General features: G+C 39.6%; 1 long non-coding RNA gene across 1 annotated transcript; it reads right to left on the reverse strand.

Moving 5' to 3' along the window:
- Positions 1-1,427: 1,427 nt before the first annotated feature.
- LOC148005150 (uncharacterized) lies at positions 1,428-51,249 on the reverse strand. The gene is made up of 3 exons (XR_015623454.1): positions 51,141-51,249; positions 20,082-20,147; positions 1,428-1,608 (listed from the first exon to the last, which is right to left on the reverse strand). It is a non-coding gene; the product is annotated as an uncharacterized LOC148005150 (long non-coding RNA).
- Positions 51,250-72,089: the final 20,840 nt, after the last annotated feature.

The raw sequence follows: 72,089 nt of genomic DNA on the forward strand, positions 1-72,089 counted from the left end.
GAATGCTCGCAGCAATTCGAGGTTGGGACTTTTAGAGGCAATGGAGTTATGAAAGACGGGCTCACTCTCTCCTCCTATCACTTCTCTCCCTTTCCCTTCCATATCTGCTCACTTCACATACATGAAACTACACTGGGAAAGTGCCCATCGATATGTAACCCAGAATTCAGCCCTTTACAGACCTTACCCTGCTGAAACTCTCAGCTTGAGCACAGAGCTTTTAGAGTGGGTGAAAAGTAAAACTTTCTTCAGCTTATGCATTCACCCAATCCATAGTACTCTATTTTAGGGGCCTGAGGAAATTGAGCTGTGTATTAACTACAGTCAACTATCCAAACCCATCAAAGCACATTATTTATGAGTCATCCAAAGAGGGAATCCCTGTGGGTCAGGAACTGAGCATCCTGTAACATCTGTGATGAGATGAACATAACTGTTCTTTCTTTCCCAGAAAGGAAGCAGCTATCATCTTGTAATTTTGTTTTATTTCCGTCCTTCCTTCCTTCTTTCCTTCCTTCCTTCCTTCCTTCCTTCGTTCCTTCCTTCCTCCCTCCCTTCCTTCCTTTCTTCCTTCATTTCTTTTTGTTTTGCTGTTTAACATATAATCATGCTAGCTTCCACATATAGAAGCAGATGTTAGCAATGCATGAAAAAGTGGACATTCTAAGAGAAATCGAGTGACTCATACATAGGTAATTATGAAGTGTTTGTTGTGTACAATAAATGAAATAATGGTAGACCCCTGAAGACAATAAACAATAATATAATTTGTCCAAATAACAGAACACAATTTGTTACTCTCAGAGAATATTTTTTAAATATTCATTTTACACCCTACTTATGGTCCTCCTCCCAGTCGCCCCTTCCCAAAATCCTTCCTCCATCCCCATCCCTTCTTCTCTGAGCAGGTAGAGCCCTCCTGGGCATCCCACCCACCTGCCCTGTCACTTCAAGTCTCTACTAGACACTTCCTTTTCTACTGATCCCAGAGAAGGCAGCCCAGCTAGAAGAACATATCCTACATACAAGCAACAGCTTTTAGGATAGTGGGGCCTCCCACTCCAGTTGTTTGAGACCTGCATGAAAACCAAGCTGCACATAGGCCACATATGTGCAGGGACTCTCAGAGAATCTGACCTAGGTTTTCACATACTTCCCCTCTGAGGAAGAGTCCCGTGTGACCAACAGAATCCTAGTAAATCTGTTCTCTGTGTTATATAAGCATGCTGCTTTGTGGTGTAAGACCAGACAAAAAGAAAAAAGAAAAAAACCACCCTCCCCTATAACTCTAATACATTGAAAAGTAACTACCCCAAATTCCGTGTCCTTTTTAAAAACCGAGAGTGAGATGTTGTTTGTTGCGGATACAGTTAGTTAAGAAAAGATCCTGCTGCATTAAGACAGCCCCTTCATCCAATATGACTTACAGTGAAGGGAGGAACAACACAGGAAGAGAGTGTCACACCATGGCAGCGGTAGAACTCCGAATGATGTGTCTGTGAATCAAAAGCGACTGATGATATACAATGTCTGTCCCACTAGAAGCTGATCCTGCTTGAAGGACCTCACTCTGCAGACAACATTCTAACTCCAGGCTCAGCCTACAGACTTTGAAAGAGAATAAATATCTTGTTTTAAGCTGCTTAGTTCGTGGTTCTAATTCACCATATTCTCTCAAAAGCAAAACAAAACAATTATAATTACCCTATGGATCTGAAATATCCCATCACATCAACGTTAGCACAGAATAGAAACAGATTAGTGCAAGGATGCAAGGAGCATGTAAAGTTCTTATTTTGGTATTACTAAGAAAGTAGCACTACTGTATGATTTCAAATAATGTGACATATTTGAAAAGGCAGACTCTGAGAATACCATATCCTATGCCCCAGCGCTTAAAAGCTAGGCAGATTTTGCTAAACCATCAATAGACATAGAACTCTGCTACTTAGAGGCTTCTATATAAAGCTACCAACTGTGAGTAGACATAGAGATAAGGTAGTTAGAGGATGCTATGTAAAGCTACTTGAATTTAATTTCCATATCCAGTCACATGCAGAAATTGTAACTAATAGATTGATGATATATGAGTTATACACACACCTGCCATGTGTGCATGAATAACTGAATTTATGTGGAACTCAGAGCTATATGCGGTGTCTGCCTCAGGTGTGGTAAGAGACTAGGAGTGAAGATGGGCTCCTGGCTACCTGGCTATAGCATATTCTTTAGAATCACGGAGTATGAAGAACTGAGTGAAATTTTCATTTTATATATATATATATATATGTGTGTGTGTGTGTGTGTGTGTGTGTGTGTGTGTGTGTGTGTGTGTATCACTCTGAAAGCTCCCTCTTCCTTGTCTTCTTTATTTTATGTATGTTCCTTGAAGACATACAAGGAACACCAGAAGAGGGCATCAGATCCCGTGAGCCACCATGTGGTTGCTGGGAATTGAACTCAGGACCTCTGGAAGAGCAGTTGGTGCTCTTAACCACTGAGCCCTCTCTCCAGCCTTTCCTTGTCTTCTTTGACTCACCAAAGAATCTCTCTTCATTCTCCTTGTAGCCTTTATCTGATGTTCACATAGATGAGCATTTAATTAAGGACTTTAGCAATATAATTCTATTCTTCTTGACTCTAGTGTTTCCAGCAGCAGCATGGCAAAAATGATTTTTGTTACCTAAACAGTGCCTTACTTAAGTTCAAGAAAAAACCTGGCCATTTTTGGTATATCAATTCACCCATCGTTTCAAAATATCTTCATTAATCTGTTGGTTTAAACCTATTGAGTTTGGTACGGAAGGTCTGTTTCTCTCAATTTCTCTATTAGTGATTGAACATCTACTTTTTAGCTCTCACGTCTTTTATATTTCTTCATTTATTTTTGGTAAACTGTTCTTTCATTTGCTCTTCTTTGGTTTCAGATAAAATACTTTTAAGCTCAGATTTCAATAATAAAATAATTCTCAAGAAAGAATTTTGGACTCCCTAGAGAAGTTAATTTTTTTCATTTTATAATTGTAATTACAATCCTGCTCACTGGGATAATGTTCCAATACCTTCTGACAATATTTTGCATAAATACATTTGTCGTTGTTAATGTACTATAGATTCCTAGGAAGCAAAAGGCTATTAATCTTGTACAATGGAGTGTGCTGTCAACTGGAAGAATTGGTTTCTGATACATTTAGATTGCAGTTAATAGTTCATTGATATTTGGTTGAATAATAAACTGAAATTATTTTAAAATTATGAAGTACTTGGTAAATTGTAAGAAAAAAGTAGAAGTCTCAGTTCCTATAACATTTATCTCTGTCTTTCCTTAAATATTATTATGTCATATATATGTTTATGAAATCTATATCTATTAACAGAATAACAACCATCTTTTTGAGAAAGACTACAATAACATGCTAAACTGGGCAGTTAGGATGGGATTCTAATCAAGAAGTTTTAAGGGCTAATACCCCTCTACATTGCTAAATGAAACTGATTCATACTCAGTTTCTCCAAAGCACATGGTCTTCACCCTTGGTGAGCGAGTGTCAGGATCGTCAGATATCCACAAAACAAACACACATGCACTCTTCATGTAGAGCATGCACACTTTCCACGGGGCAGAGACTGCCTAGTTCTTACATGTGTCAGTAAAGTCCCTGAACTGAGGTTTAACCATTGAATGCTTGCTTTCTCTAAATCCTCAACTAAGTTTCAACTAAGAAATTGCCAAGATCAGATTGTCCCATGGGCATATATGTGAGGGATTTTCCTGATGATTATTTTAAGAAGGAAGACCATCCTACTGTGAGGGGCACCATTCTCCATGCAGGTGGTTCTGGGCTATATAAGAAAGCTGGCTAAGTATCAGTCATTAACAAAATAGCATGCAACATTCCTCCATAATTTCTGCTTCCACTATCCTGCTAGAGTGCCTGCCAGACTTCCCCTGATGATGGACTGTAAAATGTAAGCCAAAAATTTATTTCATTCCCCCAAGTTGCTTTTGGTCATGGTATTTGTCACAGCAACAGAATGAAACTAGGACAGACAACAATGTCATGTATTTAAGGAAAATTCATTAAGCAGATCATATCCTCTGTTGCAGATCTGGACATGCATGTGCATATGTCTATGAATGTGGGTATATGTATTTGCATGTATATGGCATATGTATTTGGCATATATGCATCCTTGTTCTGATGTCTTTGCTTGATTACATGCAGATGCTAGAGGTTAACTCCAGGTTTCTTCTTTATCATTCTGTGATATTTCTTTGAGGTAGGGTCTTTCCTTGAAACTGAACTGCATTTTGAAGATAAGTTGGCAGACAAAATAAAAACCCGGTGATCCTCCCACCTCTACCCTTCACTACAGGAATTAGACATGTGCATGTTCATGTCCGGTATTTTACATGAGTACTGGGATCCAAATTCAGGTCCCCATACTTAATCAGAAAGTACTCTTACCCACTCAATGTCTCCAGACTTATGAATCTTTCCAGTAAAAAGAAAATACCAACAGATGACTCTGATATGGCTTTCAGGGCTCTGAATTTCCTCATTTTCACACAATTCCCTATTTACAACCATATTTTCTTCTGTTGAAGATTTGTGCACTTGCTTTGTTAAATAAAAAAAGGAGGCCTTCCACAGCCTCTCATGTGTCTGGTAGTTCTTTTCTTTGAAGACTTAAACTGTTCTTCCTTCTGAGAAAATCTATTCTCATTTGCATGCCCTTTTAGTTAATCATGGCGCTTAATCAAGTTTAAACCATAGTTATTGAAATAAAAAGAAAACAGGAAGAGGAAGAACATTCATTTCAATAACTGTAACTCAAGAGAAGAGAAAATCACACTTTTCCAGCTACTTAGATCATCTTTATCAGACTTGATGCAGGTGGATTTAATTTGAAAAGATAAAAGGCATTGGCTTATAATAGGTCTTTTTGTATTTCACAGAGAACAGAGGTCAGCAGGAAAGCTTATCTCTCATAGACATTTATTCTCAAGTGGAGAGATCTGTACAGCAGAGTCTTCTTGTCTTTATAAAAATACCACTTACCTCTCAATGGTCAGTTAATTTAAGTTTAAAAAAAGTATTATTTAATATCAATGAATATAGGAGTGACTTCTTGACAAATTGAAACTTAGTACATTTTAATATGAGTATAACCCACTCTGAAATCTTTTGCTTATAAATTTCCCATTGTTTTTTTCTCTAAATAAATCCACAGTTAAAATCAGTGAGACCAAAATAATAGTTGGAAATTTTTCTCCTTAGATTTTTTATCATCCTTCAAGTTGTTTTGGGAACAAATATATGCCATGTTTTAAAAAATAAAAAAATAAGTGTAATTTTGAATTGTTGGAATAGGAGTGAGTGTATGTTGTTGAATGTGTGGAATACATGTATATGGTGCGTGGTGTGTGTATGTTATATGTATATATGTCTGGTGTATCTTTGATGGTATGTATGTATTTGGTGTGCATGAGGTATATCTGATAGAGATGTATTTGGTATGTCATGTGTGTTGTATGTGCATATGTGAGCACAGTGCATGATTTATGGCATCTGTGTTTTTGATATGTATGTGATGGGTGTTGTATATTTGTCCATGCATGTGCCTGGATAGGGTGTATTTACTCATATGCACCTCCTACGAGACAAGAGTTTTAGTAGTGTTGTTACAAAACTTCCTCTTTGTCTGAGAAATAATGCTTAAAGCCAGTTGTGGTAAACCTCATAAGGAGACATAGTTTACAGTCTAAATTATGACTTTAACCCAGGCCAAATTTTGGCTGGCTAAAATAAAGATCACTTGCTCCTCATGGGCTATGCATTCAGCAGCTTTTTCAGGGGACATTTATAGTGCACAAGACATTAAAAGTTTCTAACAGAAGATTTACTTACTCCCTGGTTCCTCTTTGTGCAGTGGGCACCCTGCGGGATGGAGATCATTATTAACAAGTGGGCCAGTATCTCTCCCTGCATCTTTAAAGCTACAACCAATTGTCCACTCATGGCACAATCACAGTTTTCTCTTTCACATAGATACTAAATAATAAACACTTCCTAAGAACTCTAAATTGCCGGTTCACACTCACTGCCCAGAGCATCCCTTTTTTTAATTTTGTACCAGTGACTTAGATCACATGCTTCTGGGGAAGTCCATTAAATTTAATATTTCTAAAAATACTTAAATATAAGCAATGAATACATTAGCTTGATGCTGGCTATTGGCATGCATAGTGGGTATCATGGATTTAGTTGCATTAATGCTAAGTTTCAAAGCCTCTGGTCTTAGTTACATCAACTTCCTTTTACTCTTGTCTAAAGGAAATCGCATACTCTGGAATTCTAAGATCATTTCTGCACACTGTGGATTCTAAGATCATTTCTATAGTTTTAGAGGCACCACAGGAGACCATTAATGCATCACATCTGGAGAAGAAGTGAACATAAGATAAGCAAGCAATATCTGTGTGTTACTAATGCGTGGGGAGGCAAAGGAATCAAATCTGTTGCTGGCACATGATAAATAATGCTTGAAACAAACCTCTTGTGTGAAGTTACATGAATACACTCCTGACATAGGCTCCCGTGAAAGAGAATTTTACCATGAGTCTGGGTAGTTCTAAGGACATGCCAAGAGCTTCAGGAGGGCTTAGCTTTTGTACAGCTAGTAAGGTTTCTCTAGGGCAAGTTACTGCACACCTCACAGGCCCAATGCTGTCATGTGTGAGATGGAAATGGTAATATTTGCTTCATAAACTTTCTATGAGGATAAACAATGAGACAGCACACAGAGAAGCCACAATGAGTATTCAAAAGTACTGATTATACCATAGTCTAGTTACAAAGGCATTTCTGCACACATGGAAATGACACTACCTAGGATTTCTTTGGCAATTAATACGTACACATACAATTCAAACAATGGTATTTGCAGGATGCAATAGCATTATATGATATGTGTGCACATTGTCTAATGATCAAATTAGGGTAATTAGCTTTTATCCATCCCCAACAGCCCTTCTATGTAGTAGAACCCTTTACCTATTCTTCTTTAGTTATTTTTCAAATATATAATAACTTATTGATGAGTATAGTTACCCTACCATTCTGAAGAAGATGATAACTAATAACTAATTCCCTATCCAACTGTATTTTGGCTCTTGTTCCTCTCCTTAGTAAAGGAATTTATTGAAAATATCTGTTCACACAGTATCTTCATAGTCACAGAAATGGATAGAGACGTTTCATGATGCTCCTCTTGTGTCTTTAGCTATTGTTCTTCCTTTTTTCTTCCTACCTGGTGGGCTTAGAAGTTTTCTTTTGTATTTTTCTTCCATAATTTTGACACACACACACACACACATACACACACACACACACACACACACACACACACACACACACACACACACGCACACGTACAACATGCATAATATCCTCAGTGTCATCTTGTTTTCTCCTTCTTTTCCCAATGAATATTGTTTCCTTCCCAATAATGGATCTCTTTCACTTCCTGGTGATCTTTTGTTTGTTCATGGCCCACTTCATTTAATTAATGTTACATGAACATGGGGGAGGGGATTATATACTTGAGTAATGATAACTATTGGTGACTATACCACTGACAAACGCAACTACCTGCCAGGTCCAACATGGACGGATGGTGCGGCATGGTTCCCACTCCTGGAGCACAGCTGGCAGGGTGTGGGTCTTCAGGAGTCTTCATGTATGCTGACAGTTGTTGTAGGTATATGGTTTGTTTATATATAATCATGTACATATTTTACTTTATGTTCTTCCTTTGGGGAATGTTCTCCCTGCCAAAATTAATGACTCCATCATAATCAGAAACAGTGCAATTCCAGGAAGTAAGAACATGAATGGTATTCTTCAGCAAAATAGTCATGCTGTGGTCATCATAACAACCTAAGACTGTGGGAAAGAATGCTGAAAACATGAATTCAAGAATGTATAAATCAATGTAAGGATTTCTCAACTATGAAAAAAATAAGCATGCAATATGACCTGAAAGAACAGAGTCAGCGACACTAATGAGCCAGCTTTGTCAGAATGATATTAAGAAAAGAGAAAAGAAGATTGAAGGAGTTGTGATCTCAGGGCAAGATGCCACCCAGCTAAAATTATTGTTTGCATTTGCAGTTGAACAAGGAATAGTTTGGACTTTTAACCTGGAATGAACTAGAATCCAGAAATGTAGGGCACACATGTGATTCAGATCTGGAGGCTGGAAGACAAAGACTTTTGATGAAGATCTTGAGGAAAAGTAACCATAAAAAGCTTAGGCTCAGGGATGCAAGTACACACCTTACATCCCAGGAGACAAGGGCAAGCATATGTCTCGGTTCAATGCCAGCCTAAGACAGAGCAAGTTGTAGGTGAAAAAGAGCTTACATCCAGGCATGGTGGTAAATGCCCTTAATCCAGCATTCAGGAGACAGAACCATGCACATCTCTGAGTACTAAGTCTGTCTACAGAGCAAACTCCAGAACAGCCAAGTTTAAACAGTGAAGGAATTGAAAAACAAAAAGCTGGTGTTAATAAAACAATGGGGCCATATTCCAGCTCTAGCAAGCAGCAGAACCCTGCAGATTCAGCCATGGGGCTCTGTTGCTAGAGTTAAGGGATTAAGATGATAAAATGCTAATTTGTGGGATAATCAAAAGGGAACCTGGGGTAAATCATTAAACAGATAAGGAAGTAACTTATGAAAATAAAAGACTGGGCTTTGGTCTGCAAGAGAGAACTATCTTGACACCAGAAAATGCCAGCAAAAACTGAGCTATCTCAAGCAGAATACAGAGCAATGAGCTTGCATCCATCACTGAATCCAAGTCACTCTGTCCCTCCAGGACACCCTTTACTCAGGATCCCCGACCAAGCTGAGCCTGGTCCTCAGCAACTTCCTTAACTGTCAGTAGATCTCAGGGAGGAATGGGCCCTGATGAGCCCCTCCCCCCTCCGTGATGAAATATTGAGAGCTAATTTTTTTGTGGGTATCATGCACTGGCTACTGTTCTTCTGAGTTCATGAGTACAACAGCCACATCATGTCCAGAAAGCAATATTTTACAACAAAACAACTTTGAAACACTGTAAAGTAAATGAGAAAAGACACCATATGTTGGAAAGAGCTTCCAAGTTCTTGGATTGGCAGAATCAATATTGTAAAAATAGCTGTACCTCCAAAAGCAATCCACGCAATCTACAATATCAATGGAATCCCTATAAAGAGTTGATAATGTTCTTCACAGAAATAGAAAATAAGAATCCTAAAAATTACATGGAAAAATAAATACCATGGAGAATCAAAGAAATTCTATGCAGAAAGAGCACAACTAGCAGAATCACAATCCCTGATCTCAAACTATAGAAGAGAAACCATGGTTATGACCAGAACAAAATACAAATGAAAATCAGGAAAACTTAATAGAAGATACAGAGATAAAGCTACACAGACACTTACATTTTTGACAAAGGTGTCAATACCATGTGCAGTGCCTCATTCTCAAGCAGCAAAAGACAACCCAGGGGCTGACTCCAATGTAATCACACTAGGGTCTCTTTATTACAAGCTTGGGCGTGGGCTCTCCTCCAACCCAACCTTGATACAGCAGGACAGGAAAGCAGAGCAACAGACAAGGTTTTATAGGAAATGGGAGCAAGTGAGGGAGGGTGTAGCTTGGCATGTATCTAACAGAATCACTGTTGTAGGCCCACAGGAGGATATTCTGAAGCAAGACAGTGAACAATCACAAGGTCTGAAAGTACTTCTCAAACAATCATTCCAGTCTTTGATTAACTGTTGTTAGGAAGTAGCTAGGGAGTAACTCTGGGGTGTGGGCCAAGGAAGTGGGTCCTTCCTGGCACTTGGGTGCAGCTTTCATTAAGCTGGTCAAGTTCTTAGGCTTTTTTGTTTTGTTTTGTTTTTGTTTTCGTTTTTGTTTTTAGATGGAGGCCAGTCCTCAGATAGAGTAGGTTTGGCAACTCACATGCACTGAATAGAATGATAGCTTTTTCAACAAACGTACTTGTGATACTGGACATTTACCTGCAAAGAATCAAATTAGATCTATATCTCCCACCCTCTACAAAAATCAGTTGAAACTGGATCAGAAACCTTCATTTAAAGCTGGAGACATTGGATTTTTATATATTGAACCAACTTTGTATCTCTGGGAAGAAGCCTACTTGATCGTGGCGAATGATGGTTCTGATGTGTTCTTGGATTCGGTTTGCAAGAATTTTATTTGTATTTTTGCATTGATATTCATTAGCAAAATTAGTCTAAAGTTCTTTTTTTGTTGTGTCCTTGTGTGGTTTAGGTATCAGAATAATTGTGGCTTCATAGAATGAATTAGGTAGTGCTCCTTCTGTTTCTATTTTATGGAATAGTTTGAGAAATATTGGTATTAGGTCTTCTTTGAAAGTCTGGTAGAATTCTGCACTATAGCCATTTGGCCCTGTGCTTTTCTTGGTTGGAAAGTTTTTATTGATTTCTTCTATTTCCTTAGGTGATATGAGCCTGTTTTGTTTATCTGCTCTTGATTTAACTTTGGTATGTGGTATCTGTCTAGAAAATGACCCATTTCACCTAGATTTTCCAGTTTTCTTCATTATAGGTTTTTAATTCACTATAAACAAACTCAAAGAAGAAAATCACTTCATCATCTCTATAGATGGAGAAAAAGCATTTGACAAAATACAACATCCCTTCGTGTTAAAAGTATTATGAAGAGATCAGGAATTCAAGGCCCATACCTTTAAAAAAAAGGCAATTTATTGCAAATCAACAGCCAATATCAAATTAAATGGAGAGATACTTGAAACAATCCCACTAAAATCAGGGACAAAACAAGGATGCCCACTCTCCTATTATCTATTCAATGTAACACTCAAAGTTCTAGCTAGAGCAATAAGACAACAAAAAGAGAACAAGGGGAAACAAATTGGAAAAGAAGAAATAAAGGTATTACTATTTGCAGATGATATGATAACATACATAATGATCCCAAAATTTCTACCAGAGAACTACTTCAACTGATAAACAATTTCAGCAAAGTGGCTGGATGTAAAATTAACTCAAATAAATCAGTAGCCTTCCTTTATAAAAACGATAAACAGGCTGAGAACGAAATTAGGGAAACAACTCCCTTCACAATAGCCACAAATAACATAAAATATCTAACCAAACAACTGAAAGATCTGTATGACAATAAGTTCAAGTCTCTCAAGAAAGAAATCGAAGATCTCAGAAAATGAAGAGATCTCTCATGCTCACAGATTGACAGAATTAGCATAGTAAAAATGGCCATCCTAACAAAGGCAATCTACAGATTCAATGCAATCCCCCATCAAAATCCCAGCACAGTTCTTCAAAAACATGGAAAGAGCAAGCAATTCTCAAATGCATCCAGAAAAACAAAAACAAACAAACAGAAAAACAAAATAGTGAAAACAATTCTTAACAATAAAAGAACAGCTGGGGGAATGACCATCCCTGACATCAAGCTATACTACAGAACAATAGTGATTAAAAACTCCATGATATGGTTACAGAGACAGACAGGTTGATCAATCAAATAGAGTTGAAGACACAGAAATAAAACCACACACACGTATGGACATTTGATCTTTGATAAAGAAGCCAAAAAATATGCAATGGAAAAAACAAAGCATCTTCAATAAATGGTGCTAGTCTAATTGGATGTCTGTATGTAGGAAAATAAAATAGACCCATATTTGTCATCTTGTACAAAGCTCAAGTTGAAGTGGGTCAAGAACCTCAACTTACAAAAGAAGAGAAAGTGGAAAAGAGCCTTGATCTAATTTGTACAAGGGCAAATTTCCTAAACAGAACACCACCAGCTCATGCTCTAAGATCAAGAATTGATAAATGGGACCTCATGAAACTAGAAAACTTCTGCAAGGTAAAGGACATAGTCAATAGGACAAATTGGCAACCTACCTGATTGCCAAAAAAAATCTTCACTCACTCCACATTTAATAGAGGGCTAATATCCAAAATATATGAAGAATTCAAAAGCTAACCATCAAAATAGCAGACAACCCAATTTAAAAAACGGGGTATAGAACTAAACAGAGAATTCGCAACAGAGGAATCTCAAATGGCTTGGAAGCACCTCAAAGAAATTCTCAAAGTTCTTAGTGATCGGGGAAATGAAAATCAAAGCAACCCTGAGATTCCAACTTTTACCAATGAATGGCTAAGATCAAAACCTCAGGTGACAGCACATGCTGGCAAGGATGTGGAAAAGAGGGGCACTATTCCATTGCCAGTGTGATTGCAAGCTGGTACAACCACTCTGGAAATCAATCCGGAGGTTCCTCAGAAAATTGGAAATAGGCCTACCTGAAGATCCAGCTATACAACACTTGAGAATATACCCAAAAGATGTCCCACCAGGCCACAGGAGCACATGTTCCACTATGTTCATAGCAGGCTTGTTTATGATAACCAGAAGCTGGAAACAACCCAGATGTCCCACAACAGAAGAATGGATACAGAAAATGTGGTTTATTTACACAATAGAATACTACTCGACTATTAAGAACGAGGACAATCTGAATTTTGCAGACAAATGGGTGGAACTAGAAAATATTATCCCGAGTGAGGAAACATCCAAAGGACATGCATGGTATGTACTCACAAATAGGTGGATATTAGCCAAAAAAAAATACAGAATACCCAAGATACAGTCCACAGAACTCAAAAAGTTAACAAACAGAAGGGCTCAATGAGTACTTCTCAATCTCACTTGGGAGGGAGAAGAAAGCAATCACAGGAGGGGGCAAGGAAGGAGGATGCTGGGTGGGACATGAGACAGGGATGAGAAGAGGGAAACATGATCAGGTATTGGGTGATGAAAAAAGACTGAAGCCTCGAGGGTCAATAGAAAGAATATAGACAGGCAATCTCAGTATGTAAGAGGTTCAGGGGATCCTTCCATTATATACCAGAGACATGAAAGGTGACAGCCTCTCAGATCTCAAATGGAGGGACCTTAAATGAAATGCTCTACAGTGGAGAGTGGTCACTTGTAAAGCCCACTTCCAGAAGAAAGGCAAGGCATCAAGTAAGAGAGGGGGTTGACATCCCACAGGCAAAAATTCTGACTCCTAATTGTTCCTTTCTGAAAGAACTGCAGGGGCAACAATGGAGAAAAGCCTGAGGCAAAGGAGGTCTAGGAACAGACCCAAAGTGAGATCCAGCTCAAGGTGAGGCTCCAAGGCCCTACATTATTGCCAAGGCGGAGGAGTACTCACAAAAAGGGATTTTTCATGACTGTCCTCTGAAAGACCCAACAAGCAGCTGAAAGATTCAGATGCAGATATTTACATCCAACCAATGAACAGAAGCTGCTGGCCCTTGTGGTTGAATTGGGGAAAAACTGGAAGAAGTCAAGGAGGAGGACAACCCTGTAGGAGGACCAGCAGTCTCAATTAACCTGGACGCCCAATATCTCTCAGACATTGGACTACTAACCAGGCAACATACACCTGCTGATATGAAGCCCCCAACACACATACATCAGAGGACTGCTGGGTCTGGGTTCAGTCAGAGAAGATGCACCTAACCCTCAAGAGACTGAAGGCCCCAGAGATTGGAGAGGTCTGGTGGGGTGGGGGTCAGGAGTGGGGTCATCCTCATGGAGAAAGGGGGTGAGCAGAAGAAGGTATCGCATGTGGAACAGTCAGAGGGAGGACTGGGAGGGGGATAAAATCTGAATTATAAACAAAAAAGATTAAATACTATTTTTAAAAAGCTGGAAACATTGAAACTACTAAAGGGAAAACACTTCAGGTCATAACTATAGGCAAGAAAGTTTAGGGTTAGAACCACAAATCACAGGTAAACACTGTAAGAAGTGGCACATGAAATTTACCTCAGTCTTTCCAGGTAATGTTTCTAAAATCTTATATTCATATAAAGAGCAGATAAAATCCAAACCTCAAAGTTACCTACTAGTACTCACTGGGAATCCAAGTTCTCTCTGTGCCTAAGATATTGCTAATATGATTCCCAGACATCTGCTAGGTAAGCATGCACTCAATGATTACTAATAAGGATAAGCAATTCACTGTGCAGAGGAGTCTTTTTTTCTGACTTCATACAGAGGCATTAATAATGTCCCCCCAGTGTGCAGAACCAGCCTTGACCATCTGACATTGTTCTCCCATATTTTCTAAACACATTGAGTGAATTCAGGAAGCTTTTGTTTTTGCCTCCATGTTATCCTCTACCCTTTCATTTTGAGAATCCACTTTATGATTCTAGACTTTGCAAGACACTTTTAGATGAAGGTTTACTTTTCATGCAAAGTTCAGACTCTATCGACTGCCATCTACAAAGAAAGCAGTCATTAACAATCCATGAGCTTTCATTCTATACTATTTCTAGTGAAGTGGGAGAGGGAAGGGCAAGAAAAAGGACAAAGCCAACTAGGGTTGGAGAGACAGACAGAGAGAGAGAGAGAGAGAGAGAGAGAGAGAGAGAGACAGAGAGAGACAGAGAGACAGAGAGAGAGAGACAGAGAGAGAGACAGAGAGAGAGAGACAGAGAGACAGAGACAGACAGAGAGACAAAGAAGAGACATAAAGAGAAAGAGACAGAGAAATGATAGCAAGAATGAACATGAGGAAGAAAGTGGGATCAGAGGAAGGACAGAGGAGGAAAAACAGGAGGTAAAGAAGGAGAAGAGAGAAAGGAAATTTAAGCCATGTGAAAGAACATATTCCGTTAAAGTTCACAGTTGGGCTCTTATCTGTGAATAGCAAATGCCTAAGATTTTAGAATACCAAATTCCCTTACATTTTGCAAAATCAAAATCTCTCTCCCTCAATGAAAATTCACCTGCACTGAATAAATAGAAAGAGCATAAATCTTGCCATTAAAAGTTTGATTTGTGATTTGAGGACTTAACAACACATCTATCATAAAAGGATTTCACACTGTCATTGTTTAAAACCCTCATATTAAACATGTCATTCCTACTGGCAAGATAAGTAAATTTGAAATTGATTTTGAATTGAGGAAAATTGGGAAGAAATTTAGTGGAATCATTATGTTGTCAAGAATTCTTCATATCTTCAGTAATTCTAAGGCTAATTATTTTGTTCCAAGAGCACTCCAACTGTGTGTCTCTTTTTTTCCAGGGACTTTTCTCCTTTGACAATCTCAGTGTTGTTTCTGAACGATCAACCAGGGGCTGAAAAGGATACTTCATCCTGACATGGTGGACATAACAAAAATCTCTATCAAACTTCATGAAATCTAAATACTTCTGGAAGTCCTACAATCTTCTCAGACCACCATTGTCTATGACTTGGAGGCATGCAGTAAAGTAGCAGATGGAAACATCCTGGCACTGAAATGCACATGCACACAATTCACTAATATCTCTTAGCTCGCAACAAAATCTCTTCTTAAACATTTACTTCCTGTATCCTATTTTCGTCCGCCACTAGTTTTCATAACAATACATTTGAACAGGATCTTCCAAATGTTCCTATCAACCAAGAAACCACGCATTTGACTTTGTTTGGGAGAGAGAATCATTGCCCATGTAATCAGTTAAGATGAGGTCTTTTATGAAGCATAAGGGTCATGAATACAAAGACAGACACAACAGATAGACACAACAAAGGCAGATAGAGAGAAGGCTATCTGAAAAGATAAATTGATAATCATTTGCTTCCTTAGGCCATAGGACAGCAATGAGGGTCAGCCATTCCAGCAGCTAGGATAGATTCCTCCAAGACAACACAGGACATAGCTTACTCATACCATAGTTCTGAGTTTCCGATCTCTTGGACTAGAAGAAAATTAACTTCCATTTCAAACCAGCTGTGGCCTTTTATGACAGCAGTTCTGGGAAACAAATGTCCTAGTCCCTGTGTAGAGATGCTCCCTTTGATGGGAAGGACTCTGAGAACATGATGGAATCAACTCTAAGCCTCCTGGGAAAGGGAAGATATGAAATAAGTTGAAGAACACTAGAGAAGAGTGTATTTTCTGAATGCCTGTCTGTCAGTATTTCCCTGAGTATATATCTTCCCATGCTCTAGCTGTTTCTTAATCCACTTATTTATTATGCCCTAAACATCAAGAGGCAGTGTAGTGGTGTAACTTATGTCCACTCCGTCACCAATCCTGTGAGTGCCAAGCACGTGGAAACTGTCCATAAAAATCTGTGAAGGAAGAGCAAAAGGGGAAAAAGCCAAACTCCTCACAAATTAAGTTGAATTTTCCTGCTTCAAATTCATTTCCCCAAGCTCTGATGATGTCAGAAAAAAAAATGCTTGCAATGCATGACTCTCTTTACAGATTTACTGAAGAGCAACTCAGCCTCTTATTGTAAAATATAATTTACCACTTGTGTTAAGGAGGTCATTAAATTTTATGACACCTATTACGTTCAGCATTAGGGAAAGAAATAATAATAGAGTCTCAGTGCTATTGGGGACTTTAGAATAATCTTTTCCACTTTACTTTTGTATACATTACAAAAACACAAGTCTGAGGAAAAATGACAAAACCTGTATTTGCAACTCCTAGCTTAGTGTCTTGCATGCTGTATCACATTGTATACCAGGACATCAGACATGATGTCTAAGAGGTTTTAAATGTACAAGATAAACATGAAGTCTATGCTTATCTGTGAATTTGTGTCATTTTACTTTATAACATATGGTTCCTCCAAGTTATCTCTGACTGATCCCAGTCTTTTTATTCAAATGTACTTTTTTTCTTTGAGAATTTCATACATGTATGCCATGTATTGTGATCATACCTATCCCTTCATTCTTTCTTCCAACTTTCCAAGGTTCCTCCCAACACATCTCCAAAATTTAATGTCTTTTTTTTTTCGTTTTCTTTTGTGTATGTGTGGGTGTTTTGCCTGCATCTGTGTATGCGATGCCCTTGACAGTCAGAAGAAGGTATCTGATTCTTAAAGACTGGAGTTACCGATGGTTGTAAGCTATCAAGTGGCTTCTGGGAACTGGGAACTGAATCTTCGTCATCTAGAAGAACACTCAATGTTCTTAACCACTGAGATAATTCTCTCTGGAGTCCCTTCTGTTCTCTTTATCCTTAAAGTGTAACCTATCGTATCTAATTAGTGATACCCACATCTGATTGTCTTTCCTATGATATTGCTGATCTCACATTGAATAATGTTGAATGTTTTGTGAAATGTAGCACAATTTATTTGGGGTGATCAGAAAATACTTTTTTGGTCTTCAGTTTGTCTAACCACATAGTATTTTTCATATTGCTACATAGACCTCTTCCTCTGGAATTCTTTAAGCTCATGTCTCTCCAATGTCTTCATCCCTGTTGGGGAAAACCCAGGTGCTATCCAATTAATTGTCATGTAAACTGATCTCAACCCTTTTGCTATTTTTCTAACAGAAAAAAAATAAATGTTAGTTAATTATGGTAGAAACTCATATTTTTAATTTTTAGCCATATTGAAGAGATCACCCCATAATTTACCACTGATTTTTTTTTGCATAGACTATTCGATTTCAGCATAAAGATCATCAAACTTAGCCCACTGAAAGAAAAAAAAAGACAATTAGATTTGCCCCAAATTCAGTGACAAATTAAAACCTCGTACGCATTAAAATGTCTACAGACTTTTAGAGAACAAAGCTGTTTTAACCAGCCTCCTTTTTAGTATACTCCAATACCTGGCCCATAAATTCCCTCTGTTTACTGATAAACGGTCATAATTTAAGTAACATTGGGATCCATTTTCCAGGCTTTTTATTAGCTTCTCTGAATTGATTAATGTTTCATAAACTCTGCTTGAGGGAGAAAAAAGATAGCAATTGTGGTTTTGGTGAACGCTTTTTAAAAATGTGAATTTCACTTTACACGATGACAACATAGCGCCATCTGTTGGATAAAATGAACTTCCTTCAGTAGAGGCCAAGTTTAAATTATCTCCTCTTGTGGTCTTAGTTTATTAACAGGAATAATAAATGTTGAAACTGATATCCAATTTAAGCACAGAACTGAGCTCTAAAACCAGCAAGAAGTGGTTGGGTGGTAGAGAGGGAATATAAATAAAAGTGTTCAAGCAAAGTTTTGACTGTTCTTAATTCATGCCATTGGTGAATTAAAGAGATGACTCAGTGGGTAGTGTTTGCTATGTAAGTCTGAAGACCGTCATAAAAATCAGGTCCTTAGGACCCTTGTAAAATTCAAAAACATCATCTGTAATCCCAGCATTCCTAAGGTAAAATGGAAGATGGATACAAAATGTCTAGAAGCTCGAAGTCCAGCACACAAGAGACTGTGTGTTGTGTCTCTGTCTCTCTGTCTCTGTCTCTGTCTCTTTCTGTCCCCTCTCAGTCTTTCTCTGTCTCTCTCTCTGTCTCTCTCTCTGTGTCTGTCTCTCTCTGTCTCTCTCTGTCTCTGTCTCTCTCTGTCTCTGTCTCTCTCTCTCTCGCACACACACACACAGACACACACACACACACACAGACACACACACACACAGGCTTTTCTTTTTTACAGAAAATGCAGCACTGCAATGGAGTCAATGTAGATCAGGGCTGGATAATGTTTAATACCACTCTGAGATACTTGAAATCTTAATTCAAATTTTAGAGCTATAGTGTTAATATTGAGAACACTCAATGTATAGTTTTAATCTTAATTGTATCCAGCTCCTTTTTCTTATTTGTATGGATTTTGCATATTTACACTCTGGTTAGAGTATGTAAAGAAAGGATCTTCACTGGAGGGTGCTGCCACAGGGGAGATACTGAACCGTGTATCTTATGCAGGCAAAATCTATGGAGGGATTGATTTACAAACAGCAGTAACTCCACAAGCAATCCTTTTTATAAGTCAAACCTTCTACCAGGGCCTATGATGACTTGGCACAGAATATAGAAGCAGCCAAAAGACAAGATCTCTTAAAGTTAAAGATTTCAAAAGGTCCCACAAACTTCTGGCTTGCAGGTCGTATAAAGTGAGCGATGCCAAGCTTCCTAACAGGCAGATATCTTGGTACCAGATCAGAGCTGTAGGATGCTGGCATATAGGAGTGCGATGTGTTGACAGACTCTCTGAAAGTCCCCCATCACTCGAATTTCATCAAAGAAAATATTCTTTCAGGAGGGATCACTGAGAACAAAACTAAATCTTATTTTAAAAACAATCATAAAACAGCACATTTTTCATTAATTTCACATTACATGCAGGGAATTTTCTATATACTATCAAGATTTTTATAACTAGTTTTTAATTTCAAAATCACTTTTAATAACTGTCAGTGAATGGATGGTTTATACTGTATCATATTACATATTCTAATACTTTTACACCTGTACACAATGTATCTTAATTAGATCTACTATACTCCCTCCAACTCCCTTCTAGTCCTTGCTCTATCTCAGCATATCTCTCCATCCCAATGTCATATCCTCTGTTTCTGTGAGTATGTATATATGTAAAGAGAGATAGATATAGATATAGATTAGATGTAGAGATAAAAATGGAGAGATAGAAAGATAGAGAGAGATAGAAAGAGATATAGATAGATGGAGATGGAGATTACATATAGAGATGTATGTGTACACACATACACACATATGTGTATTGTATATGATGTATATATAGTCCCACTGAGTAAGCGCCACCCCTATGCACATGGGTATGGAGCCATCCACTGTGGAATGTACATTCTATCCACATGCAGCTGGTCCGGGGAAAAGTGCTTCTCTTTCCCCCAATGCTCATCAGCCATCAACTGCCAATGCTCCCCCAGCAAGTAGAAGATCCTGGGAGCTCCTTCCCACTCTATGCTGGAACTTTAACTGGCTTGATCTCTTCTAGGTGACCACAACTGCTGTGAGTTCATGTGAGCAAGAGTCATGCCATGTCCAGAGGTCAATGTTCACAACACTGTCCCCTACTCTTGGGCTATTGCATTATCCTATCCACCCCGAGCTTTGGGGTTGGGTGTGGTATAGATACCCTCTCTATGGCTGATCACTTGTACTCACTTATTTCCAGCACTCCGGAGGGTCTCTGCATTGACCACTAACCACTGCAGTAAGAAGTCGCTCTACCTAAGAGAAGTACACACCAGTGAGTACAAACATATTTAGTTAGAAGGCAGTTTGACCACATGTCCATATAAAAAGACCACATCGATAAATTCTCCCCTGGGGCTAGTATTTTCCCAGCCTTCTGGTCTGGCCACATTTTTAGAACCAGGAATGAACATCCTCCTATGCATGTTAAAAATTCCCACTCTTGATTTAGAGTAATTGTAACCAATATTTTGTGTGATCATACAAAACGATTGTAAATGTTGACCTTAAGGAATTACTTGGCTACTTTTCGCATCATATGGAACTGGAACATGTTTTCCTTTGGAAAGGGAAGTATGGAAAGGATCAACATAGGTGGAAATTGTTTCTTCAGCTGAGAGAAGGTGAGTCAGGGTGCAGGAGCTAGTTTCTATGTTGCATGAAAGGCAACGTAGCATGTGCCATGAAAATGCGAGCTCTTTCTGAAATGCATTGTGGCTTCCCCATGTTTAGCATTTAGATGAGTCCAAGGCCAGTATGACAAGTGCTGAGGTGTCTAGACATAAAACCTTTCTGTGTATTTTATTCTTCTTTCACAAGAAAGACAAGTAGTATGTTTGAGACAAATAATATGAGTACACTGAAGCTATGTGCATTATGATGCACAACAATATTATTGCATATGAGAAGTGTTGGATTTTTTTAAAATCTACTTGAGCTGTGCTTTCTTCCTGTGCTCAACTTTGTGTAATAAGTGTAGCTGTCGCATCTCTGTCTACGAATTACTGAAATAATACTTTAATAATGATGGCTCTTGTTTTATCACCCTGTACTCATCTCTAAGGCATTGTGAGGTATGGCAAACTCAATAAAAGTCATCACTGGGCTAAGGAGATGGCTCTGTCAGCAATGTGCATACTGTACATGCCTGGTTTACCTGAGTGTCATCGCCAGAACCCCTACGGTATTGCTGGTCATAATGAAAAATGTTTATCTTCCAAGAACTGATGAGGCAGAGATGGGAGGATCATTGGAGCTCACTTCATATCTAATTGAGTCTAACTAGTGTGCTTCAAGTCTATGAGAGACCCTGTGTCAAAGGAGATGGATGACAGTTTCTGAGGTAGATATCTGAGGTTGTCTTCTAAATGCCATGTGCACGTGTACAGAAAGATATGTACATGCATGCACACACATATGCATGCTTGCACAAATACACTCATAAAAGAGAGAAGCCATTATAGTATATCTGCTACACCTATTACCATTAATGCTTAAATGGAATACTCAATCCCAAGTGTTCTTCATCTGATGTTTTGTGTAGTGAGTCATTCTGTTACTGTATTTGATTAATATTTTTCTTGTGATAAAAGCCTCATACCTTGACCCAAATAAAAGGTTTGTGTTCATATTGGCAGTCTACCAATGACCCTGCTTCTACCATATTTTAGTTTCTACTTCTGCAGGAATTGTTCAAAAAATGATAACACAGCAAGAGCGGTGATATCTAAAGAAAATGAGTAGTTATAGTTTATGTATCTATACTTTCTATTTGAAAAATTCACTCATGCTCATTATTTGAGAAATTAATAACTTAAAGATAAAATTAATGAATTCATAATTCCACTTTATGGGTCAGTAACCACCCTACAATTTCAAGATTGTAAACATCCTTGAGACTGCCTTCTCACACATTTCTCCACCTCCTGGTATTTGAATATAAACCACTTTGAATTCTTTAATCATGTTTACTAACAGAGGCACGGTGTAGACATGTATGTGTTGAACTTCCTGAGGCACAGGAGCTAGAATTTGTAAATAGTTCTGGGCATGGGGAAGATTCTAAATATATTGATGGAATTAGATCTTCTGATAATAAAGTGAAGTAAATAATTCTATTACTTTCTTTTATAAAAATTAAAAATTAAACAGTTTGCCTTGGTGTTGGAATAAAGCTGTGAATCCATGGATGTCTGTGCCTGAAACCTTGGCTCCTTCCATAAACCCAGGGAAATGAATGCTGTTCAATAGGACAGGTGGCCACTATTTTAAAAGGGGAAGAAAAGGAAATAAAGAAGCATTGCTGATCACTGCTTTTTAAGAACAAGTCGATTTCCGAACCAAAAGGAATTACTTGGACTCATACTAAATATGGATACATTGGATCATAGTGGCCTCTTCTGGTGAAGATGAGAATACCAGAAATAATTATTAAAATTATAAATGTTTAATATGGTATTTCAACTATACATATAAATTTGGAAGTTTCACTTCTTTATGAATATGAAAAATATAACACCCAGTGACATGAATGTCAGATGCTCAAGGCTGGTTTTCTTATGGACCACCAAAGTAGCATTACGAGGACAAAGTGTTCTGTTGAACAAACACAAAAATGAGTCTTCCCAGTGATGTCATCCTAGGCAAATGTCTTGTCCTTTACAGAGCTCAATTTGAAGAAAAGGAAAAAGAAAAAAATGTCAAAGGTATACCAGCCATGCTTCTACTTATGACCTGTTGCAATTTATAACTAAATATCCACTGTGATAACACCCATCATAAGCACTCTATGAAATCATGATATATCTCACAAGCTATGCATGGGGACAATAAGGATCAAACTTCTTTGTTTCCCATAAGGAACAAAATGAGACATTCTGAATGGTGTCTGTCCTTGAACATGTAGACCCATCTTAACTTATTTCATTATCCCTACCACGATTTTGTTTGTTTTATACTTTCATTTTATTTTTTACTTATTCAGCTTATGCCCTTCTGGTTACCCCCTCCCAAAATCCTTCCTCCATCCTTCCTCCCTTTCTCCCCTGAGTGATGGGGGCCTCCTAGGTATGCCCCACCATAGCACTTCAAGTCTGCGCAATAATAGGTAATTCCTGTTCCACTAAGGCCAAACAAGGCAGCCCATCTAGAAGAAAATATCCCACATACAGGTGGCAGCTTCTAGAATAGCCACTGCTCTAGTTATTTGGGACCCACATAAAGACCAAACTGCATATCTGCTACATATGAGCAGGGAGGCCTAGGTTCAGCCCATGTATGTCCTTTGGTTGGTAGTTTAGATTCTGAGAGCCCCAAGGGTCCAGGTTAGTTGAATCTGTTGGTCTTTTGGTGGAGTTGCTAACCCCCTTGGGTCCTACAATCCTTCCTATTCTTCCATGAGAGTCCCCAACTACATCCACTGTTTGGCTGAGGGTGTCTGTATCTGTCTGAGTCAGCTTCTGGGTATAGCTTTTCAGAGAAGAGCATGTTTCTGTATACAAGCATAACACAGTATCATTAATGGTGTCAGGGATTGGTGCTTGCCAATCGGATGGTTCTCAAGTTGGGGCAGTTATTGATTGACCATTCCCTTAGTCTGTTCCATCCCCTGTGCCTACCTTTATTGTTGGCAGGATAAATTTTGGGTTGAAAGTTTTGTGGGTGGATTGGTGTCACTATCTCTCCATTGTGATTATTGCCTGGCTACAGGTAGTGGCCTCTTCATGTTCCATAGTCCCAATATTGTGAATCACAGCTAAGGTTACCCCCATTAATTCTTGAGCTCTTCTCTTATCCCAAATCTCTCTCTCTGTCCAGTCCTGAAAGTGCCCCCTATCTTCTTACCCATATTAATTGCAGATTTCCATTCATTTTCATGGCCATCTGGCCATATCACCTGTCCTTTCTCACATCTAATCCTGAAACCCCCATGCCCCAACTAATTCCCTCCCGGCCAGTTCCCTCCCTCCATCTGCCTCTTATGACTTTTATTCCCCCTTCTAAGTGAGATTCAAACATCACTTTCTTGTTTAGTTTCTTTGGGTCTGTGGAGTGCAGCACAGTACATTTATTTTATGGCTAATATCCACTCATAACTCAGTATATACCATGCATGTCCTTTGGGGACTGGGTTACCTCACTCAAAATGATATTCTCAAGTTGTATTCATATATATATATATATATATATATATATATATATATGCAAAATTCATTGTGTCTTTGTTTTCAGTAGCTATATAATATTCTATTGCACAGATGTACCACATTTTCCTTATCCATTTTCAGTTGAGGGACATTTAGGTTGTTTCCAGTTCCTGACTATTATATGTAAAGTTTCTATGAACATAGTTGGGCAAATGTCTTTGTGGAATGTTAGTCTCCTTTGGGTATATTCCCAGGACTTGTATAGCTAGTTCCTGAGGTAGAACAATTCTCAGTTTTCTGAGAAGCCACCAAATTGATTTCCAGAGTGATTATATAAGTTTGCACTCCCACCAGCAATGAAGAAGTATTCCCCACGTTCCCCATCCTTGCCAGAATGTATTATCTCTTCAGTTTTTATCTTAGCCACTCTGATGTGTGTAAGATGAAATTCAGAGTTGTTTTGATTTGCATTCCCCTGATGACTAAGAACTTTGAACCTTTCTCTCTCTCTCTCTCTCTCTCTCTCTCTCTCTCTCTCTCTCTCTCTCTCTTTTATTAACTTGAGTATTTCTTATTTACATTTCGAGTGTTATTCCCTTTCCCGGTTTCTGGGCAAACATCCCCCTAATCCCTCCCCCTCCCCTTCTTTATGGGTGTTCCCCTCCCCACCCTCCCCCCATTGCCACCCTCCCCCCAACAATCACGTTCACTGGGGGTTCAGTCTTAGCAGGACCAAGGGCTTCCCCTTCCACCAGTGATCTTACTAGGATATTGAGAATTCTCTATTTAGCTCTGTACGCCATTTTTAATTGAGTTATCTGGGTTGTTGGTGTCTAACTCCTTGAGTTTTTTTAAATTTTGGATATTAGCCGTCTGTCAGATGTAGGATTTATGAAGATTATTTCCCAATCTGTAGGGTGCCATTTTGTCTTTTGACAGTGTCCTTAGCCTTACAGAAGCTAAATTGTTAATGAGGTTCCATTTATCAATTGTTGATTTTAGAGCCTGAGCCATTGGTGTTCTGTTTAGAAAATTGTCTTCTGTACCAATTCATTCAAGAGTATTTCCCACTTTCTTTTCTATGAGTTTTAGTGTATCTGGCTGTATGTTGAGGTCCTTCAAACACTTCGACTTGAGTTTTGTTCAGGGTAATAAATATGGATCTATTTTCATTCTTCTACATGTAGACATTCAGTAGAAAAGCCCCATTTGTTGAAGATGATTTCTTTTCACCATTGTATGGTTTTGGTTTCTTTATCAAAAATCAAGTGTTTATAGGTCTATGGTTTTATTTCTTTGTATTCAATTAGATTCCATTGACCAACATGTCTGTTTCTGTACTAGTACCATGCGGTTTTTATACTATTGCTCTGTAGTACAGCTTGAGGTCAGGGATGGTGATTTCTTTAGTTCTTTTATTGTTCAGGATTGCTTTGGCTATCCTGTATTTATGTTTATTTGTTTGTTTGTTTGTTTTTCCATATAAAGTTGAAAATTGCTCTCTTGGGGGTCTATAAAAATTGTATTGAAATTTTAATGGGGATTGCATTGAATTTGTAGATTGCTTTTGGTAAGATGGCTATTTTCACTATGTTAATTCTACCTTTCTATGAGCATGGGAGATCTTTCCATCTTCTGATATCTTCAATTTCTTTCTCTCTGAATTTTAGTTCTTGTCGAACAGATCTTTTGCTTGCTTAGAGTTATACCAAGATATTCTATTCCTGAATATTGTAAAAGGTATGTGCCATAATTTCTTTCTCAGCCCATTTTTTATTTGTATAGAGGAGGACTGATTTCTTTGAGTTAATTTTGTTTCCAGCCACTTTTCTGAAGGTATTTGTCAGCTGTAAAGGTTCTCTGGTATAATTTTTGGGGTTGCTTCTGAATACTATCATAGGATCTGCAAATAGCCATACTTTGACTTTTCCTTTTCCAATCTGTATGCTCTTGATCTCCTTTAGTTGTCTTATTGTTCTAGCTAGAACTTCAAGTTGAATAGATAGGGAAAAGGAGTGCAGCCTTGTCTTGTCCCTAATTTTAGTGAAATTCTTTAAGTTTCTCTCCATTTAGTTTGATGTTGGCTATTAGCTTGCTTTGTAGTGCTTTTATTATGTTTAGGTATGTGCCTTGTATCCTTGATGTCTCTAATACATTTAACATGAAGCATTATTGGATTTTATCAAATGCTTTTTCAGTGTCTAATGAGATGATCATGTTATTTTTTTTCCTTTCAGTTGGTTTATATGGTGGATTACATTGGTGGATTTTCATTTATTGAACCATCTCTACATTCCTGGGATGAAGCCTACTGTATCTTGATGGATGATGTCTTTGATATGTTCCTGGATTTTGTTTATAAGTATTTTATTGAGTATTTTTCCATCAATGTTCATAAGAGAAATTGGTCTGAAGTTCTCTTTCTTTGTTGAGTTTTTTGTGGTTTAGGGACCAGACTGACCGTGATCTCAGAATGAGTTTGGCAATGTTGCTTCTGTTTCTATTTTGTGGAATAGTTTAAGTATTGTGCCTAGATCACAAGGTCCACCACCAAAGACCACTAGAAGTCCAGTTCATATGTAAAAGCAAAAAGCCTTTAAGTTGAGCTCGGGCCCTAAAATGTCTCCAGCACAGTGGATGGTGTGAAAGGTGCTGAGCTAGTAACAGCCTTGTCTTTTATCATGGTAGCAGAGTGAGAGACTTTAGAACTTGTCAGTTGTATGATTGGTTGACATTTGCTTGATGCACGTCTATTGGCTAGTAATGATTTCAACTTGGTATAAACTAGTTGCTAACTTAATCTCTCTACTTCTGACATTAGGTACTTTCCCCTTAAGAACTGATTGGTTGCTGCTACAACTGGACTGGCTATTTGCCCAGGGGCATTGTAATTGTTATCAGAGTGGCATGGCTCCTGGAAGAAGTTGAGGTTTTCCCAGTAGCTGAGTTCATTCAGAGGGCAAGTTAATTCTAAAATGGAGTCTGAAAGAAAAATGGAGTTTGTAATGTTAAGCTGGGCACTTCATGAGGAGTATTGGTATTAGCTCTTCTTTGAACGTCTGGTAGAATTCTGCACTAAAACCATCTGGCCCTGGGTTTTGTTGGTTGGGACAATTTTAATGACTGCTTCTGTTTCTTTAGGGGTTATAAGGATGTTTAAATAGTTTACCTGACCTTGATTTAACTTTGGTAAATGGTATTTGTCTAGAAAACTGTCTTTTTCAATAAGACTTCCCAATTTTGTGGAGTACAGGCTTTTGAAGTAAGAACTAATGATAGTTTTCATTTCCTCAGTGTCTCTTGTTATATCTCCCTTTTCATTTCTGAATTTGTTTATTTGGGTGCTGTCTCTCTGACTCTTGGATAGTTTAGCTAAGTGCTTGTCTATCTTGTTTATTTTCTCAAAGAGCCCGCTCCTGGTTTTGTTGACTCTTTGTATTGTTTGCTGTTTCTAACTGATTGATTTCAGTCCTATTATTTGTTTATTTCCTGTCTTCTACTCTGCTTTGGTGTGCTTGCCTTTTTTCTCCCTAGGGCTTTTAGGTATACTTCTAAATTGCTGGCATAAGAACTTTTTAAGTTCTTTATGGACGCACTTAGAGCTATGATCTTTCCTCTTTACAGTGCTTTTGTTGTGTCTCAGAAATTTGGGTTTGTTGTGCAATCATTGTCATTGAGTTCTAGAAAGTCTTTCATTTCTTTATTTCTTTCCTGACCCAGTGATCTGAGTAAAGAGTTGTTCAACTTCCATGAGTGTGTAGGCTTTCCAGTGTTCTTGTTGTTGTTGAAGTCCAGATTTAATCCACAATGGTCTTATAAGATACAAGGTATTATTTCAATACTTTTATATCTGTTGAGACCAGCTTTGTGAGCAATTATTGGTCAACTTTAGAGAAGGATCCACGAGGTACTGAGAAAAAGGTATACTCTTTTGCATGTACATGAAATATTCTAAAGATGTCTGTTAGTTTGTCTATATGACCTGTCAATTGGTGAAAGTGTGATGTTAAAGTCTCCCACTATTAATCTGTGGAGTTTGATGTGTGATTTAAGCTTTAGCAATGTTTCTTTTACAAATATGGGTTGGTGCCTTGTGTTTGGGGCATAGATGTTCAGAATTAAGATATCATCTTGTTAAATTTTTCCTTTGATGATTTTGAAGTGTACCTCCCTGTATCTCTTGATTAATTTTGGCTGAAAATCTATTGTATGAGATATTAGAATGGCTGCTCCAGCTTGCTTATTAGGTCCATTTGCTTGGAAAAATTTTCTCCAACCCTCATATCTGAGATAATGTTTATGTTTATTGCTGAGGTTTTTCTTGTATGCAGCAGAATAGTGAATCCTGTTTTCCCATCCATTGTTAGCCTGTGTCTTTTTATTGGAAAATTGCGTACATTGATGTTGTGAGATACTAATAACCAGTGATTATTATTTCCTGTTGTTTTGATGGTGGTAGTGTGTGTGTGTGTGTGTGTGTGTGTGTGTGTGTGTGTGTGTGTGCGTGCCCGCACACACGTGCGCATGCATTATGTGTTGTGTGTGCTTTCCTTGTTTTTGCTGGTATAGAATACTTATTTCTTGTGTTTTCTTGAATGCAGTTAACCTCCTTGGGTTGGACTTTTCCTTCTGGTATTATCTGTAAGGCTGGATTTGTGAACAGATGTTTCAATTTGGATTTGTCTTGTCTGTTCCATCTATGGTGATTGAGAGTTTTGCTGGTAGTCTACGGTAGCACCTGTGGTATTATTTTTTTTTAGAGATTGCAAGCTAACTGACCTTTTTAGGTTTTAGAATCTCTATTGAGCACTCAGGTGTAAGCCTGATAGGTTCGTCTTTGTATGTTACCTGGCCTTTTCCCCTTACTCCTTTTAATATTCTTTGTTCTGTAGATTCTGTGTTTTGATTATTATGAACCAAGAGGATTTCCTTTTCTGGTCTAGTCTAATGGTGTTCTATAAGCTTCTTGTATGTTTCTAGGCATCTCTTCCTGTAGGTTGGGAAAGTTTTCCTCTCTGATTTTGTTGAGAATATTTTCTGGTCTTTGAAACTGGGACTCTTCACCTTCTTCTAATTTGTTTTTTATTCTTAGGTTAGGTCTTTTCATGGTATCCAAATTTCCTGGTGGCTTTGTGTCAGGAAATTTTTAGATTTACCCTTTTCTTTGACTGATGTATCAATTTCCTCTGTTATGTCCTGTATACCTGAGATTCTGTATCTCATGCTTCTATTACGCTATTGATGCTTGCGTCTGTTGTTCCTGTTCTCTCCCCTGGGTTTTCTATCTCTGGGGTTTCCTCAGTTTTGTTTTCTTCATTGCTTCTGTTTCTACTTTCAGGTCTGGCAGTTTTATTTCCTTCGCCTATTTAATTATATTTCCTTGTATGTCTTTAAGAGATGCATTCATTACCTCATTAAAGACCTCTGTTTGATTGTATTTTTCTCTATTTCTTTAAGAGATGTATCAATTTCCTCTTTAAAGATCCATATCATTTTTATAAGATTGAATGTAAGGTCATTTTCTTGTGTTTTGGTTGTGTTAGTATATCCAGGGCTTGCTGTAGGTGTGCTCTGAAGATGTCATATTGGTCCAGCTTTTGATGATTGTATTCTTTCCAGGACTTTTAGCTATCTGGTGGTTTTTGTCCGTATATGTCCTTATTGTAGTAGGTATTGGAAAGGGGATGAATTTTGATGGTCCTGGTATGGCAAGTCTCAGATGGGTATCCTTGGGCTCTATGTTTCTGGACCTGCAGGTTGGTTCAGGAGCTACAGTTCCAAAGAAGGTAGGTGGAGAACTGGCAGGAAAACAGAGGTTCCCCTGGGATAGCAGCAGGATTGTTAGAGTAGCTTGGCTTGGTCTAGAAAACTCAGCTAGCAGGGAAGATAATGGTGGAAGGGAAGTTAATTTGTATAGTTCAGGAGTTTCAGGTCTGATGAAGGTTGGAGGACAGGTGGCAGGAGAATGGATGTTTCCCTGGGATAGCAAGCTGCTCAAGGGAGCTTAGTTTGACCCACAGGGCTCACAAAGCAAGGAATATTGGAGGTAAAGGGAACCTTGCTGATATGGATCTATAGGTGCGATGAAGATGGGGGAACAGGTGGCTGGAGAATGGAGGTCTTCCTGGGACAGTAGGGACATCAAGCAGTTTGGCTTGACCCAGAGGGCTCAGAGAACATTGAAGATTGGTGGAAGAAGGGAAGCTAACCCGTATAGTTCAAAGTTTCAAAGTTCATGAATGTGGAAGGAGAGGTCCAAAAGAATGGAGCCCCTACCACCATTTTTGAGGAGACAAAATAATGAAATGTACGCCATTGTTCATTCAACTTAGTTTCTACAGGTATACAGGTGAAAACATCTCAGCAAATTTCCATTTCCTTCTCATGCCAACATGCATAGTTATGATTTAGGTAGGGTGTATGTATAGCATGTAGTTTTAGGAAATATTTTTTAACCTTTAAAAACACTGTCTTATTTGCACAGAAAATCACAAGAGTAGAAAGAGAGCCTACAGAATAGAACAACCATCTCTGGCAGCTATATATCAAACAGGGAATTGTTTTACAGGTTCTATAAAGGACTGCAAAGTTAAACATGCCCTCTCAAAAACTTGAATCGTGGGAGAAAAAAAAGTGACCTGAGATACCTGACTGTTAAAGGCTGATGAATCCCAGACTGGAGTCAATATGTCTAAATGATCCCTGAACTCCATATACATGACCTTTCTAATCATACAGAGAATATGATAATAGCCTTTTGTTTTTGTGTGTCCAGATATAGGTAGTATCTGGATGTATCAAGGGATTATTCTATTAAATGTAGAGCCAGGATGTCTTTCTCTGAATATGATGAAAAATCACTAAGGTAGTTCATGCTTTGCATTTGTAGTGACTAGCAGGGGCCAGGTCATGTTCTACATGGACAGTGATGCTTTGTAGGGGAAATGATGCTCTGCACGGCCCAGGTGATGCTCTGCAGGGGCAGTGATGCTATGCATGGTCCAAGTATTGTTCTGCAGGGGTCACTGATGCTCTGCAGGGGCAGTGATGCTCTGCCTGGAGAGTGATGCTGTACATGTACAGTGATGCACTGCAGGGCAGTGATGCTCTGTTGGGAAGCCACTAAGGTTTCCTCTCTGGCTCATGGGCTTCCTTGCCTTAATGTAGGTATATAAGTTTAAAGCCCTTCAAGAAAAACTCCTGCAGCATGCTTAGGTAACATTTTACAGATGTTATTTCTGTTTTCTAATATAATGCATTTTGATAAAATATAATTATGTTTTGGGATGTGTGTGTATGTTCTTACATGTGTGCTTATGTGTGTATTTGTGAGTGTGGAAGTCAGAGGTCCTATTCAGTCACTGCCTACCTCACCTTTTGAGACAAGGGCTCTCACTTATTTGGGTATATTTCAAGCTCCAGAGAATCCCACCTCCGTTCCTCAGCTCCGGAGTTACACATTCATGCAGCTGAGCAGTACCCACAAAACGGTCCTCATGTTTGCATGCTACGAGCATTGCCAGATACACCACCTCCAAAGCCTGCCACAGTTGATTTCTTAAATGGAACCTATAGCTACTTGAGAATTTCAACTTTAGTCTTTTGTCTTTCTCTTATTCATTTACCATTTTCCAGCTATTTCCACAGACTTGCTAAAGAGACAGATCACTTGGTCTGGCTCGGAAGGCAAGAGCTGAGGTTTCCCTAAGCCTCTTAACCCATGAATGCTACAGTCAGCACAGAGACAAATTCCAAAGATGTCCTTAATATAACTCTCTAAACAGAAATAATTCATTTAAAAAACTTCATTCAAAACCAACCCAAATTTATATTCTGTTTATACTGGGTGCAACTTGCATCATCCTGACCTAATGTATGACAAGCAAGTCAGGAGACTAAAGTTAGAAACCTCATGGACAGGGCTTCTCTGCGATAGGCTCTCAATTATTGTAATTTTTCTGAAGCAAGGAGGTTTATCTTTCTGCTTTGGTATTGTAATTGCCGCCTTTTTCCTGTATCGTCCCAGGCTGCAGAGGGGTCTGCCATCTTCATTTTACAATTTACTTAAAGTAACTCTGTTTGGGAATGTCTACTTCTGCATAGTAAAGAAAAGCTTATCTCACCATTGCATTGATTTAAATATTTCCAACCATGCCCCTTCTGAGCTGTCCATCATGACATATCTTTCTTCCGATAGCTCACGAGACACCTCAGTAAGGACAGCTTTCTCGACATCCATATTGGACTCCTGGCCCCTTGATATTTGCATAAGAACTGACAGCAGCTTTTACAAAAGTTCAAATTAAGTAGGATTGCAGTTTCCTATGAATCTGCCAACCCCTCACTGAATTATACATTACTGCACAAAGGGCTTCATCATTTCATGCTCCTTTCATATGGACTGTGTGCCTAGAGAGACCCCTGAAACTGTCATAAAATATGCAAACTTGAGTGGGGTGTGGACACTAAAGCCAGCCAGGCACTGTTTGGTTCACAGACAGCTCCTTCATGCAAGCTGAGGATAAGTGAATCCTCTTACCGTTCACAGATCTGCTTGATAAACCTAGGGCCAACAGCCACATCCATATGCCATTTCCAGATGATATGAAAAATGACAAAAGCGGAGAACTCACTGAGACAACATACCTGTTGGTCACTGCTTAGGCATCTGGTAACCCAATTCAGTTTTGTAATGTAACCTTACACCTGGATTTCCATCCCCACACTGTCCCATCAAGGGCAGGCTGTGCCTTTCTAGTCCACATAACTCAACACTAACCTTTGAGTCTAGGCTGTTTGGGATAAATACCAAACCTCAAGTTTATCTGAACCGTTCATCATTGTCTCACTATTCAAGAGATTTTTTTGTAGTTTAGTTTGCCATATCTTGATATCTATGTGAAGCTGTTTCAATAGAATTCTTGGAACAACAGTTTCTCCTTTGATGATGTTCATTCTCTTTTAGTGTAAATTTGCACCCTACACAACCTTCATGAAACAATTTGCAATTCCATTTTATAGTTCCCTATGTAGGAGTTCACTTCTTTTTATTTGCTGTGAATATTCTTCTGCTTGATCATATGACTTCAGATCTATTGGGGGGGGGGGCTGCAAGTATCTAGTCAAGACTAACCTCATACTTTCTATCTTATAGGTATGTACAGATCAAAGCTTTCCAGATCCTTCTAAATATCCCCACATTCTCACATTCCCCATAGGATATCACCTCTAAATTTTCAGGTGATAGCAAGTCATTCTCTGACCCACGTCTGTGGGTTCAGCTTTACCCCCTGAATTTCTGTCCCACATCCCTCCTCTGATTTCTCTTCCACAAAGCTCAACTAGATAGCCTGCCTGAGGAATTCCAGTCTCTCATTCTTTTACAAGAGCCGTTCTGGAAATTTGCAAACAATTTTCACATGTTGTATCTCCTTAGTCTCTTGCTGTACCATTAAATAATGAAAACACGCTCCCTAATTTCTAGTACATAACAGTTTTCCATTGCTCCTTAAAACCCTCCAGATTTCTTTTCTCCTTTTTTATAGGCATGAATGCCAATGAGAATATCTCTAAAAGTAAATTGAGTTTAGCAATCCAAAAACTACTGATCTCTTATTACTTCAAACACTAGATAATTCATAATCATGGTGGCTAGTTTTCGATCAACTTACAAAAGCTAAAGTCATCAGAAAGGAGGGAATCTCAATGGAGAAAATGCCCTCATAAGATCAAGCTATAAGCAAGTTTCAAGGACATTTTCTTAATTAGTGATTAATGTGGAGAGCCCAGTCTATTGTGATCATTTCTGGGCTAGTGGTCCTAGATTCTATAAGAAAACTGGCTGGCAAGGCAATGGTGAACCTGCCTTTAATTCTAGCATTTGGGAGGCACAGGCAGGCAATCCCTGTGATTTCAAGGGCAGCCTACTCTACAGAGCGAGTTCCAGGACAACCAAGGCTACAGGGAGAAAGACTGTCTTAAAAAAACAAACAAACAAAGAGCAGGATGAGCAAGCCAGTAAACAGCACTCCTCCATGGCCTCTGCATCAAACCCAACCTCCAGGTTTCTGCCCTTTTTGAGCTTCTGTCCTGACTTGTGGGGAGGCAGGCTATGAAAGGTATCCTGGTTCTTGGTGGAAATAATGTCAAAACCTTGGCGACCCTAAGGGACAGTAAGTGTTTTTCCTAAACTCCCAGGAGACCAGGTCCCTCTCACATAGCTACAGCCCCCAGTCCCCTGTAGAGAGACTTGTGGTCATCGGTCACTGTAGAAGCAGAACCACACCTTCTTGCATGTAGATAAGGTATTCCCATGCTCTCACATCAAGCCAATTGAATAAGAATTCTATCCAGAAGGATTAAAGGGTGCAAGAACTACTCTGTCATCTGACAGCCTCTGTCTTAAGAGCTGCAACACTGCCTCTTGGGAAGACAGCTCACCTGCACCCCTTGCTGCCCAGCCAGCCTTGTGCTGGCTCAACCCAGCAGAGGATGTCTTGGAACAACAGAAGTAGCAGTGGCTGAGAGGGAGTTGGAGCAGCTGAAGCAGCGGTGGAGAAAGTGGAGGAGATTCCCCCTCCCTGCTCAGGTTCTCTTCCCTTTGCCTGAACCCTCACACCTGACCAGTATAGAGATCTCTGTGAAAAGCCTCCAGCGCAAAGGCCAACACTGACTTCCTTTGATGAGAAACAGGGATATGGAAGTGTAAGCCAGATAAAGCTTTCCTTCCCAAGTTGCTTTTGGTCAGGCTATTTTATCACAATAAAAGTAACACTGACTAAGATAATACTCTGATGATACCCTCTACCCCCACCAATTTCTCTTCTACTTCACCTCCTCTTTTTCCTCTCAGCTTCAAGTGATTTAAAACAACCAGACAAACGGAACACACTTAATGCTGCTGTGTATGCATGGATGTAGGACCACGTACTTGAACATGGGTAGCCTTTTAGGGGGCCCCACCCCAAGTCTTACTTATAGATGAGGATGCTTGCAGCTAACCATCAGACTGAGCAAGGGGACCCCAGTGAAGGAGTTAGACTGAAGGAGCTGAAGGGGTTTGCAACCCTGTAGGAAGAACAACAATATCAACCAACCAGACCCCCCCAGAGATCCCAGGGATTAAACCATCAACCCAACAGTACCCATGGAAGGACCCTCCAGCTGCATATGTAACAAAGGGTTACATTGTCTACCATCAAAAGGAGAAGAGCTTGGTCCTGTGAAGATTCCTTTTTTCAGTGTAGGGGAATGCCAGGGTGTTCAGGTGGGAGTGGGTGGAGGGAGTGGGTGGAGGGAGTGGGAGCATCTTCATAGAAACAGGGAGAGGGGGAAATGGGGATAGCATTTGAAATGTAAATGCATAAAATATCCAATTAAACAAAAAAGAAAAGGAGAAAAAGTGACATTGCCTCCCCCAGCAGCCTTCATCTTACCAACAGTGACTCAGGTATAGATGGGATGCCCATAAACCTCCCCTTCCTTCCTGCTAGGATTTAGGCTGGCTTTATCCTGTGCAAGACTCCAAAACTGGAAGAAATGAATTTCTAATCCTTCTAAATCAACCGGTGTGGTTATTTTCTACTGTAGGAAAAACAGAGCTACACAGCACCTGTTTCCGCCCACTCAAGCTTATCCTATTGTATCTAACACCTTTCACTATGGCTGATCCACTTCCTAAGACTGCAAGAAAAAAATTATACATTATGGAAAATATTCTGAATTGATCTTAAAGCCTTTTCTTTACTGGAGAACTAGTATCTATCTTCTATTCTAAAATATTTAATCAAGATTCCATGACCTTCACGATTTGTTCCCATCTATTATGAGACACTTAAATCAGAGGGGCCTGGTAGTACAAAATTGTCTTTCAGAGGAATCCTTACTAAGCAGAAAGGAACAAAGTCCCACTAAAAATAAATCAGTATTCTTGAGCATGAGTCTTAAAAAAAAAAGGATTCAGAATACACTCTCAGATCTCGTCCTCTAGGGAGGCAGGAACTGGGTTATCAGTGCCTCTGCAACGGCATCCACTGATGTCAGTGATGGAAGGCGCTTCAGTTATGAAAGGGCAGCAAGGATCCTGTGATGCCTCTTATCTCAGTCAAGGCCATGGTTGGCTGAACTCTGCTTCACTCTGCTTCAACCCAGCTGAATTCAAAGTAATACCAAACGGAAAGCCATAAAGCCAAACTGCAGATAGCTTTTTGCATCCTCCTCCCTTTTATCCTTCTCATCTGTCAAATAGTTTCACTGTAGGAGTTTGCATACTGAAGGAAGAGCCACAGTGGACCTCAATAAGCAAACCTGTATGTGAAGAGTAAAGGACTCCAAAGATGGGAACACGAGCTCATTACTGAATGGGAAACAGGAACTACCGTTGAGGTAGGAGGATTTGGTGGAAAATCTACCACCTGGCAGATTAAGCAGCTAGCCTGAAGTCATCTAGACAAATTTGGGGGGAAATGGTCAAAACCTTACTGTGAGAAAGTCATGAAAAGTTCCTACCTATAATTACCAATAACCATTAAAATAATTGAAAGCTAGCTACTGAGAGTTAGCTAAGCCAAAAGTAAGGAAATCGCTTGTCTAAATGCACTTAGAAAATCTTTTCTCATTCAACAATTTTGCCTTATATAGGAAAGTTTTGAACGACAACCTCTGCTCATGTGCTTATATTTGCACTCAGTAGCCCATACAGAAATTCACTAACAGGTTTGTAGTCAGGATCAGGAACATTTGAGTATTAGACTGTGAAAGTTGCGAACACTTGTTAGAGTGTTCTAACACATATAGATGTGACGTTGATCCTGGCATGGGAAAGCTAAGGTGCTCAGTTTTTCTCTCCTGTGTGTTGATGTGTATTACAAGGTTTAGGAGGAGGCATTCACAGATAAAGCACAGAAGGAGCCCTAGCAAAGATAATGACTATAATTTTAACATTTACTATACGGTCAAATTAAACTATGCTGTGATGCGATGGTACTTCAACTATGACAGACTGATCAACTAGAATCCTCTTTCCACTCAGTGTTTCTAGTAAGGCATGTGACTCCTATGATAGCCATAAGTCCAGCAGGGAAGGTGTCAATGGAAGTTACAAGGTCTCTTAAACCTCTTAAGCCTAGAAACCAGACAGCATACCTTCTGACACATTTTAAGTAGCACCGAGTCATAGCAGAACCTTTCAGAGAGCAAGACTCTGCCTTTTGATGGGAGAGGAGGGAAAAATGAATTGCGGAACAACATGTAAGTAGGGTAGGAGGTTAACTCATCTTTGAAAATGTCTTCCACACTAGCCTACTCTCTCGGGACTTAATTCATTTCTTGTTCCCAAAACAAATATTTGCATCCTATTTGTCCATAAAGAAAGAATAGAATATTATGCAAATTCCTGGTTAGGAAACCCAAGAGAGCAGTGTCCTGATCTGGCAAAGCCCATCTACATGGTAACAGACATAGGCCATCACGTGGTAAGACAAAGGAAGTGTTCCAGCTCAGGTCCCACTTTCTCATCTTCAAAAAGTCGCTGATGTCACCCTCAGAGCTCCAATTTCATGACCTCATCTTCTCTTCAACTACTTCTCTGGGGGTCCTTAATAGATGAATCTGGGGAACAGGCTCCCAACTCACTTCTGAGCATAGGGGAACACAACCAAGCCATAGCGCACAGCGTTAGACACCACAGGACACTAATGGTCAAGGTCAGCACTCTGTTGGGAGAGTGGAGATCAATGTACAGAAGGCAGACACAGGGAGGATGAAATGACTCCTAGTGATTTCCTGTGTCTCAGCTGACTAAAATCGTGCTGTGTACTGTTTTGTTTTTGTAACTGGCCAAACAGTTTCACAGAGTATTGTGCAGAGTAACTCTCTGTTGGGGTAAAAGAAAATATGGTGCAAGAATCACTTTACAGAAACACTGTCCCCTTAAATAAGGAGTTTTGAGGTTATAATTATACCTTTCTTCCCTCCAAACCTTCCCATGTACAATAGCATGTTCTCTTTCAAATTCATGAGATATTATTTTTTAGTTGTTGTTACACATACACATCTCTTTCTTCATCTCTGTCTCTCTCTTTCTCTCTCTCTCTCTCTCTGTGTATGTGTGTGTATGTGTACACACACATGTGCCTAAATACATAAATATAACCTGCTCACACTTTATAATATTGATTGTATGATTTCATTTTGAGGGTTGACCATTTGTCATTGGTACTTTTTTTAATATATATTTGTTCAATGAATATCTTTATTTCAGATAGAAGGGTGGACCATGAATGGAAAATGGATCTAATAGAAAGAAAATATTCAAGGAAATATACTTTATGCTTTATATGTATTGAATAAAAAATGACTGTATAACATTCAGACAGACAGCATGATATGACATAATCTAGTGTTTTCTGTTTTAACTAAAATTCTGCTATTCCCTACTATGGATACACACACACAAACAATTTTATGTTATAATCTGTCACTTTGAACTACTCTGCTCAAAGACAAAGTTATGACTGATTGTACTAGTAGATTTATATCAACATGACGCAAGCTATAGTCATCCGAGAGGATGGACAGGAAAAAATTTCTCCACAATATTGGTTTGTAGACGAGCCTGTAAAGTTTTTTCTCAATCATTATGGATGAGGCTACCCTTGGGCTGGTGGTCCTGCGTTCTATATGAGAGCAGGCTAAACAAGCTACGAGGAGCAAGGTAGTAACCAGAACTTGATGACCTCTGCATCAAGTCTAGTCTCCAGGTTCCTGCCCTGCTTGAGCTCCTGCACTAACTTCCTCCAATGATGAAAAGTAAGTACAAACCAAATAAACTGTTTTCTTCCTCTCCCTCTCCCTCTCCCTCTAAGTTGCTTTGGTCATGGTGTTTCATCGCAGCAACGGTAATCCTAACTGTAACAGAAATTGGTACCAGGATTGTGGAGTATTGCTGTGATGGACCTGACCATGTGTTTTTTGAGAATCATGGAAAAACTTTGCAATTTTCACCTAGAAAAGCCATTGAGTATTCAATGCTTGATGGAAAGTTCTACAGGAGCTCGAAAGACAAGAATATTGAAAGCAATACAAGACAATAGAGGGCCAGCTTGTGAAGTTCCAGAGGGAAGTGAAAGTCCCTTAATGACTCTATCAGGGCCACTTGCTATTTTGAGTTATGAATCTGTGCTTCTCTATAAAATGGCCCACAGAAGCAATTGAATCAGACTCACTGGGACTCACAGAGACTCAAGCAACATGGAGCCTATATGTGTTTGCACTAGGTTCTCTGAATATATGTTATAGTCGTGTAGCTTGGTGTTCTTGTGGAACTCCTAACAGTGGGCATGGTGGGTGTCTCGGACTCTTCTGCTTTTGGAATCCTTTTCTTCATACTAGGCTACCTTGTCCAGCCTTGATATGAAGGTTTGTGCCTAACCTTATTGTAACGCATTATGCTGTGTTTAGGTGACATTCTTGGGAGGCCTGCTCTTTTCTGACGGGAAAAGGAGGAATGGATCTACAGGAGAGGGGATGTGGTAGGGAAGGGATTGGAAGGAGAAGTGAGAGGGTAAACTTGAGTCAGGATGTAATGTATGAGAGGAGAATAAAAAGGAACCTAATAATCTAAGGCTGAAGAATTAGCTATGATTAACAAGATATCAGAATCACTACAGTGATATAATTTTGTTTTACTGGGACAATTAATACTGATTTGCTGGAGCTGAGGAATTAGTTATGATTAAGAGGAGAAGAGCATCACTGAAATGAAATTTTCTAGGAAGTGTTTTTTGAGAGTCAGCATGCAGAAGTGTTTCAGAGGCTGCCAAGATTGTATCTTGAACTGGTTGGAGAACTTAGTAAGACTCACCCTGGTGATACTCCTTTTAAAGGCATGAAGGGGTCATGGAGAACAACTGAGATTTGGTTCTGTGCAGCAGGGTTAGAGTCCCTGAATTGAGCGCAGGGCAAGCTGTTGATGAAAGTTCATCCCAAATGCCGCAAGAGACTCAAGCATTTTTGGAGATGCCAGTGTTATGGGATGAGCTCTAATAACAGTAGTACATGTGAACTGGAGCTGGCCTGAGCTTAGAATACAAACATATGTGCTGTACAGGGTGTAGCCAGAGAAGTGACGCAAGTCTCCAGGAAGAGCTCTGAAGACTGTGATTGGATATCTGATATTGGGCGTTGAATTATTCATACTATCAGAGTTTGGTTTTGCCTCGATGTGATTGTGCCTGTGCCCTGGTTCTCTCTTGAAGTAAGGATGTGTTTATTTTGATTTTACAGGAGCCCAGAGTTAAAATCCTTAAACTTTTTAAAAAGAGATTTTTTATAACTTGGTGCTCTTGTGAAACTCCCAACAATAGGAGCGAGGATAACTCTTTTTCCTGCTCTTGGGAACCTATTTCTCCTATTGGGTTGCCTAGTCCAGTCTAAACATGAGGATTTGAAGCTAGTCTTATAACTTGTTATGTCGTGTTTGGTTGATATCCCTGGGAGGCCCACTCTGCTTTTGCGTTCATTTGTTTGAATAGTTTTTGTTGTTGTTTGCTTAAGTGAAAGGGAGGAGGAGTGGATCTGGGAGAGGAACTGGGAGAAGTGAGAGAAGGAAAAATGAATAAATAAAAAAGTGATTTGTGAGGTTTTATAGAGACCGTATTTTTAAAAAGACTGGATATTAAGAGACAGCTTTTGAAGTGTTTGAATTGGTAAGCCCGTGGGACTTTTTCAGTTTTAAAATGTTTTATGTTGTGACGTCTTTTTAAAATGCATGATCTTGGGGATGAACAAGAGAGAAAGGTTGTGGCTTTACATGATGTGCTTGTTTGTCAACTTCGACAACCTTTGCTGGCTAGTTTTTACCAGCTTGACACAAGCTATAGTCATCTGAGAGGATGGAGTCTCAACAGAGAAAACGCCTCCCAAGGTCTGACTTTAAGGGGTTTTCTTAATTAGTGTTCAAATGAAAGGGCCCCGCCCTTTGTGAGTGGGACCGTCCTGGGCTGACAGTTCTGAGTTCTAAAGAAAGCAGGCTGAGCAAGCATGAGAATCCAAGCAACATGCAACACTTCTCCATGGCCTCTACTTTGCTTCTGCCACCAGGTTCTGCTCTGTGTGAGTTCCTATTCTGACTTCCTTTGATGGTGAACAGTGATATAGAAATATAAGTGAAATAAACCCTTTCCTCCTCAAGTTGCCTTCAGTTGTAGTGTTTCATCACAGCAAGACAAATCCTGACTAATACAGTGACCAACTGATTACCGTGTCCTCTCCTTCTTAATGTGGCTACACTGGGTATGAAGAAGAAAGAATTCAGAAAATAATACTAATTTCTCAAGTGTAGGGCCAATATTAATATATTTACAATACTGTACAGGTTTAATTTCTAGTAATAAATCTTTCAGCATTTAATCATTGTTCATAGTTATTTCTGTATGGATATCTGGCTTTGTCAGGAATGAATCCTAAAGTTATGTTCAAATATTCAAACAGTCCTTTGACTCTTCTGAGTTTAAATAGAAAAACTATGCTATGTTTTATTATACAATTTACAAATTTCAGTATCATTTTCACACAATAAAAATATTTTTCCAGAATCATAAAAGCCTAACTACATTCCAGTGAAAATGTAAATAGACCTTATTGCCAGTCTAGGCTCAGAAGCATTAAATTATACTGTAGGGCAGTGACTATCGCCTGTTTTGTGAATAAAGTTTTATTGGCATTCACTTCCTCTCATTTAGGCATTGTCTATGAATGCTTTGTATTCCGACAGACACTTCACTAGTGCAAAGCCCAACATCTTTACCTCTGTCTAATCTACAACAGGAAAAATTGTGTTGACCTATGGTTTATTTAAACACTACATATCTTCCTATTTCTAGTTTCTGGAATTCTCTGAATCTCTGAAATTGCCCCATAATGCTGGGAACTATGGGAGGTTTCTGTGTAGAGTGGAGGTCATATGCGTGCCGTAGAATTACCAGCCTCATGGCTGATTGGGCAGAGACTAGTGGTGAGGGTAGCAAGAATATTACTGCAAATTCCATATGGTGATTAATTTTTTAATTGGCTAAAAACACAACTATTCTATAAATAGGATAAGTTACTTTATTCGACAATTTTGTTTCCTATCAACATTATTTACAGATTTGATTGAAAGAACATGCCTGCCATCATTACTGTATCTCCCTGGGGATGAGCAAAGACATCAGAGAACAACTATGGAGCCAAGAAAAAATACACATGAATGTAGAAAGATAGAAAGAGATAAATCTTCGAAACAAGTAAGGCATAAAGGGGAATGCTGTTAGACATTACTCTTTGTCCTTTACATTTTCCTTGTAACCTGTAATGATTACCAGCAATAACTAATTGTTCCTGACAAGGGCAGCTACCCCTATCTCCCTGGTGCATTGTAATCATGTCACCCAAAGGAAACGCGGCAGCTAAAAGCTATCTATTTCCTTTCCAGTCATTGTATAACATTGCTTACTTTATCGGCTCATGGCAGAAGAGAAGGGCTCTGGCGTGCGGTCTCATCTATGCTTACTGCCAGTGCTGTTAATACTCGAGGGACTTTTGTATACACCGTTATCTCATACTCTTAAGGTGTGTTACTTTCTCTGAGCCTGTGGCTCCTGGATAGCCAGAGGAAAGACTTAGCATTTTAAACTGTAAATCACAGGAAGAGTCCATTTTATCGACAGCGTCCATTGCAGCTCAGGCTCTGTGTTCAGCGCTCGGCTGCACAAAGTCCAGATTCATCCAAAAAACTACCACATGGTGTAAATGGCACAGTATGGAGCCCCTTGAGATTGTAAGTCCATGGAGCAGAATTTTTTTTTTTTTTGGTTCTTTTTTTCGGAGCTGGGGACCGAACCCAGGGCCTTGTGCTTCATGGAGCAGAATTTTACATTGAACTATGCCATCCTTTGCCTTCAGAAATTGAGCCAATGAACCTAGAAAAGAATGTGCTTCTTCCCTAGCCATCAGAGAAACAAAAGTCAGAACTATCTTGAGATTCTCTTTTACCAATGAAAACAGCGGTTACTAAGTGAGAATTACAAAAACAAATTCTTAAACTTAAAGTGAAAGAATGGTGATCAGTAACTTGAAAATATAGTATAAAACACATTGGTAAAAGTAAATAGGTACCAGTTCCCCAACATAAAATTAACATAATTTTAAGTTTTATAATGGTGCAGAGGTGATATTCTGTAAAATCTTGGGATTTTAATATTTTATTATATCTCAAACTAGTGGCCCACAGTACAATGCTCTCTAATGATACAGGCCACGGCAGTGAAGGCTATCAAAGAAATGATCCCAGGAGTGACCAGCCAGGGCTCCACGGTGTACTCTGTGTCTGGTGCTTTACCTGTTTGAAGTTCTGCAGCCCATCATGTCCCCACAGTGGCCATTGGTGTTTCCTGTTCTCAAACAATTTGATTTGCCACTTATGGTATTCAGCAAGTTTCATGAAGCTCAATGCTCTATTATAGTTTTAAATTTTTTACGTTATTTCACTCACCTGTATGCTAACCTAAGTGGTCTGGGCATACTTAAAATAAAATAGGGTAAAATGTGGTGTATTACCAGTTAAGTATACTATATGCTTTTATATATTTGAAAGAATAAAATAACAAATGCTGGCGAGAATGTAAACAGAAAGGGGGTTTTTTAGCCTATAGGTGGGAAATGTCTACTAATTCAGCAATTATGAAAGTCAGCATTGAAGCTTCTTAATATAAATGAAAATAGAACTACTGTATGACCTTGCTATACTACCCACAAAGAGCTCAAAATCAACATGTCACAGAAATGGTTGCAATCAATCTTTATTTTAGATCCACCTACGCATTCAACAATAGAGGGATGGGCAAAGAAAATGTAAATATAGTGAGTAGAATTACATTCAGCCATAGAAAGAATGAAGTCATGTAATTTGCAGAACTATGGACATACATAACAGAATATTATGTAATATAATGGACAATCGCATTAAGTAAATTAATCCAGCCATGGAAATGCAAACTCCAGCTGCTCTCTCTTGCCTGTGGTCCCTAGCTTTTATACAATCAAGTCATGTACATGTACAGAATATGAAAGTGGACATGAAATTATCTGGAAAAGAAAACATGTAGGAGGTGTGTTAGGCAGGGTTACTATAGCTTTGCTAGAACACCATGACTGAAAGCAGCTTAAGGAAGAAAAGATTTACTTCATCTTACAAATCTCAGCCCACATTCCATGGCTAAAGGAAGTTAACCAGGCAGTAACCTGGAGGCAGGAGGACACACAGAGGCCAGGGAGGGAAGCTGCTTACTGTTCAACCTGCTTTCTTACGGATTATGGGATCGCCAACCTAGGGGTGCCACTGCCTCTATCAAAATCTTCTCCATGGTTACCCACAGGTCAATCTGGTGGGAACAATTTACCAAGAAAGGAAAATTCTATCTTTCCAAATGATCCTGGCTTAGGTTAAATTTATATAAAACTAGTCAACACAGGGGTCACCTGTGATGGTGATGGCACAAGAGAAAGGATAAATGGGCATGGGCAAGAGTGGGCTAAATGTCTATACAAAGATTTTTAAAATCTAAACTGAAATACAGTATTTTAAGTGGAAAATATTTTGTTTGGGGAACTTTTGGGTTTTTGTTTGTTTGTTGTTTGGTTTCCCTCTTTTTTTTCCCCCTTTGGCAATCCTGTGCTCAATTTTCTTTTTATACAAAACAGAGTTATAAATTTTTACCTCACAGCATTGATAGCCTTTGTAACAAGATGATATTGAAGCAAGCATACATGCTATGCTAAGAGGAACCTGCTAGCAAGCTTAATACATCAATTAATATCTGAAGTTTGAAGTGTAATTGATGTGTATCAGAGTATATAAGTGCTCAAACCGGTAATATTTGAAATTTCACACACTCATGTAGCCCTGGAAGGAAACACTTCATTTTTTTTTTTCGGCATGTTTAAAATTCCCTTGGACCCTTTTCTAGACAATTCTAGCTTCCTCCTTCCAAAGAGAGGAAACTACTTTTGATGTTTGGGTTTAAAATAAATGTGACTTTCCACTGCCTCTGTGAGTATGGCTGCTTCCCTTGCACATATACAAATTTCGTGAGCCATCCCATGTAGTTGAGTATATTTTTCCCTCTGTTACTCCTCAGTTCATGAATATACCAAAAATGTGTCTATTATAGTATTAATGTGTATTGGGTAGCTTCCAATTTGAAGCAGTGCTAACAAGTTTTCCTAACTTCCCTGGATAAGTCATATTGTATATTCACTTTTATTTCTCTTGGGGGAACCATGGAAAGAAAAATGCTTGGAGTGGGTACATAAATGGCTTAACTGGAAATGTCAAATGTTCTTCCTGTGCCAGATTGTGCCACACTTCAGCAGGACTTCAGGAACACTCCACCAGTGCATGTTTGACCGAATTTTGTAATGTTTGTTCTGCCATCCAACGAAAGCCATGGAATGAAGCTATACCCTTCCACCCCCAACTGGGGTCAGTTGTCAAGACCAATGACATCAATCTCACACAAAAAGAGTGTCGGAAAGATTTACTACTCACATAATGAGGTTTCCTGGGAAGAGAGCCATGTTGCTTCCCAACTATATCCAAATGGCTCAAGAAAACAGTAAGTGGTGCCTGGTGGGGTTTCATGGCTTCTATGCATCAAGTTGGCAAATAATGGGTGTGTGTAGATTTCTGTTCAGGTCAGGTCTAGTATGCTGCAAACTTTTAACGAGTATCAATAAAGGAAGCAGCAGCTTGCTAAGATGTAGGCCAGAGGTTGAGGAGGAAGACCAGAAATTCTCTACCAGTCAAACTTCAAGACCGAAGTCAGTCTTTTACATACACACAGTCTTCATAACTTAAATCTTTTTTGTAAGTATGGAATGCCATGTTTTAAATTTAATTTTATTCAGGAACACTGTTTATTTCAAAGTTAAACGAACTATCAGTCACATACTGTCACTGGTGAAATAGCAACTCAAAGCTCAGACATAGTGTATGTGTGTGTGTGTGTGTGTGTGTGTGTGTTGAAAGTTTTATATGATTTAGCGATGAGCTACACATGATCTATGTGTGTGTGTGTGTCTGTGTGTGTCTGTGTGTCTGTGTGTGTCTGTGTGTCTGTGTGTCTGGGTGTCTGTGTGTGTGTGTGTGTCTGTGTGTCTCTGTGTCACTGTGTCTGTGTGTGTGTGTCTGTGTGTGTGTGTTTGTGTGTGTGTGTGTGTTTGCATAGATATGAACATAAGCACATCTGAAATGTTTTTCATATAGTGAAACTTTATTGGAGCTGGGCTACATTTAGCATTTGGGGGTTTAAATTATTGCTACTTTATGTTTTTGTGGACGACGCTTTCACCAGATAAATCTGATAATGGAAGGCTTTAAACGTTCATTTGTCTCAGCCCAGCTCATTACACATGATAATTAGCTAATATTCTCATTGTTGCTGTCTTGAAAACTATCTTTCCCTGACTCCGGTGCCTCTCAAACCTTTTCTATATATTTCATTGATGTTCCGATATGACTCCACTTATCCTGGGTGTGGTTTTCCTCCTGCTATTTTGCTCTGGGAACTTTGAGTTGGTATCATTTAATATGGAAATTTTAAGAATAATAGTTTCAGATATAATCATATGATCTGTAAACTATTCTTTTAGTCTCCATCTTGGATTCCATTATATGTTATATACCAAACCATTTCTTTCACATATTTGATATCTATTAGTGACTAATGCTTCAGTTGACCTAGCTTTACCTTGCTACATCTGTTTTGTGACCTTTCTGGCTTTTAGCTCAACAAATAGCATGGGCACACACACACACACACACACACACACACACACACACACACAGAGAGAGAGAGAGAGAGAGAGAGAGAGAGAGAGAGAGAGAGAGAGAGAGAGAGAGAGAATGTAAATCAGGACCATTGAAACTACTAGAAGGGGGAAGTAAGGACCAAAACCAGAATGTGCAGTTAATATGGTCAAAGTACATGACATAATATAATGAAACGTAGCACTGTGTACCATGAACACACTCAGGTAAAGGAAAACAAGCTTCCACCGGGACTCCTACTCCACCTTGCTCCAAGTTCCCCTCTGACACTTTCATTGCTCTACACATCCTTCGGTTGCTTCCTGTGCATTCTGGGTTTCTTTTCTCATACAGCTCTGTCTCTGGGTTTTAGAAAGCTATCAGAATGCCTCGTTGCCTTTGCTGAGGTCACAGGTTCCTTGGTTGTCCTGCCTTTAGGGAGGTACTGGACATGATAGGATCTTGATCAGGCCATCTGTCACTGTCACAGGACACGTCAGAAATGTTGGGTCCTGGGAACGTCTGAGTGAGGTAACCCAATTACCAAAGAGCATACACAGTATGTACTCACTGATAAGTGGATATTTGCAGAAACTTGGAATACTCATGATACAATTCACAGATCATATGAAATTCAAGAAGAAGGAAGACCAAAGTGTGGGTGCTTCAATCCTTAGAAGGGGAACAAAATATAGGAGGTAGAGGGTGGGAGGGACTTGGGAGGAAGTGAGGAGGGGGAGGGGAAATGGGTCAGAATCAAGTATAGGAGGAGATTGGGATTCATGTACAGAGGGTCAGGAAGTTGAACAGTGGTGTGTAGCAATAGGGGTTGGGGAACTGGAGGTATCCATCTCAAGAAACTCTTAACAGTAAGGAAAATCTTTTTGTTTTATTTTTTTTATCTCAAGTCCAGAACACAGTGAAGGCAGCTCTTGATATTATGACAAAAATCAAGGCAAACTTTCACTGTTGGGAATTAAATGTCTCAGTGTGCTGTATGTATACTCATAGGAACATACAAACCTGATATCAGAAATCTATTCTACAATAGTCGCAGATTATCTGTACTAAAAGAAAATTATTGTCATTCTGGCAAAGAGGGTTTCAAGACCCAAGTGCCATTCATTTATCCCTTTGACCACTTCAAATCCAAAGCCCTCTTTGTCTTGGTGCCCTGGGATTTGGAGACTCTCCTTCATCAGGTTTTAGCTTCGTTATTTCTCATTTCCAAATATTTCCAGGCAGTGCATATGAGTTAGTGATAATGTACATTTAATCATGAATTTTGCAATGTCACCCTTTGCTTAATGCACTGTGAGTGGCAGTTAATTTCCTCTCAGATTGAGAGCTTCCGTTCTGCTTTCTGTTTGTATATGCCCAAGCAATTTTATGTTATCAGAACCATCTCTGAATGCCTTATTAGGGGAGACAGTTTGGTCAGGATATTCAAAAGAATGTTGACCTTATGGTCTATAATTATATAAAGAATTACCCTGGTATCTCCAGGAAAGCATCTGGAATTGCTCTTTAGTCTCTATCTCGAGGCGAGGCATCTGCCCTAGGCTGGTTTTCTGCCTTCTGAAGACCTTATTTCACCAAACATGGTCATTTTCTAGGAATAAACAGCATTCTCACATGCTCATATGCTCCTAAGCATGGACACTCACCTCATAAGAGGTTTTATCAAAAATAGAGACATTACACTTGAATAAAATGGATCTACTTGAACAGGTCACCCTTTCTCTCACTCTGCTCTTCTGCTTTTCTTTTTTCAACCATGAATTTCTTCTAAATATCCATAGAAAATGTCAGGTTTTGCCACTTGCCAAGGATTATAGAAATTTGAGAGGATAAATTCATCTTTAGCCTGATTACTTGTATGACTGAACTTGCAATATTTTCTAAGATCTTTGCCAATTGGTACATTGTGGATACTTCAAAGTAAATGATATGATTAGTTTCTTTAGCTTTAGGGGTGTGTGAGTGTGTGTGTGTGTGTGTGTGTGTGTGTGTGTGTGAGTGTGTGTGTGTGCGTGTTCGTGTATGTATGCATGTATATCCACTAAGTTACAGCATTCTCAGCATGAAGCCTTAATCTGTTGATCTTCTGGAACAAGGCTTGGAGTGGGAGAGAGGGATTAAGAAGAGAGGAAGAGAGGGAAGAAATGGCAGGAAGAAAGACAGAGGAAGATCTAGGAGTTCATTTCAGGGGCCAGCATGTCTTCGTGTATTCTGTACCTATCTGTGACCCTGGTCACAGTCATTCAAGTCATCCCCATCACCTCCGCTTTATAGCCCTTTCTAAGAAAGTAGGAGCTGTCCGTCTTTTAAGTCTAATTCACATCTTACAACACAGTGGCTCCTCTGTATTCAGATAGTTTATCCAGTCAGTGCTAAAGCCTCGTCTTTTTTCTACATACAGCTGTGCTGAGCTACAAGTAACTGATGTCAGTAGCATATGAGGGCATCTGCCCAACAAGCAGAGGAGAGGGTAGTCCTTCCCTCTTCTGAAGAGTAACCCTGTTCCAGTCTGCATCCCTGTCCATCTTCTCCAGAAAAGCCAAGACTCCAGAATGTAGCAGTTGGGCACTGTGTTATATTCCTGACAAGGGTGATGCAAAGCCCCACCCATTCCTGCCTTAGTCCCCATCATTATAATTCTGGAATAGTAAGTCAGTCAAAGCCATGTCGATGCCACAAAATCAAATGTCTAAATGATTGAGCTTTATCTACCATTGGTAAAATTAAAATGTTGTTAGATGATATCAGAAAAAAGATATTTGTGCTCCACACCCTTATGTGCACATCTACCCATGTGACTGTATCAGGTTATTTGCTAAGTAATTTCTTATTCAAGAGTCTATCCTCCACTTGGTTAGTTAGCTGCCCCCCAGTCAGTATTCAGCTGTTAAACCTCCAAAGGCAATCTCTCTTGAACTCTTGAAGCAGGAGTGAGAAATTGCTTTCAAATATACAGTAATCCATTTTAGAGACTATTTCATCTGAACCCTGAGAATGCACAAGGCTACATCCATCAAGCCAGGAATATAAAGCAGAGACGCAGCTCTTGCCAGCTTTCTGGAAATCCGTGCTACGATGCTTATTGTATTTGTGTACATTCTCATTCTAACACTGATATCGTCTGAGCTTTGAAAGATATGTTAATTCCTCAGCGGTTCAGAAGTGATAAAATCCAAGGAGAACTAACCAATGTATTGTCTGAAAAGCCATGCTCTTCTCAAAAGGCACTGCCCATAAGAAACCAGCTTAACCGGCATTCAGCATTGGGGTGCAGAATGCCTTGGTGAACATTCTCTGGGTGGAAAACTAAAGACTCTTTCCCTGTATTCTAGGGATCAGCTAGAGGGTTCTGCAGAGGAGAAAGAAGCAGTCCAGCAACCCCTCTTCCTGAGACAGTGTTTTGTATTGACTAATTAAGTAAAGAGAACCCCAGGAGAGCATGAGATCCCCATGAAAAGAGCCATCTTCCAATCTATGTGGTCAAACTCTGGAGCATTTTACATTCCACCTGGTCTAGTACTGACAACAACTTTGAAATGTAGAAAGAGGTTGCACCTTTTAGTCTTCCAGTGACTGGAGATGACCATTTCTTGCTGGGAAACTAAGTCCTATCTAGAGTTTTGAAGTTACCAAACAAGCCCATGTGGGAATCCCAGAAACCAGAGCCTTGTATCAACACCCTGGCCCAATCTGCCATCCCAGAGAGCCTCTTCCCACCTGGGAAGAGGACTGGAAACCAACTGAACCAGGATTTTGACAGGAGATTTTAGAGTTTTCCCAAGCTACCAATCCATACAATCTACTTGGAATATCTGTTGCTGATTCAAGAAATCCAGAATGTTCTCCATGGGAAAAAGTTTATTTTTTTTAAAGCCCAGGAACATGATGACAGCTTACATATATAAAATATTAAATGAATTTAATATTTCTAAATTTAAATGAATTTAATATTTCTAAATTTTAACTTTTTTCACGGACTATTTTTAAATTATGAATTTTTTGACTGCCAAAAAATTCTAAAATGACAAAGGATTTTTCTACCTAATCCTTGGAGTTGATTTTTTAGAAATTCTGCATCTCACCAATGTTGCTAATTCTCAGGGCTCTATTCTGTCAGTCCCTTATGCTCTTGAAGCATCTAAATCACCTGTGCACCTCTGCACCGCGCCCGTTAACTGACATCAGGTTTTTTTTTTATCTGACTCATTACATTTATTCCACTGAAACCAGACTCACCGGCATTATCCAACTGAAGTGCACAAATCTGAAAAACATCAGAGTTCAGTCCATCTGGCTTATTGCGGACAAAACAGCAGGTTCCCACTCCAATATTGAACTATCTCCCAGCTAGAAACTTAGAGCAGAGAGAGTGTTCAGATGCTGACGTCAGTGTGGGTGTGACAAACATGCTTCTGGGATGAAGATTCCAAAGGTTTACAGTTAAATTTAAGGGGCTCAGATTCATGTAAAAATAGGTTTTTCTGCTTGAAAAAAATGTAATTCACTCTCTCTCTCTCTCTCTCTCTCTCTCTCTCTCTCTCTCTCTCTCTCTCTCTCTCTGTGTGTGTGTGTGTGTGTGTGACAGTGAGTGTTTGCGCATGCACATATATGTGCACACGTGCTGTAGAGGCTAGCAGAAGGTGATAGGTGTCCTCGTCTGTCTCAGTCCTCTTTGTTTCTTTGAGGCAGAGCCGCTCGTTAAACACGGAGCTTGTGTTTTCCCAGTAGGCTGGCAGCCAGCAAGTCCCATTGATCTTCCTTGTGCTCTCAGAGCTGGGGCGACAGCCAGTCCTGCACACCTGGCTCTCACATCCTGATGCCCGCAAAGCAAACGTGCAGAGCAATGCCCCTTAACTGCTGACCACGCCCCCACACAACCTGGTTCCTGTTCTAATGAGCTGCATGGACCCTCACTGCACTGGACCTCACGAAATATCCAGTATCTCAGCCTACTCCAGTTGCCATTAAGTCCTACACTTTCATCTCAGTTAAGGTTGCTGTGACAGAGCCCTCAAGGCAGTTCTAGCACAAAAGACCCTCAGCCATACTCAAGCGGGACGTCCACTGGTCACGAGTTTTCACACAGTTTGTGCCCTGATTCCTTTGACCTCATCTCTTCACTTTTGATAACCAAACTTTTCAGTTCTTCATTCTCCTCTACTTTTTCCATTATGCCTAATGTCCTTTGACCTAAATAATGTGCCCTCCTCTATCACACACTCTCTGCCATGCCCCCCATGGTCCCACCTCCTACAAACATCCACATCCACCCTCTTCTTTTTTTTTCTTTTTTTTTTTTTATTAACTTGAGTATTTCTTTTTTTTTTTTTTTTTTGGTTCTTTTTCGGAGCTGGGGACCGAACCCAGGGCCTTGCGCTTCCTAGGCAAGCGCTCTACCACTGAGCTAAATCCCCAACCCCTAACTTGAGTATTTCTTATATACATTTCGAGTGTTATTCCCTTTCCCGGTTTCCGGGCAAACATCCCCCTCCCCCCTCCCCTTCCTTATGGGTGTTCCCCTCCCAACCCTCCCCCCATTGCCGCCCTCCCCCCATAGACTAGTTCACTGGGGGTTCAGTCTTAGCAGGACCCAGGGCTTCCCCTTCCACTGGTGCTCTTACTAGGATATTCATTGCTACCTATGGGGTCAGAGTCCAGGGTCAGTCCATGTATAGTCTTTAGGTAGTGGCTTAGTCCCTGGAAGCTCTGGTTGCTTGGCATTGTTGTACTTTTGGGGTCTCGAGCTCCTTCAAGCTCTTCCAGTTCTTTCTCTGATTCCTTCAATAGGGGACCTATTCTCAGTTCAGTGGTTTGCTGCTGGCATTCGCCTCTATATTTGCTGTATTCTGGCTGTGTCTCTCAGGAGCGATCTACATCCGGCACCTGTCGGTCTGCACTTCTTTGCTTCATGCATCTTGTCTAATTGGGTGGCTGTATATGTATGGGCCACATGTGGGGCAGGCTCCGAATGGGTGTTCCTTCAGTCTCTGTTTTAATCTTTGCCTCTCCCTTCCCTGCCAAGGGTATTCTTTTTCCTCATTTAAAGAAGGAGTGAAGCATTCACATTTTGATCATCCGTCTTGAGTTTCGTTTGTTCTAGGGATCTAGGGTAATTCAAGCATTTGGGCTAATAGCCACTTATCAATGAGTGCATACCATGTATGTCTTTCTGTGATTGGGTTAGCTCACTCAGGATGATATTTTCCAGTTCCAACCATTTGCCTACGAATTTCATAAACTCGTTGTTTTTGATAGCTGAGTAATATTCCATTGTGTAGATGTACCACACTTTCTGTATCCATTCCTCTGTTGAAGGGCATCTGGGTTCTTTCCATTTTCTGGCTATTATAAATAAGGCTGCGATGAACGTAGTGGAGCACGTGTCTCTTTTATATGTTGAGGCATCTTTTGGGTATATGCCCAAGAGAGGTATAGCTGGATCCTCAGGCAGTTCAATGTCCAATTTTCTGAGGAACCTCCAGACTGATTTCCAGAATGGTTTTACCAGTCTGCAATCCCACCAACAATGGAGGAGTGTTCCTCTTTCTCCACATCCTCGCCAGCATCTGCTGTCACCTGAGTTTTTGATCTTAGCCAATCGCACTGGTGTGAGGTGAAATCTCAGGGTTGTTTTGATTTGCATTTCCCTTATGACTAAAGATGTTGAACATTTCTTTAGGTGTTTCTCAGCCATTCGGCATTCCTCAGCTGTGAATTCTTTGTTTAGCTCTGAACCCCATTTTTTAATAGGGTTATTTGTTTCCCTGCGGTCTAACTTCTTGAGTTCTTTGTATATTTTGGATATAAGGCCTCTATCTGTTGTAGGATTGGTAAAGATCTTTTCCCAATCTGTTGGTTGCCGTTTTGTCCTAACCACAGTGTCCTTTGCCTTACAGAAGCTTGGCAGTTTTATGAGATCCCATTTGTCGATTCTTGATCTTAGAGCATAAGCCATTGGTGTTTTGTTCAGGAAATATTTTCCAGTGCCCATGTGTTCCAGATGCTTCCCTAGTTTTTCTTCTATTAGTTTGAGTGTGTCTGGTTTGATGTGGAGGTCCTTGATCCACTTGGACTTAAGCTTTGTACAGGGTGATAAGCATGGATCGATCTGCATTCTTCTACATGTTGCCCTCCAGTTGAACCAGCACCATTTGCTGAAAATGCTATCTTTTTTCCATTGGATGGTTTTGGCTCCTTTGTCAAAAATCAAGTGACCATAGGTGTGTGGGTTCATTTCTGGGTCTTCAATTCTATTCCATTGGTCTATCTGTCTGTCTCTGTACCAATACCATGCAGTTTTTATCACTATTGCTCTGTAATACTGCTTGAGTTCAGGGATAGTGATTCCCCCTGAAGTCCTTTTATTGTTGAGGATAGCTTTAGCTATCCTGGGTTTTTTGTTATTCCAGATGAATTTGCAAATTGTTCTGTCTAACTCTTTGAAGAATTGGATTGGTATTTTGATGGGGATTGCATTGAATCTGTAGATTGCTTTTGGTAAAATGGCCATTTTTACTATATTAATCCTGCCAATCCATGAGCATGGGAGATCTTTCCATCTTCTGAGGTCTTCTTCAATTTCTTTCCTCAGTGTCTTGAAGTTCTTATTGTACAGATCTTTTACTTGCTTGGTTAAAGTCACACCGAGGTACTTTATATTATTTGGGTCTATTATGAAGGGTGTCGTTTCCCTAATTTCTTTCTCGGCTTGTTTCTCTTTTGTATAGAGGAAGGCAACTGATTTATTTGAGTTAATTTTATACCCAGCCACTTTGCTGAAGTTGTTTATCAGCTTTAGTAGTTCTCTGGTGGAACTTTTGGGATCACTTAAATATACTATCATGTCATCTGCAAACAGTGATATTTTGACCTCTTCTTTTCCGATCTGTATCCCTTTGATCTCCTTTTGTTGTCTGATTGCTCTGGCTAGAACTTCAAGAACTATATTGAATAAGTAGGGAGAGAGTGGGCAGCCTTGTCTAGTCCCTGATTTTAGTGGGATTGCTTCAAGTTTCTCTCCATTTAGTTTAATGTTAGCAACTGGTTTGCTGTATATGGCTTTTACTATGTTTAGGTATGGGCCTTGAATTCCTATTCTTTCCAGGACTTTTATCATGAAGGGGTGTTGAATTTTGTCAAATGCTTTCTCAGCATCTAGTGAAATGATCATGTGGTTCTGTTCTTTCAGTTTGTTTATATAATGGATCACGTTGATGGTTTTCCGTATATTAAACCATCCCTGCATGCCTGGGATGAAGCCTGCTTGATCATGGTGGATGATTGTTTTGATGTGCTCTTGAATTCGGTTTGCCAGAATTTTATTGAGTATTTTTGCGTCGATATTCATAAGGGAAATTGGTCTGAAGTTCTCTTTCTTTGTTTTGTCTTTGTGTGGTTTAGGTATAAGAGTAATTGTGGCTTCGTAGAAGGAATTCGGTAGGGCTCCATCTGTTTCAATTTTGTGGAATAGTTTGGATAATATTGGTATGAGGTCTTCTATGAAGGTTTGATAGAATTCTGCACTAAACCCGTCTGGACCTGGGCTCTTTTTGGTTGGGAGACCTTTAATGACTGCTTCTATTTCCTTAGGAGTTATGGGGTTGTTTAACTGGTTTATCTGTTCCTAATTTAACCTTGATACCTGGTATCTTTCTAGGAAATTGTCCATTTCCTGAAGATTTTCAAATTTTGTTGAATATAGGTTTTTATAGTAAGATCTGATGATTTTTTGAATTTCCTCCGAATCTGTAGTTATGTCTCCCTTTTCATTTCTGATTTTGTTAATTTGGACACACTCTCTGTGTCCTCTCGTTAGTCTGGCTAAGGGTTTATCTATCTTGTTGATTTTCTCAAAGAACCAACTTTTGGTTCTGTTGATTCTTTCTATGGTCCTTTTTGTTTCTACTTGGTTGATTTCAGCTCTGAGTTTGATTATTTCCTGCCTTCTACTCCTCCTGGGTGTATTTGCTTCTTTTTGTTCTAGAGCTTTTAGGTGTGCTGTCAAGCTGCTGACATATGCTCTTTCCTGTTTCTTTCTGCAGGCACTCAGCGCTATGAGTTTTCCTCTTAGCACAGCTTTCATTGTGTCCCATAAGTTTGAGTATGTTGTACCTTCATTTTCATTAAATTCTAAAAAGTTTTTAATTTCTTTCTTTATTTCTTCCTTGACCAGGTTATCATTGAGTAGAGCATTGTTCAATTTCCACGTATATGTGGGCATTCTTCCCTTATTGTTATTGAAGACCAGTTTTAGGCTGTGGTGGTCCGATAGCACGCATGGGATTATTTCTATCTTTCTGTACCTGTTGAGGCCCGTTTTTTGACCAATTATATGGTCAATTTTGGAGAAAGTACCATGAGGAGCTGAGAAGAAGGTATATCCTTTTGCTTTAGGATAGAATGTTCTATAAATATCCGTTAAGTCCATTTGGCTCATGACTTCTCTTAGTCTGTCGACATCACTGTTTAATTTCTGTTTCCATGATCTGTCCATTGATGAGAGTGGGGTGTTGAAATCTCCCACTATTATTGTGTGAGGTGCAATGTGTGTTTTGAGCTTTAGTAAGGTTTCTTTTACGTATGTAGGTGCCCTTGTATTTGGGGCATAGATATTTAGGATTGAGAGTTCATCTTGGTGGATTTTTCCTTTGATGAATATGAAGTGTCCTTCCTTATCTTTTTTGATGACTTTTAGTTGGAAATTGATTTTATTTGATATTAGAATGGCTACTCCAGCTTGCTTCTTTTGACCATTTGCTTGGAAAGTTGTTTTCCAGCCTTTCACTCTGAGGTAGTGTCTGTCTTTGTCTCTGAGGTGTGTTTCCTGTAGGCAGCAGAATGCAGGGTCCTCGTTGCGTATCCAGTTTGTTAATCTATGTCTTTTTATTGGGGAGTTGAGGCCATTGATATTGAGAGATATTAAGGAATAGTGATTATTGCTTCCCGTTATATTCATATTTGGATGTGAGGTTATGTTTGTGTGCTTTCATTCTCTTTGTGTTGTTGCCAAGACGATTAGTTTCTTGCTTCTTCTAGGGTATAGCTTGCCTCCTTATGTTGGGCTTTACCATTTATTATCCTTTGTAGTGCTGGATTTGTAGAAAGATATTGTGTAAATTTGGTTTTGTCATGGAATATCTTGGTTTCTCCATCAATGTTAATTGAGAGTTTTGCTGGATACAGTAACCTGGGCTGGCATTTGTGTTCTCTTAGGGTCTGTATAACATCAGTCCAGGATCTTCTGGCCTTCATAGTTTCTGGCGAGAAGTCTGGTGTGATTCTGATAGGTCTCCCTTTATATGTTACTTGACCTTTTTCCCTTACTGCTTTTAATATTCTTTCTTTATTTTGTGCGTTTGGTGTTTTGACAATTATGTGACGGGAGGTGTTTCTTTTCTGGTCCAATCTATTTGGAGTTCTGTAGGCTTCTTGTATGTCTATGGGTATCTCTTTTTTTAGGTTAGGGAAGTTTTCTTCTATGATTTTGTTGAAGATATTTACTGGTCCTTTGAGCTGGTAGTCTTCACTCTCTTCTATACCTATTATCCTTAGGTTTGATCTTCTCATTGAGTCCTGGATTTCCTGTATGTTTTGGACCAGTAGCTTTTTCTGCTTTACATTATCTTTGACAGTTGAGTCAATGATTTCTATGGAATCTTCTGCTCCTGAGATTCTCTCTTCCATCTCTTGTATTCTGTTGGTGAAGCTTGTATCTACAGCTCCTTGTCTCTTCTTTTGGTTTTCTATATCCAGGGTTGTTTCCATGTGTTCTTTCTTGATTGCTTCTATTTCCATTTTTAATTCCTTCAACTGTTTGATTGTGTTTTCCTGGAATTCTTTCAGGGATTTTTGCGATTCCTCTCTGTAGGCTTTTACTTGTTTATTAATGTTTTCCTGTGCTTCCCTAAGTGTGTTCATGTCTTTCTTGAAGTCCTCCAGCATCATGATCAAATATGATTTTGAAACTAGATCTTGCTTTTCTGGTGTGTTTGGATCTTCCATGTTTGTTTTGGTGGGAGAATTGGGCTCCGATGATGGCATGTAGTCTTGGTTTCTGTTGCTTGGGTTCCTGTGCTTGCCTCTCGCCATCAGATTATCTCTAGTGTTACTTTGTTCTGCTATTTCTGACAGTGGCTAGACTGTCCTATAAGCCTGTGTGTCAGGAGTGCTGTAGACCTGTTTTCCTCTCTTTCAGTCAGTTATGGGGACAGAGTGTTCTGCTTTCGGGCGTGTAGTTTTTCCTCTCTACAGGTCTTCAGCTGTTCCTGTGGGCCTGTGTCTTGAGTTCACCAGGCAGCTTTCTTGCAGCAGAAAAGTTGGCCTTACCTGTGGCCCCGAGGCTCAGGTTTGCTCGTGGGGTGCTGCCCAGGGGCTCTCTGCAGCGGCAGCAACCAGGAAGACCTGTGCCGCCCCTTCCGGGAGCTTCAGTGCACCAGGGTTCCAGATGGTCTTTGGCTTTTTCCTCTGGCGTCCGAGATGTGTGTGCAGGGAGCAGTCTCTTCTGGTTTCCCAGGCTTGTCTGCCTCTCTGAAGGTTTAGCTCTCCCTCCCACGGGATTTGGGTGCAGAGAACTGTTTATCCGGTCTGTTTCCTTCAGGGTCCGGCGGTGTCTCTGGCAGGGGTCCTGCCGCTCCCCCACGGGAGCCCAGAGGCCTTATACAGTTTCCTCTTGGGCCAGGGATGTGGGCAGGGGTGAGCAGTGTTGGTGGTCTCTTCCGCTCTGCAGCCTCAGGAGTGCCCACCTGACCAGGCGGTTGGGTCTCTCTCTCACCGGGTCTGGGAGCAGAGAGCTGCTGTGGGCCGGGATCCGCCGGTGTCCACACCCACCCTCTTCAACTCCCCACTATAGCTACACACAGAATGAAAAGCCAAGGTACCCTTTCCCTTTCACACAAAGCCACTAAGATACTTCCTAGAGCGGCAGTCAGCTTCTGCTAGTGTGAATTAAAATAACAAACAACACTTTAGAGAATACACTGTATCAACCAATCAGGAAACACCTCAGTTTATGTTTGACTCTACTGTGAATGTTAGTTTTGAATGTAAATACTCTTGTAATACCTGCCTTCTGCCTCCTGTAACAAAAATATAGTCTCTTTCTTCATCTTTTCCTTGGATACATCTTTAATCCCACCCATGAATCTCTCAGATTCCATGCACTCATCACTAAGACTTTCTCTAAGGGGCATTTTATTCCTCCAAGAACCGGTGTCCTTGAAGTTGCAGGAAAATTGCGAAAGAGACCACGAGGGGGCGCCAGAGCCACACTACACTGCCGCCTTCAGGCCGCCTCTTAGAAAGGGGGTGTGCTATGCAAGCACATGGGTTTCGGTTTGTCTAGAATCTAGATCCTGTTCACCCAAGCTGGCCTTGACAGAGGTCTGGATTTATCTATGCCCCGTTTCACCACACCTGCTTAATTGAAATCTGAGCCCCACAGGATAAAACAAAAGTCTGTTTCTCTAGTCAAAATCATAATACCAAATCAAAATACCAATCATAATCATAATACTAAATGGGTTATTGAATATAGCCTGGCTGTGTTTTCTTGATTTGAAATCTAGCATTTCTCTACTGGACATGGATTGAGAATTCCTCCACTTACCATTCTCCGTCTCTTCCCCACAGCATCACACAGAGAGATACTGAGTTTGTAGAGGAAAGATGGCCTGGCAATCATGGTCCAGGCAGTTAGCAGCAGCAATGGTGCGGTTCTAGAACCTTCATTCCATGGGTTTCTCCAAAGCTGCTTGAGTGTGCAGTGCCCACTCTGTCTTTTGAAGCTCAGAGAAGTAAAATGCTCTCCAGGGAGGTGTGATGCTTTTATGAACAAGTTACCGTTATTCTCTTACTCTAATCAAAGGCTAATTATTTGATCAAAAAAAAAAGCCAAGATTTTCTGTTTGAAGGGTCATTTGTTCTAATTTTTAAATCCAAAAATGAATTGTGTGTGTGTGTGTGTGTGTGTGTGTGTGTGTGTGTGTGTGTGTTAATGGTTATAATAAAGGCTGCATCTTGAATTTGAGGACCTGGAAGGAGCTGGAGGGTAAGGAAGAATGCAACTGATGCAAATACAGTACTCATGCACAGGCTTTGTAAAAAAAAACGAATAAACTAAAAAGGGGAGGGAACCCTCAAGAGTAGAGTAATAATCACTTGGAAATCTTCCATGTCCTTCGAAGTTGAGGGTTGCTGTGTGTCAAATGTGTCAGGAAAACACCCTTTCATCACCAAATTATTCTTCTAATGAAGCGCTAAAGCACAGATACTGTGAAGTCGCACTCAGGCGAGGCTGTGTGAAGTGCTCTCTGTGGCAGACAAGGGGCCAACACACCCATACATCCTCCCCTCCTCACACCTTCGCACGCATATGCTATGGAAGGAACAAGTCAGAAGAGTGGGGACTAATGAGGATGGCATGAGGCAGAGGAGGGGGACAAGATTAGGGAGGAGGAAACCCGGCAACATAAAGGGCGTGTGAAGGAAAGGCGATCCACACAAGAGCATTCGCTGCTCACAGGGTGGACATGAGTGCAGGTGTCCCCCGATGGTTCCTGTGGGAAATTGGTTCACCACTGTGAGATATTAGGACCAGGGGCTCCTAGCCTAGTGTGTTTATGGGGGTGCTTTTTGCTCTGTCATCTGAGTAGGGGCTTCATTTGTGCACTGTGCTGCCCTTATAAGAAGAGAGAGGGAGACTGACCAGAGGACACAGAACATGAGCTCCATCCAGACATTTTGTCAGACCCAGAGGGTAAGTTGGCCATCCCAGGCTCTCAACTTTGCACATCTGTGATTGCGAGCAAACACTTTAAAAAAATAATACAAGTTACTTAATTTTAGTTTTGCTCATTATAGTCACAGTGACCAGAATAAAGCAAAATCCAAAACATCATATATATATATATATATATATATATATATATATATATATATATATATACACATATGCAATGCATACACACACACATATTCATTCTTCAGGAAAACTGTGATGACGACGATGATGATGACAATGATGATATTTAGGGCTGGGGAGATGGATTGGTGGATAAAGTGTTTGCAGTACAAGTATGAGGATCTGAGTTTAAATTCTCAAAGCCCATGTAAAAAGACAACATGAAAGACCACACAATAGCAGGGCATTTACAGGGAAAGAGGAGGCAGAGGCAGGAGGATCCCAGAAGTCTGTGTAACAGCAATTTTGTCATGCAGGGAACCAAACAAGAAGCCAAAAGAAGGTGAAAGTTGAGAGCATGTACACACCTGAGTTCACACACATGAGCATCACACACACACACACACACACACACATACGCACACACCTACACACACATACACACACACACATACACACACACCTACACACACATACACACACATGCACACATACACACACACATACACACACATACACACACATGCACATACACACACATCTACACACACATACACACACATACACACACACCTACACACACATACACACATACACACACATACATACACCTACACACATACATACACACACATACAAGAACACATACACACACATACACACACATACACACACATACACACACATACACACACACCTACACACATACACACACACCTACACACACATACACACACATACACACACACCTATACACACACCTACACACACATACACACACATACACACATACACATACACACACATACACACACATACACACATACATACACACATACACACACATACACATACACATACACACACATACACACACAATATACATACACAAAGAGTAAAATAAAATTCATATTGGTTATTTTTCTGTAATGCTGTGATCAGAATTAGCTTAGGGAAGAATGTTTATTTTATCTTATAGTGGGAAAAGGGATCCAGTCCGACTTGGCAGGCACTGAGTGACAGCAAGACATGGGTCTGACACTCAGGATACAGAAGGAGCAAATTTCATCCTCACGCACAAGAAGGAGGGATTGAGAACAGGAAGTGGCACCAATTATAAACCCTAAAAGCCAGTCCCAGTGACATGCTTCCCCCAGCAAGGCTGTACCTTATAAAGGCTCCATAGCCTCCCCAAACAGACCCACCAGCTGGCAAACAAGTGCTCGCAAACATGAACCCATGAAGGCATTTCTCATTCAAACCATCACTGATATATTGATTGACTAATTCATTCATTGCTTAGCAAAGGAAACAAATTTTGTATGTAGGCACTGTAACTAAATTTCATGAACCAATTCATTGCTCTTCTTTTATTTATTTTTTCATCACCTACCTATTTTTGCCTTGATGTGTGTCTGTGTGAGAGTACCAAGTCCCCTGGAACTGGAGGCATAAACAGCTGTGAGTTGCCATATAGGTGCTGAGAACCGAACCCACTAAGGTCCTCTAGGAAGAGCAGTCAGGGCTAGCAACTTCTAAGCTTTTGTTCCAGCCCCTAATAGTTTTCCCTTTGCTACTACACAGAGTAAATGAGATGTGCAGGTTACTGATTGAACCCCGGACTTGGTAGAAGGGAGAATGTCATGTGAGAACTGCTAAGAATTGATGGATATTAGAGTGATTTCCATCTCAGACTGGAAATTCCAGCTTCTGCAAGAGCTGTCAACTAGAATTGATCACCTAAGACTGGTTAATCATAACAAATGAAAATGCTCACACACTTATCAGTAATTACAACCTGAATGAGACTCCTAAACACCCTAGCCCATTCAGCTCACAATTTTCCCTCTAACTTGTGACTATCTCCTACTGACTTCTCTCAGACTCTGCCACATGGAAAGTGGTTTCTTTTGTCTTCCAGTTCTAAAGCAATGGGTATTTCAAGCCGTATGTAAAGAAAGAAAGTGGTGCTTGCTACGCCAATGAGGATAAATCTATTCATGTTGAGATTTGGATGTGCAGATGAGTTTGGGATTGATTATCTCCTTCCCTCGCTGCATCTTCCTGATCTCTCAAGGCTCCACAAATCAGATATTTTTATGGTCGTTATTACTGTGCATATGTATTGTGGGAGACCACAGTTAAAATAAGTAATGAGGCTCTCTGCCCCCTTCATACCCATCAAACTGCCTATTGCAATTTGTTTAATGTCTCTGTGCCTTTTCTGGTTTCATTCATTATTTTGAGCTAGCAATGAACTCCGCACCGCTCACACGGGAGAATAAACATCCATTGGACTGAGTGGATTTGCCTGGGTAGTCCAATGTCCTCTTTTCAGTGTATACTCTTCTTTTTTATTAGATTTTCCTCTTAGAACTCATTGAGACGGCCTTCTATAGGCAGCATGAAAGGGTTTCTATGCAGTATTTTTTTTCTCTTCCCTGCTGTTTTCTGTACTTTGTGTGGTGGTCATGTGATTATTCTTTATCTAGAACTTCTAGCTGCATCCACTGGGACTTCAATTTACTAAACGGGGACATTCTTGAGAATCATCTATAACCTTAGCAAATCTACTGGAGGAGACCAAAATCAAAAATCAAAACCTCCAAATCCTCGATAAAACTAGTGTGTCACAAGCTTTGAAGAAGACATGGTAAGAAAAAGTCAGACACTGACAATGAAGAAGAGTCAGGAAAGGATCACTTCACCCACATGGAACTTGCTGGTTAATATGAGCATTATGCGAGCATGAGCAGGTGTGTGTGCATGAGTAAAACTGAAGGGTGAGGACACAGGTAGCTCAGCCCTGGTTTTGCTCACCCTTAAAGGTGGGTGGGCTCTAGAAGGTATCAAGAGAAGAAAGAGTATGGATACATTTAACAGTAAAGGAAGGCCTGTGCCACCAGAGACCTGTAGAATGCGTGAAGAGTGTGGGACTTAAAGGTGCAGTGCAGAAGGACTGCGATTACAGCACAGTGTTGTTCAGGTTGGCAGGATTGACACCAGGCTCCTCATGCATTTTTTCTATGCACAATCTCATTTTGCTCAATGTTTTTCAATAACCCTGGCATACAAATAGATAAGATAGGTAGCCAACATAAATATTTACTGATAAAACTTCATGATAAATTTATTTTAAAGTAATTCTTTATACACAAAAACAATTGACACAAAAATTTATTAAAGACAAAAGCATTTTCACACTAATGAGATACACTTGCTTATTTGTTTCTATATAAGGAATAAATCTTGGCTGAATGTTTGTAGGACTCAGAGCATCTTTATTGTTTTTTCAAGACTTATGGATAGTTTGGTTTTAAAGTCATCTATGTTGATCATAAATATGAAATACAGCATGGCAGAAGTATTTGCAAGGCCTTATTGGAAATCCTGTCCAAATTCAAAGCCAAAATGTATTTGATAATTTTTTATGTGACTCCAGTGAGCAAGTCAAATTGCAGCTTTTAAAACAATCTAACACTTGAACACAATTTAATATAAAGTTATACTATTTGACATTTTTATGATGGGTCGCGATAGAAGCAATATGCTAGTTCAGTTTGCTATAACTAACCCATTACGTTTCCTTAAAGGCAAAAACCTTTTATAGACATTTAAATCACTAGAATTCAAAACACCCTATAGTCTCTGATTTGAACAAAGTTGCTTCATGACTGAAACACTAGTCTCGTGGGGTATGAAAGAAAACATGTGTCATGCAAAGTGCACATGCTGTTTGGAGTGACTTCACCCAATGAAACACAGAGGGTCGCTGTCAAACCTCTTCAAATTATGCATTTGATTTGGAATTCATTTTGGTTATGACATATACAGAAATATTTTGCTGATGTCCAACTTTTGTGATGTTTCCCGTTCCCACACACATACATTTAATTATGTGACCTTATATGAGTTTACAACACAGTGTGAGAAACAATGGTCTAAAGATAAGAATGGAGTTTGAGAGTTCTCTGCACCCAAGTCCTGTGGGGAAGAGAGTGGACCACCCAGGAATACAGACATCCTGAGCCGCAGGACAAATTGCCACCTCTGAAAACCTAGGACCACATCCCTGGTCCAAGGGGAAACTGCACAGTGCCGCTGGACAGAGGGATATAGGAACAGATAGCTGCTGGTACCTGCAGTTCTGGTCTGTGCCCAGGTCTGAACTGATCCCACCAAACAGCTCGTGCACCCAAATCCCGTGGGGGAGACATCTGGAACCTCAGAAGTGTGGACACTCCTGAAAGTCAGAGGATAATAATCTCTGCCCACAGTCCAGACCCAAGAGGGAATTGCATAGTGCCAACTGTGCCCGCTGGGTGCAAGGACCTACACGAGCAATCAGGGGCAGGACCTTTTGATTCCTGCCCGTGCCTTGAACTGGAAGACAGTCTCCAGGAACATAGCCATATCTGAGAGCAGAACACCTGTTCTCAGGAAAGGCTGAAAGAAAGCAGGAAAACAGTTCTACAGGAGTGCTAACGCAGAGGCCTACAGCAGGGACAAGTCACTACTAGAAACAGCAAAACAAGGAAACACCAGAGACAACCCAATGGCTAGAGGCAAGCACAGGAGCCTAAGCAACAGAAACCAAGGCTACTTGGCATCATCAGAGCCCAGTACTCCTACCAAAGAAAATACTGGATATCCAAACACACTGAAAAAGCAAGATTTAGATTTGAAATCACATTTTTTGATAATGATGAAGGACTTTAAGAAAGACATAAAGAACTCCCTTAGAGAAATGCAGGAAAGCACAAGTAAACAAGTAGAAGCCCTTAGAGAGGAAACACAAAAAATCACTGAAAGAATTACAGGAAAACACAACCAAACAGGTAAAGGAATTGAAAATGGAAATAGAAACAATAAAGAAAGCACAAAGGGAGACAACCCTGGATATAGAAAACCAAACGAAGAGACAAGAGCCGTAGACACAAGAATCACCAACAGAATACAAGAGATAGAAGAGAGAATCTCAGGGGCAGAAGATGTCATAGAAAACATCAACACAACTGTCAAAGATAATGTAAAATGCAAAAAACTCCTAACCCAAAACACCCAGGAAATCCTGGATACAATGAGAAGATCAAACCTAAGAATAATAGTTATAGAAGAGAGTGAAGACTCCTAACTTAAAGGGCCAGTAAATATCTTCACCAAAATTATAGAGGAAAACTTCCCTAACCTAAAGAAAGAGATGCCCATAAGTATACAAGAAGCCTACAGAACTCCAAATAGATTGGACCAGAAGAGAAATTCCTCCCGTCACATAATAGTTAAAACACCAAATGCACAAAACAAAGAAAGACTATTAAAAAAGCAGTAAGGGAAAAAGGTCAAGTGAGATATAAAGGCAGACCTATAAGAATGACATCAGACTTCTCACCAGAGACTATTAAAGCCAGATGATCCTGGACAGATGTCATACAGACCCTAAGAGAATACAAATGCCAGCCCAAGTTACTGTATCCAGCAAAACTTTCAATTAACATAGGTGGAGAAACCAAGATATTTCATGACAAAACCAAATTTATGCAATATCTTTCTACAAATCCAGCCCTACAAAGGATAATAGATGGAAAACTCCAACACAAGGAGAGAAACTACACCGTAAGAAAGCAAGAATATAATTTCCTTGCAATGAAACCAAAAGAGAAACAAACAAACATAATTCCACCTCTAACAGTGAAAATAACAGGAAACGACAATCACTATTACTTAATAGCTCTCAACATCAACGGACTCAATTCCCCAATAAAAAGATAGAGAATAACAGACTGGATACGTAAAGGGGACCCAGAATTTTTCTGCATTCAGGAAACATACCTCGGAAACAAAGACAGACACTACCTCAGAGTAAATGGCTAAAAAACAATTTTCCAAGCAAATGGCCGGAAGAAACAAGTTGGAGTTGCCATTCTAATATCAAATAAAATTGACTTTCAAACAAGAGTCATTAAAAAAGATAAGGAAGGACACTTCATGTTCATCAAAGGAAAAATCCACCAAGATGAACTCTCAATCCTAAATATCTATGCTCCAAATGCAACGGCACCTACATTCATAGAAGAAACCTTACTAAAGCTCAAAGCACACATTGCACCTCACACAATAATAGTAGGAGATTTTAACACCCCACTCTCATCACTGGACAGATCATGGAAACAGAAATTAAACAAAGATGTAGAGAAACTAACAGAAGTTATGAACCAAATGGATTTAGCAGATATTTATAGAACATTTCATCCTGAAACAAAAGGATATACCTTCTTCTCAGTACCTCATGGAACCTTCTCCAAAATTTACCATATAATTGGTCACAAAAAAGGCCTCAACAGATGCAGAAAGATAGAAATAATCCCATGCATCCTATCAGATCACCACGCACTAAGACTGGTCTTCAATAATAACAATAATGACATAAAGTCCACATATACATGGAAGTTGAACAATGCTCTACTCAGTGACAACTTTGTCAAGGAATAAATAAAGAAATTAAAGACTTCTTAGAATTTAATGAAAATGAAGATACAACATTCCCAAACTTATGGGACACAATAAAAGCTGTGCTAAGAGGAAAACTCATAGCTCTGTGTGCCTGCAAAAAGAAACAGGAGAGAGCATATGTCAGCAGCTTGACAGCACACCTTAAAGCTCTAGAACAAAAGGAAATAAATAAACCCAAGAGGAGTAGAAGACAGGAGGAAATAATCAAACTCAGAGCTGAAATCAACCAAGTAGAAACGAAAAGTACTATACAAAGAATCAGCAAAAGCAGTAGCTGGTTCTTTGAGAAAATCAACAAGATAGATAAACTCTTAGCCAGGTTAACCAGAGGTCACAGAAAGTATATCCAAATTAAGAAAATCAGAAATGAAAAGGGAGACATAACAACAGAATCTGAAGAAATCAAAATTATCATCAGATCCTACGATAAAAGCCTATATTCAAGAAAACTGGAAAATTTGGAGGAAATGGACAGTTTTCTAGACAGATACCAGGTACCAAAGTTAAATCAGGAACGAATAAAACATCTAAACAACCCCATAACTCCTAAAGAAATAGAAGCAGTTATTAAAAGTCTCCAAACCAAAAAGAACCCAGGTCTGGATAGGTTCAGTGCAGAATTCTATCAGAACTTCATAGAAAACCTCATAGCAATACTGTGTAAACTATTCCACAAAACTGAAACAGACGGAGCACTACAAAATTCCTTCTATGAAGCCCCAATTACTTTTATATCTAAACCACACAAAGACTCAACAAAGAAAGAGAACTTCAGGCCGATTTCTCTTATGAATATTTGCACAAAAATACTCAATAAAATTCTTGCAAACCAAATCCAAGAACACATCAAAACGATCATCCATCATGATCAAGTAGGCTTAATCTCAGAGATGCAGGGATGGTTTAATATACGAAAATTCATCAATGTAATCCACTATATAAACAAACTCAAAGATAAGAACCACATGGTCATTTCATTAGATGCTGAGAAAGCATTTGACAAAATTCAACACCCTTTCTTGATAAAAGTCCTGGAAAGATCAGGAATTCAAGGCCCATATCTAAACATAATAAAAGCAAACCAGTAGCTAACATTAAACTAAATGGAGAGAAACTTGAAGCAATTCCACTAAAATCAGGGACTAGACAAGGCTGCCCACTCTCTCCCTACTTATTCATTATAGTACTCAAGTCCTAGCCAGAGCAATCAGACAGTGAAAGAAGGTCAAAGGGATACAAATTGGAAGGGAAGAAATCAAAATATCACTATTTGCAGATGATATGATAGTGTATTTAAGTGATCCCAAAAGTTCCACCAGAGAACTACTTAACCTGGTAAATAACTTCAGCAAAGTGTTGGGGTATAAAATTAACTCAAACAAACCGTAGCCTTCTTCTACTCAAAGGATAAAAAGGCTGAGAAAGAAATTAAGGAAATGACCCCCTTCACAATAGTCCCAAATAACATAAAATATCTTGGTGTGACTTTACCCAAGAAAGTGAAAGATCTGTATGACAAGAACTTCAAATCTCTGAAGAAATTGAGGAAGATCTCAGAAGATGGAAAGATCATCCATGATCATGGACTGGCAGGATTAATATAGTAAAGATGGCCATTTTGCCAAAAGAAATCTACAGATTCATTGCAATCCCCATCAAAATTCCTACTCAATTCTTTATAGAGATAGAAAGAGCAATTTGCAAATTCATTTGGAATAACAAAAACCCAGGATAATGAAAACTATACTCAACAATAAAAGAACTTCTGGGGAAATCATCCTAGACTTCAAGCAGTATTACAGAGCAATAGTGACAAAAACTGTATGATATTGGTACAGAGATAGGCAGGTAGATCAGTGGAACAGAATTGAAGACCCAGAAATGAACCCACCCACCTATAGCCACTTGATCTTTGACAAAGGGGCTAAAACCATACAATGGAAGAAAGATAGCATTTTCAGCAAATGGTACTGGTTCAACTGGAGGTCAGCATGTAGAAGAATGCAGATTGATCCATTCTTATCACAATGTACAAAGCTTAAGTCCAAATGGATCAAGGACCTCTATATCAAACTAGATACACTCAAAGAAAAAGTGGGGAAGAGTCTCCAACACATGGGGACTACGGAAAATTTCCTGAACAAAACACCAATGGCTTACACTCTAAGATCAAGAATCGACAAATGGGACCTCTTAAAACTCCAAAGCTTTTGTAAAGCAAAAGACACTGTCATTAAGGACAAAACAGCAACCAACAGATTGGGGAAAGATGTTTACCAATCCTATATCTGATAGAGGGCTAATATCCAAAATATACAAAGAACTCAAAAAGTTAGACTCCAGAGAGCCAAATCACACGATTAAAAAAGTGGGGTACAGAGCTAAACAAAACATTCTCAGCTGAGGATTATCAAATGACCAAAAAGCACCTAAAGGAATGTTCAACATCCTTAGTCATCAGGGAAATGCAAATCAAAACAACCCTGCGTTTCCACCTCACACAAGTAAGAATGGCTAAGATCAAAAACTCAGGTGACAGCAGATGCTGGTGAGGATGTGGAGAAAGAGGAACACTTCTCCATTGTTGGTGGGATTGCAAACTGATCCAAACACTCTGGAAATCAGTCTGGGTTCCTCAGAAAATTGGACATTATACTACCTGAGGACCCAGCTATACCTCTCTTGGGCATATTCTCAAAAGATGCTCTAACATATAACAAAGACACATGCTCCACTATGTTCATAGCAGCCTTATTTATAATAGCCAGAAGCTGGGAAGAACCCAGATGCCCTTCAACAGAGGAATGGATTAAAAAAATGTGATACATCTACACAGTGGAGTACTACTCAGCTATCAAAAACAATGACTTCATGAAATTCATAGGCAAATGGAATGAACTAGAAAATATCATCCTGAGTGAGTTTACTCAATCACAGAAAAACATACTTCATATGCACTCACTGATAAGTGGATATTAGCCAAAAAGCTCAAATTATCCAAGATGCAATCTACAGATCACAAGAAGCCCAAGAAGGATGACCAAAATGTAGATGCTCCCACTCCTTCTTAAAAGGGGGAAAATATTCATAGGAGGGGATATGGAAGCAAAGTTTAGAGCAGCGACTCAAGGAATGGCCATTCAGAGCCTGACACACATGTGGCCCATATCTATACAGTCACCAAAACTAAATAAGATTGATGAAACTAAAAAATGCATGTGGAAAGGGACTGGATATAGATCTCTCCTGAGAGACACATCCAGAGCATGTCCAATACAGAGGTCAATGTTAGCAGCAAACCACCAAAATGAGAATAGAACCGCCTTGGAGGGAATTAGAGGAAGGTTTGAAAGAGTTGAAGGAGCTTGCAACAATATAAAAACAACAGTGCCAACCAACCAGAGCTTCCAGGGACTAAACCACTACCGAAAGACTATACATGGACTGACCCAGGGCTCCAACTGCATAGGTAGCAGAGAATAGCTTTGTTGATGTACCAGTGGAAGGGAAAGTCCTTGGTCTTGCCAAGGTTTGACTCCCACTGCAGGGGAATATGGGGGAGGTCAATAAGGGGGATGTATAGGGGGAACACCCATATGGGGGGGAGGGGAGGGACTGGGGGCTTATGGACAGGAAACCAGGAAGGGGAATAACCTTTGAAATGTAGGTAAAGAAATATACAATAAAAATTTTTAAAAAAAGAATGGAGTTTGGTTAAACAGTAAAGGAGAGAAAACATCACAGATGTCAAAGAGATAAATCTCCCTTGCAACAGTTATTGGCCATAGTCCTCCTCCTTGAAACACCTGTTTGAAATTTTTTGTTTGTTTGGGATTGTTTTAGGTTTTGATTTGTTATTTTCCCACCTGTTTTAACACTTTTGGCAAAGAGGATAACTGGTATCATCAATCCTAGGATCCTAGGATGATTGACTCAAAATCCTACGGAGTCAACATAGCAGGAGGGAAGAGGGGCTATTCTGAAGAGATCTATAGGACTGTCATAACTCTCACTCTGCATTAAGAAGCATCTTCTCAAAATGATTCTCCACATTTGCACGATGGAAAAGTTTACCCTTGTGTCTAACAATCAGTTGTCTTAATGTCCAGTCATCCTAACTCACAGATAAGAAGTTTGCCTGGGGTCACAGTGAAGATTCTACAATGTAAATAACCTAATACATCCCCGCATTTATTCACAAAAAAATGGGGTTAAAATGAAATTACTTGTGTTCTTGAAAAAAAAAACTGTAGCTTGAAGAGTCAACATTGACTTCTGTTTCCCTAAGAAACAATAACTTCCAGAACATTTTTATTCAACAAAGGAACTGGACCACTAAATAACAAAACAAAACAAAACAAAAATACCCACCAAACTGTTGATTGGCAAAGCTGTCCATGTTAGTACACCCCTCTGGTACAGGAAAAAAATGCTGGCAGGAAGTTGGTTGGATGGCACATTTAGTTTGACAGATATTATAAATGTTGTCCCTTTTATATTTCATGTTTTGGTGAGAAATCAAGAGAATGGAGTTTTTGAATTGAAATCAAACTGATAAGTATGGGGGTTTTATGTGTGAGAACATAAACATAAGCAGTTCTATGCATACTCAAGCATAAAATAATTCAGGCATGATGCTGTACTTATGAAGGTCAGCTGGTTTCTCTCACCAGAAGCCATGTCTCTCAAGCTGTATGTATGCCACAGCCTCCTACCATGGGTCATGACTTTAACCATGGGAAAAGTTTTGCTGTGAAATCACCATGTAGGCCGCCAAA

This window comes from Rattus norvegicus, chromosome 6 (assembly GCF_021556685.1).
Source record: "Rattus norvegicus strain SHRSP/BbbUtx chromosome 6, alternate assembly SHRSP_T2T, whole genome shotgun sequence".
Taxonomy (NCBI): domain Eukaryota; kingdom Metazoa; phylum Chordata; class Mammalia; order Rodentia; family Muridae; genus Rattus; species Rattus norvegicus.